Source organism: Salvelinus fontinalis, chromosome 38 (assembly GCF_029448725.1).
Source record: "Salvelinus fontinalis isolate EN_2023a chromosome 38, ASM2944872v1, whole genome shotgun sequence".
In the NCBI taxonomy this organism is placed as follows: domain Eukaryota; kingdom Metazoa; phylum Chordata; class Actinopteri; order Salmoniformes; family Salmonidae; genus Salvelinus; species Salvelinus fontinalis.
In genome coordinates this window covers 2,474,433-2,546,521 of record NC_074702.1, presented here as the reverse complement: position 1 = coordinate 2,546,521, position 72,089 = coordinate 2,474,433, and positions in this window count along the sequence as shown.

Here is a 72,089-nt window from a genome sequence, read left to right as displayed (position 1 = left end):
GCCCTGCCTCAGCCCCCTCTCAGCCCTGCCTCTGCCTCAGTCTCAGCCCTGCCTCTGCGTCAGTCTCAGCCCTGCCTCAGTCTCAGCCCTGCCTCTGCCTCAGTCTCAGCCCTGCCTCAGCCTCAGCCTCAGCCCTGCCTCAGTCTCAGCCCTGCCTCAGAGTCAGCCCTGTCTCAGTCCTGCCTCAGTCTCATCCCTGCCTCAGAGTCAGCCCTGTCTCAGTCTTGCCTCAGTTTCAGCCCTGTCTCAGTCTCAGTCCTGCCTCAGTCTCATCCCTGCCTCAGAGTCAGCCCTGTCTCAGTCTTGCCTCAGTCTCAGCCCTGCCTCAGTCTCAGCCCTGCCTCAGTCTCAGCCCTGCCTCAGTCTCAGCCCTGCCTCAGTCTCAGCCCTGTTTCAGTCTCAGTCCTGTCTCAGTCTCAGCCCTGTCTCAGTCTCAGCTCTGCCTCAGTCTCAGCCCACACAGCCCTGCCTCAGTCTCAGCCCTGCCTCAGTCCCAGCCCACACAGCCCTGCCTCAGCCCCCCCTCAGCCCACACAGCCCTGCCTCAGTCCCAGCCCACACAGCCCTGCCTCAGCCCCCTCTCAGCCCACACAGCCCTGTCTCAGTCTCAGCCCACACAGCCCTGCCTCAGTCTTAGCCCACACAGCCCTGCCTCAGTCTCAGCCCCCTCTCAGCCCTGCCTCTGCCTCAGTCTCAGCCCTGCCTCAGTCTCAGCCCTACCTCAGTTTCAGCCCTGTCTCAGTCTCAGCCCTGCCTCAGTCTCAGCCCTGTCTCAGTTTCAGCCCTGCCTCAGTCTCAGCCCTGTCTCAGTCTCAGCCCTGCCTCAGTTACAGCCCTGTCTCAGTCTCGCCCTGCCTCAGTCCCAGCCCTGCCTCAGTCTCAGCCCTGCCTCAGCCCTGCCCCAGTCTCAGCCCACACAGCCCTGCCTCAGGCTCAGCCCTTTCCTCAGTCCCAGCCCACACAGCCCTGCCTTTCCCCCCTCTCAGCCCACACAGCCCTGCCTCAGTCTCAGCCCACACAGCCCTGCCTCAGTCTCAGCCCACACAGCCCTGCCTCAGTCACAGCCCACACAGCCCTGCCTCAGTCTCAGCCCACACATCCCTGTCTCTGTCTCAGCCCTGCCTCAGTCTCAGCCCCCTCTAAGCCCCGTCTCTGCCTCAGTCTCAGCCCTGCCTCAGCCCCCTCTCAGCCCTGCCTCTGCCTCAGTCTCAGACCTGCCTCTGCGTCAGTCTCAGCCCTGTCTCAGTCTCAGCCCTGCCTCTGCCTCAGTCTCAGCCCTGCCTCAGCCTCAGCCTCAGCCCTGCCTCAGTCTCATCCCTGCCTCAGAGTCAGCCCTGTCTCAGTCCTGCCTCAGTCTCATCCCTGCCTCAGAGTCAGCCCTGTCTCAGTCTTGCCTCAGTTTCAGCCCTGTCTCAGTCTCAGTCCTGCCTCAGTCTCATCCCTGCCTCAGAGTCAGCCCTGTCTCAGTCTTGCCTCAGTCTCAGCCCTGCCTCAGTCTCAGCCCTGCCTCAGTCTCAGCCCTGCCTCAGTCTCAGCCCTGTTTCAGTCTCAGCTCTGCCTCAGTCTCAGCCCACACAGCCCTGCCTCAGTCTCAGCCCTGCCTCAGTCTCAGCCCTGTTTCAGTCTCAGTCCTGTCTCAGTCTCAGCCCTGTCTCAGTCTCAGCTCTGCCTCAGTCTCAGCCCACACAGCCCTGCCTCAGTCTCAGCCCTGCCTCAGTCCCAGCCCACACAGCCCTGCCTCAGCCCCCCCTCAGCCCACACAGCCCTGCCTCAGTCCCAGCCCACACAGCCCTGCCTCAGCCCCCTCTCAGCCCACACAGCCCTGTCTCAGTCTCAGCCCACACAGCCCTGCCTCAGTCTTAGCCCACACAGCCCTGCCTCAGTCTCAGCCCCCTCTCAGCCCTGCCTCTGCCTCAGTCTCAGCCCTGCCTCAGTCTCAGCCCTACCTCAGTTTCAGCCCTGTCTCAGTCTCAGCCCTGCCTCAGTCTCAGCCCTGTCTCAGTTTCAGCCCTGCCTCAGTCTCAGCCCTGTCTCAGTCTCAGCCCTGCCTCAGTTACAGCCCTGTCTCAGTCTCGCCCTGCCTCAGTCCCAGCCCTGCCTCAGTCTCAGCCCTGCCTCAGCCCTGCCCCAGTCTCAGCCCACACAGCCCTGCCTCAGGCTCAGCCCTTTCCTCAGTCCCAGCCCACACAGCCCTGCCTTTCCCCCCTCTCAGCCCACACAGCCCTGCCTCAGTCTCAGCCCACACAGCCCTGCCTCAGTCTCAGCCCACACAGCCCTGCCTCAGTCACAGCCCACACAGCCCTGCCTCAGTCTCAGCCCACACATCCCTGTCTCTGTCTCAGCCCTGCCTCAGTCTCAGCCCCCTCTAAGCCCCGTCTCTGCCTCAGTCTCAGCCCTGCCTCAGCCCCCTCTCAGCCCTGCCTCTGCCTCAGTCTCAGACCTGCCTCTGCGTCAGTCTCAGCCCTGTCTCAGTCTCAGCCCTGCCTCTGCCTCAGTCTCAGCCCTGCCTCAGCCTCAGCCTCAGCCCTGCCTCAGTCTCATCCCTGCCTCAGAGTCAGCCCTGTCTCAGTCCTGCCTCAGTCTCATCCCTGCCTCAGAGTCAGCCCTGTCTCAGTCTTGCCTCAGTTTCAGCCCTGTCTCAGTCTCAGTCCTGCCTCAGTCTCATCCCTGCCTCAGAGTCAGCCCTGTCTCAGTCTTGCCTCAGTCTCAGCCCTGCCTCAGTCTCAGCCCTGCCTCAGTCTCAGCCCTGCCTCAGTCTCAGCCCTGTTTCAGTCTCAGCTCTGCCTCAGTCTCAGCCCACACAGCCCTGCCTCAGTCTCAGCCCTGCCTCAGTCCCAGCCCACACAGCCCTGCCTCAGCCCCCCCTCAGCCCACACAGCCCTGCCTCAGTCCCAGCCCACACAGCCCTGCCTCAGCCCCCTCTCAGCCCACACAGCCCTGTCTCAGTCTCAGCCCACACAGCCCTGCCTCAGTCTCAGCCCTCACAGCCCTGCCTCAGTCACAGCCCACACAGCCCTGCCTCAGTCTCAGCCCACACAGCCCTGTCTCGGTCTCAGCCTTGCCTCAGTCTCAGCCCCCTCTCAGCCCTGCCTCTGCCTCAGTCTCAGCCCTGCCTCAGTCTCAGCCCTGTCTCAGCCCTGCCTCTGCCTCAGTCTCAGCCCTGCCTCAGTCTCAGCCCTGCCTCAGTCTCAGCCCTGTCTCAGTCTCAGCCCTGCCTCAGTCTCAGCCCTGTCTCAGCCCTGTCTCAGTCTCAGCCCTGTCTTAGTCCCAGCCCTGCCTCAGTCTCAGTCCTCTCTTAGTCTCAGCCCTCTCTTAGTCCCAGCCCTGCCTCAGTCTCAGTCCTCTCTTAGTCTCAGCCCTCTCTTAGTCTCAGCACTGCCTCAGTCTCAGCCCTGTCTCAGTCTCAGCCCTGCCTCAGTCTCAGTCTCAGTCCTGTCTCAGCCCTGTCTCAGTCCTGTCTCAGCCCTGTCTCAGTCTCAGCCCTGCCTCAGTCTCAGCCCTGCCTCAGTCTCAGCCCTGCCTCAGTCTCAGTCTCAGTCCTGTCTCAGTCTCAGTCTCAGCCCTGTCTCAGTCTCAGCCCTGCCTCAGTCTCAGTATCAGTCCTGTCTCAGTCTCAGTCTCAGCCCTGTCTCAGTCTCAGCCCTGTCTCAGCCCTGTCTCAGTCTCAGTCTCAGTCCTGTCTCAGTCTCAGTCTCAGCCCTGCCTCAGTCTCAGTCTCAGTCCTGTCTCAGTCTCAGTCCTGTCTCAGTCTCAGCCCCTCTCAGCCCTGCCTCTGCCTCAGTCTCAGCCCTGTCTCAGTCTCAGCCCTGTCTCAGTCTCAGTCCTATCTCAGTCTCAGCCCTGTCTCAGTCTCAGTCCTGCCTCACTCTCAGCACTGCCTCAGTCTCAGCCCTGTCTCAGTCTCAGTGCTGTCTCAGTCTCAGCCCTGCCTCAGTCTCAGCCCTGTTTCAGAGTCAGCCCTGTCTCAGTCTCAGCCCTATCTCAGTCTCAGTGCTGTCTCAGTCTCAGCCCTGCCTCAGTCTCAGCCCTGCCTCAGTCTCAGCCCTGTTTCAGTCTCAGTCCTGTCTCAGTCTCAGCTCTGCCTCAGTCTCAGCCCACACAGCCCTTTCTCAGTCTCAGCCCTGCCTCAGTCCCAGCCCACACAGCCCTGCCTCAGCCCCCTCTCAGCCCACACAGCCCTGCCTCAGTCCCAGCCCACACAGCCCTGCCTCAGCCCCCTCTCAGCCCACACAGCCCTGCCTCAGTCTCAGCCCACACAGCCCTGCCTCAGTCTCAGCCCACACATCCCTGTCTCAGTCACAGCCCACACAGCCCTGCCTCAGTCACAGCCCACACAGCCCTGCCTCAGTCTCAGCCCACACATCCCTGTCTCTGTCTCAGCCCTGCCTCAGTCTCTGCCCCCTCTAAGCCCCGTCTCTGCCTCAGTCTCAGCCCTGCCTCAGCCCCATTTCAGCCCTGCCTCTGCCTCAGTCTCAGCCCTGCCTCTGCCTCAGTCTCAGCCCTGCCTCAGTCTCAGCCCTGCCTCTGCCTCAGTCTCAGCCCTGCCTCTGCCTCAGTCTCAGCCCTGCCTCAGCCTCAGCCATGCCTCAGTGTCATCCCTGCCTCAGAGTCAGCCCAGTCTCAGTCCTGCCTCAGTCTCATCCCTGCCTCAGAGTCAGCCCTGTCTCAGTCTTGCCTCAGTCTCAGCCCTGTCTCAGTCTCAGTCCTGCCTCAGTCTCATCCCTGCCTCAGAGTCAGCCCTGTCTCCGTCTGGTCTCAGTCTCAGCCCTGCCTCAGTCTCAGCCCTGTTTCAGTCTCAGCCCTGTCTCAGTCTCAGCTCTGCCTCAGTCTCAGCCCACACAGCCCTGCCTCAGCCCCCTCTCAGCCCACACAGCCCTGCCTCAGTCCCAGCCCACACAGCCCTGCCTCAGCCCCCTCTCAGCCCACACATCCCTGCCTCAGTCTCAGCCCACACAGCCCTGCCTCAGTCACAGCCCTCACAGCCCTGCCTCAGTCACAGCCCACACAGCCCTGCCTCAGTCTCAGCCCACACAGCCCTGTCTCAGTCTCAGCCCCCTCTCAGCCCTGCCTCTGCCTAAGTCTCAGCCCTGCCTCAGTCTCAGCCCTGCCTCAGTCTCAGCCCTGCCTCAGTCTCAGCCCTGTCTCAGTCTCAGCCCTGCCTCAGTCTCAGCCCTGTCTCAGCCCTGTCTCAGTCTCAGCCCTGCCTTAGTCCCAGCCCTGCCTCAGTCTCAGTCCTCTCTTAGTCTCAGCCCTCTCTCAGTCTCAGCCCTGCCTCAGTCTCAGCCCTGTCTCAGTCTCAGCCCTGCCTTAGTCCCAGCCCTGCCTCAGTCTCAACCCTCTCTTAGTCTCAGCACTGCCTCAGTCTCAGCCCTGTCTCAGTCTCAGCCCTCTCTTAGTCTCAGCACTGCCTCAGTCTCAGCCCTGTCTCAGTCTCAGTCCTGCCTCAGTCTCAGTCCTGCCTCAGTCTCAGTCCTGCCTCAGTCTCAGGCCTGTCTCAGTCTCAGCCCTGCCTCAGTCTCAGCCCTGCCTCAGTCTCAGCCCTGCCTTAGTCCCAGCCCTGCCTCAGTCTCAACCCTCTCTTAGTCTCAGCACTGCCTCAGTCTCAGCCCTGTCTCAGTCTCAGCCCTCTCTTAGTCTCAGCACTGCCTCAGTCTCAGCCCTGTCTCAGTCTCAGTCCTGCCTCAGTCTCAGGCCTGTCTCAGTCTCAGCCCTGCCTCAGTCTCAGCCCTCTCTTAGTCTCAGCCCTGCCTCAGCCTCAGCCCTCTCTTAGTCTCAGTCCTGTCTCAGTCTCAACCCTGTCTCAGCCCTGTCTCAGCCCTGTCTCAGTCTCAGCCCTGTCTCAGCCCTGCCTCAGTCTCTGCCCTGCCTCAGTCTCAGCCCTGTCTCAGTCTCAGCCCTGCCTCAGTCTCAGCCCTGCCTCAGTCTCAGCCCTGTCTCAGTCTCAGTCCTGCCTCAGTCTCAGTCCTGCCTCAGTCTCAGTCCTGTCTCAGTCTCAGTCCTGCCTCAGTCTCAGCCCTGTCTCAGTCTCAGCCCTGTCTCAGTCTCAGCCCTGTCTCAGTCTCAGCCCTGCCTCAGTCTCAGCCCTGCCTCAGTCTCAGTCCTGCCTCAGTCTCAGTCCTGTCTCAGTCTCAGTCCTGTCTCAGTCTCAGCCCTGTCTCAGTCTCTGCCCTGTCTCAGTCTCAGTCCTGTCTCAGTCTCAGCCCTGTCTCAGCCCTGCCTCAGTCTCAGCCCTTTCTCAGTCTCAGTCCTGTCTCAGTCTCAGCCCTGTCTCAGTCTCAGTCCTGCCTCACTCTCAGCACTGCCTCAGTCTCAGCCCTGTCTCAGTCTCAGCCCTGCCTCAGTCTCAGCCCTGTCTCAGTCTCAGCCCTGTCTCAGTCTCAGCCCTGTCTCAGTCCTGCCTCTGTCTCAGCCCTGTCTTCGTCTTAGCCCTGCCCCAGTCTCAGCCCTGCCTCAGTCTCAGCCCTGCCTCAGTCTCAGCCCTGTCTCAGTCTCAGCCCTGTCTCAGCCCTGCCTCAGTCTCAGTCCTGCCTCAGTCTCAGCCCTGCCTCAGTCTCAGCCCTGCCTCAGTCTCAGCCCTGCCTCAGTCTCAGCCCTGTCTCACTCTCAAACCTGTCTCACTCTCAGCACTGCCTCAGTCTCAGCCCTGTCTCAGTCTCAAACCTGTCTCACTCTCAGCCCTGCCTCAGTCTCAGCCCTGCCTCAGTCTCAGCCCTGTCTCAGTCTCAGCCCTGTCTCAGTCTCAGCCCTGCCTCAGTCTCAGCCCTGTCTCAGTCTCAGCCCTGTCTCAGTCCTGCCTCTGTTTCAGCCCTGTCTTCGTCTTAGCCCTGCCTCAGTCTCAGTCCTGCCCCAGTCTCTTCTGTAATGGCTACTCTTCAACCCTCTTCAACCCATTAAATGTATTACTGACAGTATTTCACCCTCTGTGTCTATATACAGGGGGATTTCACAGTTATCAATACAGTGGGGAGATGACTGTATTTGCTGTATGCTCCTGGATGGCAGTTAATCACAGCTTTGTCCTGGAGGGAGTCTGTCTGCAGTACCTCTGGTCCTCCATGTGAGGGCAGTGCTGTCCTAGTGTTCTGTGTGTTTATACCAGCCACATGAGGTTAGCAGGCTTTCCCTAGTGTTCTGTGTGTTTATACCAGCCATATGAGGTTAGCAGTCTTTCCCTAGTGTTCTGTGTGTTTATACCAGCCATATGAGGTTAGCAGCTAGTCTTTCACTAGAGTTCTGTGTGTTTATACCAGCCATATGAGGTTAGCAGCTAGTCTTTCACTAGAGTTCTGTGTGTTTATACCAGCCATATGAGGTTAGCAGCTAGTCTTTTCCTAGTGTTCTGTGTGTTTATACCAGCCATATGAGGTTAGCTAGTCTTTCACTAGTGTTCTGTGTGTTTATACCAGCCATATGAGGTTAGCAGCTAGTCTTTCACTAGAGTTCTGTGTGTTTATACCAGCCATATGAGGTTAGCAGCTAGTCTTTCACTAGAGTTCTGTGTGTTTATACCAGCCATATGAGGTTAGCAGGCTTTCACTAGTGTTCTGTGTGTTTATACCAGCCATATGAGGTTAGCTAGTCTTTCACTAGAGTTCTGTGTGTTTATACCAGCCATATGAGGTTAGCAGCTAGTCTTTCACTAGAGTTCTGTGTGTTTATACCAGCCATATGAGGTTAGCTAGTCTTTTCCTAGTGTTCTGTGTGTTTATACCAGCCATATGAGGTTAGCAGCTAGTCTTTCACTAGTGTTCTGTGTGTTTATACCAGCCATATGAGGTTAGCTAGTCTTTCACTAGAGTTCTGTGTGTTTATACCAGCCATATGAGGTTAGCTAGTCTTTCACTAGAGTTCTGTGTGTTTATACCAGCCATATGAGGTTAGCAGCTAGTCTTTCACTAGTGTTCTGTGTGTTTATACCAGCCATATGAGGTTAGCTAGTCTTTCACTAGTGTTCTGTGTGTTTATACCAGCCATATGAGGTTAGCAGCTAGTCTTTCACTAGAGTTCTGTGTGTTTATACCAGCCATATGAGGTTAGCAGCTAGTCTTTTCCTAGAGTTCTGTGTGTTTATACCAGCCATATGAGGTTAGCAGCTAGTCTTTCACTAGAGTTCTGTGTGTTTATACCAGCCATATGAGGTTAGCAGCTAGTCTTTCACTAGTGTTCTGTGTGTTTATACCAGCCATATGAGGTTAGCAGCTAGTCTTTTCCTAGAGTTCTGTGTGTTTATACCAGCCATATGAGGTTAGCAGCTAGTCTTTCACTAGTGTTCTGTGTGTTTATACCAGCCATATGAGGTTAGCAGCTAGTCTTTCACTAGAGTTCTGTGTGTTTATACCAGCCATATGAGGTTAGCAGCTAGTCTTTTCCTAGAGTTCTGTGTGTTTATACCAGCCATATGAGGTTAGCAGCTAGTCTTTTCCTAGTGTTCTGTGTGTTTATACCAGCCATATGAGGTTAGCAGCTAGTCTTTCACTAGAGTTCTGTGTGTTTATACCAGCCATATGAGGTTAGCAGCTAGTCTTTTCCTAGTGTTCTGTGTGTTTATACCAGCCATATGAGGTTAGCAGCTAGTCTTTCACTAGAGTTCTGTGTGTTTATACCAGCCATATGAGGTTAGCTAGTCTTTCACTAGAGTTCTGTGTGTTTATACCAGCCATATGAGGTTAGCAGCTAGTCTTTCACTAGAGTTCTGTGTGTTTATACCAGCCATATGAGGTTAGCAGGCTTTCACTAGTGTTCTGTGTGTTTATACCAGCCATATGAGGTTAGCTAGTCTTTCACTAGAGTTCTGTGTGTTTATACCAGCCATATGAGGTTAGCAGCTAGTCCTTCACTAGTGTTCTGTGTGTTTATACCAGCCATATGAGGTTAGCAGGCTTTCACTAGTGTTCTGTGTGTTTATACCAGCCATATGAGGTTAGCAGCTAGTCTTTCCCTAGTGTTCTGTGTGTTTATACCAGCCATATGAGGTTAGCAGCTAGTCTTTCACTAGTGTTCTGTGTGTTTATACCAGCCATATGAGGTTAGCAGCTAGTCTTTCACTAGTGTTCTGTGTGTTTATACCAGCCATATGAGGTTAGCTAGTCTTTCACTAGAGTTCTGTGTGTTTATACCAGCCATATGAGGTTAGCAGCTAGTCTTTTCCTAGAGTTCTGTGTGTTTATACCAGCCATATGAGGTTAGCAGCTAGTCTTTTCCTAGTGTTCTGTGTGTTTATACCAGCCATATGAGGTTAGCAGCTAGTCTTTTCCTAGTGTTCTGTGTGTTTATACCAGCCATATGAGGTTAGCTAGTCTTTCACTAGTGTTCTGTGTGTTTATACCAGCCATATGAGGTTAGCAGCTAGTCTTTTCCTAGAGTTCTGTGTGTTTATACCAGCCATATGAGGTTAGCAGGCTTTCACTAGAGTTCTGTGTGTTTATACCAGCCATATGAGGTTAGCAGCTAGTCTTTTCCTAGAGTTCTGTGTGTTTATACCAGCCATATGAGGTTAGCAGCTAGTCTTTTACTAGAGTTCTGTGTGTTTATACCAGCCATATGAGGTTAGCAGCTAGTCTTTTCCTAGAGTTCTGTGTGTTTATACCAGCCATATGAGGTTAGCAGCTAGTCTTTCACTAGTGTTCTGTGAGTTTATACCAGCCATATGAGGTTAGCAGCTAGTCTTTCACTAGAGTTCTGTGTGTTTATACCAGCCATATGAGGTTAGCAGCTAGTCTTTTCCTAGAGTTCTGTGTGTTTATACCAGCCATATGAGGTTAGCAGGCTTTCACTAGAGTTCTGTGTGTTTATACCAGCCATATGAGGTTAGCAGCTAGTCTTTCACTAGTGTTCTGTGAGTTTATACCAGCCATATGAGGTTAGCAGGCTTTCACTAGAGTTCTGTGTGTTTATACCAGCCATATGAGGTTAGCAGGCTTTCACTAGAGTTCTGTGTGTTTATACCAGCCATTTGAGGTTAGCAGCTAGTCTTTCACTAGAGTTCTGTGAGTTTATACCAGCCATATGAAAAGGGGAGGGAGGAGGTCTGGCGCTGTGGTAACAGGACAACAACCTTTACCTCAACGTGATCAAGACAAAGGAGGTGATTGTGGACTGCAGGAATAGGAGGAACGAGCACGCCCCATTTCTCATGGACGGGGCTGTAGTGGAGCAGGTTGAGAGCTTCAAGTTCCTTGGTGTCCACATCACCAACAACCCATCATGGTCCAAACACACCAAGACAGTCATGAAGAGGGCACGACAACGCCTATTCCCCTTCAAGAGACTGAAAAGATTTGTCATGGGTAATCAGATGCTCAAAAAGTTCAACAGCTGCATCATCGAAATCATCCTGACTGGTTGCATCACTGCCTGGTACGGCAACTGCTCGGTCTCTGACCGCAAGGCACTACAGAGGGAAGCGCGTACGGCCCAGTACTTCCACCCCCAAGCCATGAGACTCCGGAACAGCAAATTCAAATGGCTACCAGGACTATTTGACATAGTTAAATAGTCTCAGGAGGAGATACAGACACAGTGACATAATAACAGATCCTTCAGGAGGAGATACAGACACAGTGACATAATAACAGATCAGGAGGAGATACAGACACAGTGACATAATAACAGATCCTTCAGGAGGAGATACAGACACAGTGACATAATAACAGATCAGGAGGAGATACAGACACAGTGACATAATAACAGATCCTCCAGGAGGAGATACAGACACAGTGACATAATAACAGATCCTTCAGGAGATACAGACACAGTGACATAATAACATATCCTTCAGGAGATACAGACACAGTGACATAATAACAGATCCTCCAGGAGGAGATACAGACACAGTGACATAATAACAGATCCTCCAGGAGGAGATACAGACACAGTGACATAATAACAGATCCTCCAGGAGGAGATACAGACACAGTGACATAATAACAGATCCTCCAGGAGGAGACACAGACACAGTGACATAATAACAGACCCTCCAGGAGGAGATACAGACACAGTGACATAATAACAGATCCTTCAGGAGATACAGACACAGTGACATAATAACAGATCAGGAGGAGATACAGACACAGTGACATAATAACAGATCCTCCAGGAGGAGATACAGACACAGTGACATAATAACAGACCCTCCAGGAGGAGATACAGACACAGTGACATAATAACAGATCCTTCAGGAGGAGATACAGACACAGTGACATAATAACAGATCCTACAGGAGATACAGACACAGTGACATAATAACAGATCCTACAGGAGGAGATACAGACACAGTGACATAATAACAGATCCTACAGGAGATACAGACACAGTGACATAATAACAGATCCTACAGGAGATACAGACACAGTGACATAATAACAGACCCTCCAGGAGGAGATACAGACACAGTGACATAATAACAGATCAGGAGGAGATACAGACACAGTGACATAATAACAGATCCTTCAGGAGGAGATACAGACACAGTGACATAATAACAGATCAGGAGGAGATACAGACACAGTGACATAATAACAGACCCTTCAGGAGATACAGACACAGTGACATAATAACAGATCCTCCAGGAGATACAGACACAGTGACATAATAACAGATCCTTCAGGAGGAGATACAGACACAGTGACATAATAACAGATCCTTCAGGAGGAGATACAGACACAGTGACATAATAACAGATCCTTCAGGAGGAGATACAGACACAGTGACATAATAACAGATCCTCCAGGAGGAGATACAGACACAGTGACATAATAACAGATCCTCCAGGAGGAGACACAGACACAGTGACATAATAACAGATCCTACAGGAGGAGATACAGACACAGTGACATAATAACAGATCCTTCAGGAGGAGATACAGACACAGTGACATAATAACAGATCAGGAGGAGATACAGACACAGTGACATAATAACAGATCCTTCAGGAGATACAGACACAGTGACATAATAACAGATCCTTCAGGAGGAGATACAGACACAGTGACATAATAACATCCTCCAGGAGGAGATACAGACACAGTGACATAATAACAGATCCTCCAGGAGGAGATACAGACACAGTGACATAATACCAGATCCTTCAGGAGATACAGACACAGTGACATAATACCAGATCCTTCAGGAGGAGATACAGACACAGTGACATAATAACAGACCCTCCAGGAGGAGACACAGACACAGTGACATAATAACAGATCCTTCAGGAGGAGATACAGACACAGTGACATAATAACAGATCCTTCAGGAGGAGATACAGACACAGTGACATAATAACATCCTTCAGGAGGAGATACAGACACAGTGACATAATAACAGATCCTCCAGGAGGAGATACAGACACAGTGACATAATAACAGATCCTCCAGGAGATACAGACACAGTGACATAATAACAGATCCTCCAGGAGGAGACACAGACACAGTGACATAATACCAGATCCTCCAGGAGGAGATACAGACACAGTGACATAATAACAGATCCTTCAGGAGATACAGACACAGTGACATAATAACAGATCCTCCAGGAGATACAGACACAGTGACATTATAACAGATCCTTCAGGAGATACAGACACAGTGACATAATAACAGATCCTCCAGGAGATACAGACACAGTGACATTATAACAGATCCTCCAGGAGGAGATACAGACACAGTGACATAATAACAGATCCTCCAGGAGGAGATACAGACACAGTGACATAATAACAGATCCTTCAGGAGGAGATACAGACACAGTGACATAATAACAGATCCTCCAGGAGGAGATACAGACACAGTGACATAATACCAGATCCTTCAGGAGGAGATACAGACACAGTGACATAATAACAGATCCTTCAGGAGGAGATACAGACACAGTGACATAATAACAGATCCTTCAGGAGATACAGACACAGTGACATAATAACAGATCCTTCAGGAGGAGATACAGACACAGTGACATAATAACAGATCAGGAGGAGATACAGACACAGTGACATGATAACAGATCCTCCAGGAGGAGATACAGACACAGTGACATAATAACAGATCCTACAGGAGGAGATACAGACACAGTGACATAATAACAGATCCTCCAGGAGGAGATACAGACACAGTGACATAATAACAGATCCTACAGGAGGAGATACAGACACAGTGACATAATAACAGATCCTACAGGAGATACAGACACAGTGACATTATAACAGATCCTCCAGGAGGAGATACAGACACAGTGACATAATAACAGATCAGGAGGAGATACAGACACAGTGACATAATAACAGATCCTACAGGAGGAGATACAGACACAGTGACATAATAACAGATCCTACAGGAGGAGATACAGACACAGTGACATAATAACAGATCCTACAGGAGATACAGACACAGTGACATAATACCAGATCCTTCAGGAGGAGATACAGACACAGTGACATAATAACAGACCCTCCAGGAGGATATACAGACACAGTGACATAATACCAGATCCTCCAGGAGGAGATACAGACACAGTGACATAATAACAGATCAGGAGGAGATACAGACACAGTGACATAATAACAGATCCTCCAGGAGGAGATACAGACACAGTGACATAATAACAGATCCTTCAGGAGATACAGACACAGTGACATTATAACAGATCCTCCAGGAGGAGATACAGACACAGTGACATAATAACAGATCCTCCAGGAGGAGATACAGACACAGTGACATAATAACAGATCCTTCAGGAGGAGATACAGACACAGTGACATAATACCAGATCAGGAGGAGATACAGACACAGTGACATAATAACAGATCCTCCAGGAGGAGACACAGTGACATAATAACAGATCCTCCAGGAGATACAGACACAGTGACATAATAACAGATCCTCCAGGAGGAGATACAGACACAGTGACATAATAACAGATCCTACAGGAGGAGATACAGACACAGTGACATAATAACAGATCCTTCAGGAGATACAGACACAGTGACATAATAACAGATCCTACAGGAGATACAGACACAGTGACATAATAACAGATCCTTCAGGAGATACAGACACAGTGACATAATAACAGATCCTCCAGGAGGAGATACAGACACAGTGACATAATAACAGATCCTCCAGGAGGAGATACAGACACAGTGACATAATAACAGATCCTCCAGGAGGAGATACAGACACAGTGACATAATACCAGATCCTCCAGGAGATACAGACACAGTGACATAATAACAGATCCTTCAGGAGGAGATACAGACACAGTGACATAATAACAGATCCTCCAGGAGGAGATACAGACACAGTGACATAATAACAGATCCTCCAGGAGATACAGACACAGTGACATAATAACAGATCCTTTAGGGTTAGGGTTAAGGTGTTCAGACACAGTGACATAATAATACTTTTTAGTAATGAATATATTCTGAATGGGTCAGTACATTGTAGAATAATATTTAGTAATGATAATATATTTATCTTTACAGAGCCAAAACACACGTATATTTCTGAGTTTATTTTGTGTACAATAGACAGTAACGTTGTGTGTAGTCCCTCCCTCCCTCCCTCCCTCCCTGCCTCCCTGCCTCCCTCCCTGCCTCCCTCCCTGCCTCCCTCCCTCCCTGCCTCCCTCCCTCCCTGCCTCCCTCCCTCCCTCCCTCCCTGCCTCCCTCCCTCCCTGCCTCCCTCCCTGCCTCCCTCCCTCCCTGCCTCCCTCCCTGCCTCCCTCCCTCCCTGCCTCCCTCCCTGCCTCCCTCCCTCCCTGCCTCCCTCCCTCCCTCCCTCCCTGCCTCCCTCCCTGCCTCCCTCCCTCCCTGGGTGCGGCAGTACAGCGGTGGCCTCAGTCCTTAGCTCTGACACAGCCCCAGATGGCTCCTCCCTCCCTCCCTCCCTCCCTCCCTCCCTCCCTCCCTCAGGTGTGTGGATAATAGATATTTAAGGATTTATCATGGAGTGGCCTCCTCCTTCTGTATAGAGGCTGCAGCATGACTCTCAGTAGTGTTTTCTACCAGATAACACCATGGAGTGGCCTCCTCCTTCTGTATAGAGGCTGCAGCATGACTCTAAGTAGTGTTTTCTACCAGATAACACCATGGAGTGGCCTCCTCCTTCTGTATAGAGGCTGCAGCATGACTCTAAGTAGTGTTTTCTACCAGATAACACCATGGAGTGGCCTCCTCCATCTGTATAGAGGCTGCAGCATGACTCTCAGTAGTGTTTTCTACCAGATAACACCATGGAGTGGCCTCCTCCTTCTGTATAGAGGCTGCAGCATGACTCTAAGTAGTGTTTTCTACCAGATAACACCATGGAGTGACCTCCTCCTTCTGTATAGAGGCTGCAGCATGACTCTAAGTAGTGTTTTCTACCAGATAACACCATGGAGTGGCCTCCTCCTTCTGTATAGAGGCTGCAGCATGACTCTAAGTAGTGTTTTCTACCAGATAACACCATGGAGTGGCCTCCTCCATCTGTATAGAGGCTGCAGCATGACTCTAAGTAGTGTTTTCTACCAGATAACAACATGGAGTGGCCTCCTCCTTCTGTATAGAGGCTGCAGCATGACTCTAAGTAGTGTTTTCTACCAGATAACACCATGGAGTGGCCTCCTCCTTCTGTATAGAGGCTGCAGCATGACTCTCAGTAGTGTTTTCTACCAGATAACACCATGGAGTGGCCTCCTCCTTCTGTATAGAGGCTGCAGCATGACTCTAAGTAGTGTTTTCTACCAGATAACACCATGGAGTGGCCTCCTCCTTCTGTATAGAGGCTGCAGCATGGCTCTAAGTAGTGTTTTCTACCAGATAACACCATGGAGTGGCCTCCTCCTTCTGTATAGAGGCTGCAGCATGGCTCTAAGTAGTGTTTTCTACCAGATAACACCATGGAGTGGCCTCCTCCTTCTGTATAGAGGCTGCAGCATGGCTCTAAGTAGTGTTTTCTACCAGATAACACCATGGAGTGGCCTCCTCCTTCTGTATAGAGGCTGCAGCATGGCTCTAAGTAGTGTTTTCTACCAGATAACACCATGGAGTGGCCTCCTCCTTCTGTATAGAGGCTGCAGCATGGCTCTAAGTAGTGTTTTCTACCAGATAACACCATGGAGTGGCCTCCTCCTTCTGTATAGAGGCTGCAGCATGACTCTAAGTAGTGTTTTCTACCAGATAACACCATGGAGTGGCCTCCTCCTTCTGTATAGAGGCTGCAGCATGGCTCTAAGTAGTGTTTTCTACCAGATAACACCATGGAGTGGCCTCCTCCTTCTGTATAGAGGCTGCAGCATGGCTCTAAGTAGTGTTTTCTACCAGATAACACCATGGAGTGGCCTCCTCCTTCTGTATAGAGGCTGCAGCATGGCTCTAAGTAGTGTTTTCTACCAGGTGACAACATGGAGTGGCCTCCTCCTTCTGTATAGAGGCTGCAGCATGACTCTAAGTAGTGTTTTCTACCAGGTGACAACATGGAGTGGCCTCCTCCTTCTGTATAGAGGCTGCAGCATGGCTCTAAGTAGTGTTTTCTACCAGATAACACCATGGAGTGGCCTCCTCCTTCTGTATAGAGGCTGCAGCATGACTCTAAGTAGTGTTTTCTACCAGGTGACAACATGGAGTGGCCTCCTCCTTCTGTATAGAGGCTGCAGCATGGCTCTAAGTAGTGTTTTCTACCAGATAACACCATGGAGTGGCCTCCTCCTTCTGTATAGAGGCTGCAGCATGGCTCTAAGTAGTGTTTTCTACCAGATAACACCATGGAGTGGCCTCCTCCTTCTGTATAGAGGCTGCAGCATGACTCTAAGTAGTGTTTTCTACCAGATAACACCATGGAGTGGCCTCCTCCTTCTGTATAGAGGCTGCAGCATGGCTCTAAGTAGTGTTTTCTACCAGATAACACCATGGAGTGGCCTCCTCCTTCTGTATAGAGGCTGCAGCATGGCTCTAAGTAGTGTTTTCTACCAGATAACACCATGGAGTGGCCTCCTCCTTCTGTATAGAGGCTGCAGCATGACTCTAAGTAGTGTTTTCTACCAGATAACACCATGGAGTGGCCTCCTCCTTCTGTATAGAGGCTGCAGCATGACTCTAAGTAGTGTTTTCTACCAGATAATAACATGGAGTGGCCTCCTCCTTCTGTATAGAGGCTGCAGCATGACTCTAAGTAGTGTTTTCTACCAGATAACACCATGGAGTGGCCTCCTCCTTCTGTATAGAGGCTGCAGCATGGCTCTAAGTAGTGTTTTCTACCAGATAACACCATGGAGTGGCCTCCTCCTTCTGTATAGAGGCTGCAGCATGACTCTAAGTAGTGTTTTCTACCAGATAATAACATGGAGTGGCCTCCTCCTTCTGTATAGAGGCTGCAGCATGACTCTAAGTAGTGTTTTCTACCAGGTAACACCATGGAGTGGCCTCCTCCTTCTGTATAGAGGCTGCAGCATGACTCTAAGTAGTGTTTTCTACCAGATAACACCATGGAGTGGCCTCCTCCTTCTGTATAGAGGCTGCAGCATGACTCTAAGTAGTGTTTTCTACCAGATAACACCATGGAGTGGCCTCCTCCTTCTGTATAGAGGCTGCAGCATGACTCTAAGTAGTGTTTTCTACCAGGTAACACCATGGAGTGGCCTCCTCCTTCTGTATAGAGGCTGCAGCATGACTCTAAGTAGTGTTTTCTACCAGATAACACCATGGAGTGGCCTCCTCCTTCTGTATAGAGGCTGCAGCATGACTCTCAGTAGTGTTTTCTACCAGATAACACCATGGAGTGGCCTCCTCCTTCTGTATAGAGGCTGCAGCATGACTCTCAGTAGTGTTTTCTACCAGATAACACCATGGAGTGGCCTCCTCCTTCTGTATAGAGGCTGCAGCATGACTCTAAGTAGTGTTTTCTACCAGATAACACCATGGAGTGGCCTCCTCCTTCTGTATAGAGGCTGCAGCATGACTCTAAGTAGTGTTTTCTACCAGATAACACCATGGAGTGGCCTCCTCCTTCTGTATAGAGGCTGCAGCATGACTCTAAGTAGTGTTTTCTACCAGATAACACCATGGAGTGGCCTCCTCCTTCTGTATAGAGGCTGCAGCATGACTCTAAGTAGTGTTTTCTACCAGATAACAACATGGAGTGGCCTCCTCCTTCTGTATAGAGGCTGCAGCATGACTCTAAGTAGTGCTTTCTACCAGGTGACAACATGGAGTGACCTAGTATGTATATGAATGTATAGGTAAAGTGACTATGCATATTTGAGAAACACAGAGTAGCAGCAGCGTAAAAGAGGGGTTGGGGGGGGCACACAATGCAAATAGTCTGGGTAACCATTTGGTTACCTGTTCAGGAGTCTAATGGCTTGGGGGTAAAAACTGTTGAGAAGCCATTTTGTCCTAGATTTGGCACTTCGGTACCGCTTGCCATGCGGTAGTAGAGAGAACAGTCTATGACTGGGGTGGCTGGGGTCTTTGACCCAATTTCTAGGGCCTTCCTCTGACACCGCCTGGTGTAGAGGTCCTGGAAGGCAGGAAGCTTTGCCCCAGTGATGTACTGGGCCGTACGCACTACCCTCTGAAGTGCCTTGAGGTCGGAGGCCGAGCAGTTGCCGTACCAGGCAGTGATGCAACCAGTCAGGATGCTCTCGATGGTGCAGCTGTGGAAACTTTTGAGGATCTCAGGACCCATGCCAAATCTTTTCAGTCTCCTGAGCGGGAAAAGGTTCTGTCATGTCCTCTTCACGACTGTCTTGGTGTGTTTGGACCATGATGGGTTGTTGGTGATGTGGACACCAAGGAACTTGAAGCTCTCAACCTGCTCCACTGCAGCCCCGTCCATGAGAAATGGGGCGTGCTCGGTCCTCCTTTTCCTGTAGTCCACAATCATCTCCTTTGTCTTGATTATGTTGAGGAATAGGTTGTTATTCTGGCACCACACGGCCAGATCTCTGACCCATGAGATATAAGACAACAACAGTAGTTAATGATATGAGATATAAGACAACAACAGTAGTTAATGATATGAGATATAAGACAACAGTAGTTAATGATATGAGATATAAGACAACAGTAGTTAATGATATGAGATATAAGACAACAGTAGTTAACGATAAGAGATATTAGACAACAGTAGTTAATGATATGAGATATAAGACAACAACAGTAGTTAATGATAAGAGATATAAGACAACAGTAGTTAATGATAAGAGATATAAGACAACAACAGTAGTTAATGATATGACATATAAGACAACAGTAGTTAATGATATGAGATATAAGACAACAACAGTAGTTAATGATATGAGATATAAGACAACAGTAGTTAATGTATTCAGAGTGTTGCAGGATATTAGACAACAGTAGTTAATGATATGAGATATTAGACAACAGTAGTTAATGTATTCAGAGTGTTGCAGGATATCGTCAGTCAGAATCCTGCTCCCCGTCGTGTGCTCCTTTATCTCCTTCTCCCTGGGACTTGTTCTCTCCTCTGAGAGATTCACTTAATAATGACTTCTGGACAATTAGTGGAATTGAAATTCATTGTCAAAGCAACAGCCTGTGTGGTCTCATTGTCCAGAGTGCTCAGTGCATATAGATGCTATTGAGCTGTTCTGCTTTTTGACGGCTAAGGACCCGGTTCAATCACATCAATCGGCTGGTGACTGAGACCAGAGGGACAGAGAGCACATGGTACCTCCTGATAACACAACACAGGTTCATGTGTTCTCTGTATTATGATTGGGAAGTGATGCAACATAGATATGAGTCCAACTACAACTAGTTCAGAACGTTGGTTCCCGTTTAACAAGATTTAGCACATGGTTTAAACACAAAACACTGCAGGTACGTTAAACAAAGGTTATTTTATTAACAGTGAAGCCTTCGGTAATTAGGTTCAGCCTTGGTATGACTGTAGTTGTTCAGTAATTACAGTTTCAAATCAAATCAAATGTATTTATATAGCCCTTCTTACATCAGCTGATATCTCAAAGTGCTGTACAGAAACCCAGCCTAAAACCCCCAAACAGCAAGCAATGCAGGTGTAGAAGCACGGTGGCTAGGAAAAACTCCCTAGAAAGGCCAAACCCTAGGAAGAAACCTAGAGAGGAACCAGGCTATGAGGGGTGGCCAGTCCTCTTCTGGCTGTGCCGGGTGGAGAGGAACCAGGCTCTGAGGGGTGGCCAGTCCTCTTCTGGCTGTGCCGGGTGGAGAGGAACCAGGCTATGAGGGGTGGCCAATCCTCTTCTGGCTGTGCCGGGTGGAGAGGAACCAGGCTATGAGGGGTGGCCAGTCCTCTTCTGGCTGTGCCGGGTAGAGAGGAACCAGGCTATGAGGGGTGGCCAGTCCTCTTCTGGCTGCGCCGGGTGGAGAGGAACCAGGCTATGAGGGGTGGCCAGTCCTCTTCTGGCTGTGCCGGGTGGAGAGGAACCAGGCTATGAGGGGTGGCCAGTCCTCTTCTGGCGGTGCCGGGTGGAGATTATAACATAACATTCAACAGTTTGGACACACCTACTCATTCCAGGGGTTTTCTTCATTTGGACTATTTTATACATTGTAGAATAATAGTGAAGACATCAAAACTATGAAATAACACATATGGAATCATGTAGTAACCCAGAAAAGTGTTAAACAAATAAAAACATATATTTTAGATTTTAGATTCTTCAAATTAGCAACCCTTTACCTTGATGACAGATTTGCACACTCTTGGCATTCTCTCAACCAGCTTCACCTGGAATGCTTTTCCAACAGTCTTGAAGGAGTTCCCACATATGCTGACAACTTGTTGGCTGCTTTTCATTCACTCTGCGGTTCAACTCATCCCAAACCATCTTAATTGGGTGGAGGCCGGGTGATTGTGAGAGTAATTGAGAGCCAATTTCATCAAATCAAAATCAAATTTTATTGGTCACGTACACATGGTTAGCAGATGTTATTGTGAGCGTAGTGAAATGCTTGTGCTTCTAGTTCCTACAGTCTTGGTATGACTGTAGTCGTTCAGTAATTAGGTTCAGTCTTGGTATGACTGCAGTCGTTCAGTAATTAGGTTCAGTCTTGGTATGACTGTAGTCGTTCAGTAATTAGGTTCAGTCTTGGTATGACCGTAGTCCTTCAGTAATTAGGTTCAGTCTTGGTATGACTGTAGTCGTTCAGTAATTAGGTTCAGTCTTGGTATGACTGTAGTCGTTCAGTAATTAGGTTCAGTCTTGGTATGACTGTAGTCGTTCAGTAATTAGGTTCAGTCTTGGTATCAGTAATTAGGTTCAGTCTTGGTATGACTGTAGTCGTTCAGTAATTAGGTTCAGTCTTGGTATGACTGTAGTCGTTCAGTAATTAGGTTCAGTCTTGGTATGACTATAGTCGTTCAGTAATTAGGTTCAGTCTTGGTATGACCGTAGTCGTTCAGTAATTAGGTTCAGTCTTGGTATGACTATAGTCGTTCAGTAATTAGGTTCAGTCTTGGTATGACCGTAGTCGTTCAGTAATTAGGTTCAGTCTTGGTATGACCGTAGTCGTTCAGTAATTAGGTTCAGTCTTGGTATGACTGTAGTTGTTCAGTAATTAGGTTCAGTCTTGGTATGACTGTAGTCGATCAGTAATTAGGTTCAGTCTTTGTCTGAGCGTAGTCGTTCAGTAATTAGGTTCAGTCTTGGTATGAGTGTAGTTTGGTAGTTTCAGTTTGTTTGTGTCAGCAACCCTCCTTAGTGCATGGCTGTGATTTATTATGGAAATAAGTGGGGGAGGGACGAGGAGGAGGTGGAAGGATGAGAGGGGAGACACTGACCTTCCTTTAATTATGTATGATGGAGATGAAGGTGAGGCTCAGATGCTGAAGACGGATTCTCCCACATAAATAATTTCCATGCTGTTGTCCGTCCAGCTCCTACAGCCGTAACCTTATGGTTCACTGTTTAAACGATCCCTCTCGGAGGTCCATTATCATGCCGACAGGCCCGTTTGTAATGTAGCCACAGGTTAGGGTTAGGGTCAGGGTTAGGGTTAGGGTTAGGGTTAGGGTTACCATGCCGACAGGCCCGTTTGTAATGTAGACACAGGTTAGGGTTAGGGTTAGGGTTACCATGCCGACAGGCCCGTTTGTAATGTAGACACAGGTTAGGGTTACCATGGGTTAGTCTTAGGGTTAGGGTTAGGGTTAGGGTTACCATGCCGACAGGCCCGTTTGGGTTAGGGTTAGGGTTAGGGTTAGGGTTACCATGCCGACAGGCCCGTTTGTAATGTAGACACAGGTTAGGGTTAGGGTTAGGGTTACCATGCCGACAGGCCCGTTTGTAATGTAGACACAGGTTAGGGTTAGGGTTACCATGCCGACAGGCCCGTTTGGGTTAGGGTTAGGGTTAGGGTTAGGGTTAGGGTTACCATGCCGACAGGCCCGTTTGGGTTAGGGTTAGGGTTAGGGTTAGGGTTAGGGTTACCATGCCGACAGGCCCGTTTGGGTTAGGGTTAGGGTTAGGGTTAGGGTTAGGGTTAGGGTTAGGGTTACCATGCCGACAGGCCCGTTTGTAATGTAGACACAGGTATTTACTCTATTTCATTCATTCATTTACATTTTCAAATTGTTTCCATTTGTAATTAGCTGTTTTTGCCCTATAGAAAACAAAGTACCTTTGTTTATATATAAAACAGTCCCTTGGTCCCTAGCAGTTTAATTAAGGATCGGTGTCCCGCTAGCGGGACAACCTCTGGTCAACTTGGAGGGGGTGAAATTCAAATAAATTCAGAATAAATATGATGGATTTTAAACATTTAGGTACATATAAGTGTTTTATATTGACTGAAAGCTTAAATTCTTGTTAATCTAACTGCACTGTCCGATTTACAGTAGCTATTACAGTGACATAATACCATGCGATTGTTTGAGGACAGCGCCCCACATCAACATATTTTTCCACCGGCACAGGTTTCATACATTCACATATAAAGATTAAATATTCACTTACTTTTTGAAACTCTTCCTCTGATTTGTCATCCAAAGGGTCCCAGCTACAACATGTAGTGTCGTTTTGTTAGATAAAATGCATTTTTTATATCCCAAAAAGTCTGTTTAGTTGGCACCATCGATTTGAGTAATCCACTCGTTCAACTTGCAGAGAAAGGAATCCGAAAATCTACCCCTAAACTTTGTTTCAGCAAGTTTACTCATCAGACACCCTAAAACGTAATCAAACTATAATATTTATTTCAGAAAGAAGTATGTTCAGTAGGAAACCGATTTTAGCAGGTGCGCAACTTCGTCATGGCGCGCAGAAACACGGATTTCCAAGACTCTTACAAAAACTGTTATTTCTTATTCGTTTTTGAAATTACAAGCCTGAAACCTTGAACAAAGACCGCTGACACTCTGACAGTCTGACACGCTTTTCCAGTTCTGCCCACACATTTTCTATAGGATGGAGGACAGGGCTTTGTGATGGCCACTCCCATACCTTGACGATGTTGTCCTTAAGCCATTTTACCACAACTTTGGAAGTATGCTAGGAGTCATTGTCCATTTGGAAGACCCATTTGCAACCAAGCTTTAACTTCCTGACTGATATCTTGAGATGTTGCTTGAATATATCCACATAATTTTCCTTCCTGCAGATTGCCATATATTTTGTGAAGTGCACCAGTCCCTCCTGCAGCAAAGCACCCCCACAACATGATGCTGCCACCCCCGTGCTTCACAGTTGGGATGGTGTTCTTTGGCTTGCAAGCATCCCCCTTTTTTCCTCCAAACATAACGATGGTCATTATGGCCAAACAGTTCTATTTTTGTTTCATCAGACCAGAGGACATTTCTCCAAAAAGTACAATCTTTGTCCCCATGTGCAGTTGCAAACCGTAGTCTGGCTTTTTTATGGCGGTTTTGGAGCAGTGGCTTCTTCCTTGCTGAGCAGCCTTTCAGGTGATGTCGATGTAGGACTCATTTTACTGTGGATATAGATACTTTTGTACCTGTTTCCTCCAGCATCTTCACAAGATCCTTTGCTCTTGTTCTGGGATTGATTTGCACTTCTCGCACCAAAGTATGTTCATCTCTAGGAGACAGAACACGTCTCCTTCGTGAGCGGTATGACGGCTGCGTGGTCCCATGGCGTTTATACTTGCGTACTATTGTTTGTACAGATGAACGTGGTACCTTCAGGCGTTTGGAAATTGCTCCCAAGGATGAAGCAGACTTGTGGAGGTCTACCATTTTTTTAGAGTTCTTGACTGATTTCTTTTGATTTTCCCATGATGTCAAGCCAAGAGGCACTGAGTTTGAAGGTAGGCCTTGAAATACAACCACAGGTACACCTCCAATTGACTCAAATGATGTCAATTAGCCTATCAGAAGCTTCTAAAGCCATGACATCATTTTCTGGGATTTTCCAAGCTGTTTAAAGGCACAGTCAACTTAGTGTATGTAAACTTCTGACCCACTGTAATTATGATACAATGAATTATAAGTGAAATAATCTGTCTGTAAACAACTGTTGGAAAAATTACTTGTGTCATGCACAACGTAGATGTCGTAACCGACTTGCCAAAACTATAGTTTGTTAACAAGAAATTTGTGGAGTGGTTTAAAAACGAGTTTTAATGACTCCAACCTAAGTGTAAGTAAACTTCCGACTTCAACTGCATATACAAACGTATGTGGACACCCTTTAACATGAGTGGATTCGGCTATTTCAGCCACACCCTTTGCTGACAGGTGTATAAAACCGAGCACACAGCCAATCAATCTTCATAGACAAACATTGGCAGTAGAATGACCTTCCTGAAGAGCTCAGTAACATTCAACATGGCACCGTCATAGGATGCCACCTTTCCAACAAGTCAGTTCGTCAGATTTCTGCACTGGTAAAGCTGCCCCTGTCAACTGTAAATGCTGCTATTGTGAAGTGGAAACGTCTAGGAGCAACAACGGCTCAGCCGGGAAGTGGTAGGCCACACAAGCTCACAGAACGGGACCGCCGACTGCTGAAGCGCGTAGCGCATAATAATCGCGGAGCAATGGAAACACGTTCTCTGGAGTAATGAATCACGCTTCACCTTCTGGCATTCCGACAGATGAATCTGGGTTCGGCGGATGCCAGGAGAACACTACCTGCCCCAATGCATAGTGCTAACTGTAAAGTTTGGTGGAGGAGGAATAATGGTCTGGGACTGTTTTTCATGGTTCGGGCTAGGCCCCGTAAATCCAATGAAGGGAAATCTCAATGCTACAGCATACAATATTATTCTAGACGATACTTTGCTTCCAACTTTGTGGCAGCAGCTTGAGGAAAGCCCTTTCCTGTTTCAGCATGACAATGCCCCCGTGCACAAAGCGAGGTCCATACAGAAATGGTTTGTCAAGATCAGTGTGGAAGAACTTGGCCTGCACAGAGCCCTGACCTTAACCCTATAAACACCTTTTGGATGAATTGGAACACCGACTACGAGCCAGGCCTAATCGTCCAACATCAGTGCCCAACGTCACTAATGCTCTTGTGGCTGAATGGAAGCAAGTCCCCGCAGCAATGTTCCAACATCTAGTGGAACGCCTTCCCAGAAGAGTGGAGGCTGTTATAGCAGCAATGTTCCAACATCTAGTGGAACGCCTTCCCAGAAGAGTGGAGGCTGTTATAGCAGCAATGTTCCAACATCTAGTGGAAAGCCTTCCCAGAAGAGTGGAGGCTGTTATAGCAGTAAAGGGGGGAAACGAACTCCATATTAATGCCCATGATTTTGGAATGAGATGTTCGACGAGTAGGTGTCCACATACTTTTGGCCATTTAGTGTACCTGTGATCAACAGATTCATATCTGTATTCCCAGTCCTGTGAAACCCATAGATTAAGGTCCAAGGAATTTATTTAAATTGACTGATTTCCTTATATGAACTGAAAGTCAGTAAAATCTTGTTGAGTTTATATTTTAGTTCAGTATATAATCAAAAAACTAGGGGTCCTACAACAGAACCCTGAGAGACACCGGGTTAGAAACAGAGTGTCAGATAGTCAGAATGAAGAAGAGAAGTCTGAAGAAGAATGAAGAAGAAGAATGATGAAGAAGAATGATGAAGAAGAATGAAGAAGAATGATGAAGAAGAATGATGAAGAAGAATGATGAAGAAGAATGATGAAGAAGAATGAAGAAGAAGAATGAAGAAGAAGAATGAAGAAGAAGAATGAAGAAGAAGAAGTCTGAAGAAGAATGAAGAAGAGAAGTCTGAAGAAGAATGAAGAAGAGAAGTATGAAGAAGAATGATGAAGAAGAATGAAGAGTAGTCTGAAGAGGAGAATTGAAACGTGTCCACATTGTGCTCTGACATGAATCCAGCCCACTATATTATTATTGTGATGATGCTTTGTCTAACTCAATGAGCCCAACATATGCTGTGCAGTATCACGAGGGGCTCTGTCAGACAGACTGCTTCAGACCGCTTCATGAGGGTCTCTGTCAGACTGCTTCAGACCGCTCTATGAGGGACTCTGTCAGACAGACTGCTTCAGACCGCTCTACGAGGGACTCTGTCAGACAGACTGCTTCAGACCGCTCTATGAGGGACTCTGTCAGACAGACTGCTTCAGACCGCTCTACGAGGGACTCTGTCAGACAGACTGCTTCAGACCGCTCTATGAGGGGCTCAGTCAGACTGCTTCAGACCGCTCTATGAGGGACTCTGTTGGACTGCTTCAGACCGCTCCACACTCTGTGAGTCTGTCTACTCCGCTCTATACTCTGTGTCATTCTCTCTCTTGACATTTCCATGGCTGAAAATGTTTCATGCATTTTTATTGTTGTTTTTCCCCCCAATTCATAAATAATGTATTTATTTATCATGAAAATCTGTTTTGGAATTAGACTAGCACACTTCAAAGACGGACAGGCTTTGATATGTCTGATGTTCACTGAGTATCAGAAGATTTATTCAATTTATGTAAAGTACCTCCGGGGTAATAAAGGTGGCATTTGAATACATTTGACTGAACTAAATTGTATAATGAGGAGGTTTCTACCCTTATCATTAAAGTAGTAAGTCTAAATCCCCAGTCTGAATGGATCATTTGGCAGCCGAACTGACGGTAGGTCCCATGAACGGACAACACCCCTCTGAGGGTCTGTCTACACGGATATACAGTACTGTAGTTTAAACTGACTGGGGGTCAGTACGTACTGTAGTTTAAACTGACTGGGAGTCAGTACGTACTGTAGTTTAAACTGACTGGGAGTCAGTACGTACTGTAGTTTAAACTGACTGGGAGTCAGTACGTACTGTAGTTTAAACTGACTGGGAGTCAGTACGTACTGTAGTTTAAACTGACTGGGAGTCTGTACGTACTGTAGTTTAAACTGACTGGGAGTCAGTACGTACTGTAGTTTAAACTGACTGGGGGTCAGTACGTACTGTAGTTTAAACTGACTGGGAGTCTGTACGTACTGTAGTTTAAACTGACTGGGAGTCAGTACGTACTGTAGTTTAAACTGACTGGGAGTCAGTACGTACTGTAGTTTAAACTGACTGGGAGTCAGTATATACTGTAGTTTAAACTGACTGGGAGTCAGTACACACTGTAGTTTAAACTGACTGGGAGTCAGTACATACTGTAGTTTAAACTGACTGGGGGTCAGTACGTACTGTAGTTTAAACTGACTGGGGGTCAGTACGTACTGTAGTTTAAACTGACTGGGAGTCAGTACGTACTGTAATTTAAACTGACTGGGAGTCAGTACATACTGTAGTTTAAACTGACTGGGAGTCAGTACACACTGTAGTTTAAACTGACTGGGAGTCTGTAAGTACTGTAGTTTAAACTGACTGGGAGTCAGTACGTACTGTAGTTTAAACTGACTGGGAGTCAGTACGTACTGTAGTTTAAACTGACTGGGAGTCAGTACGTACTGTAGTTTAAACTGACTGGGAGTCAGTATATACTGTAGTTTAAACTGACTGGGAGTCAGTACGTACTGTAGTTTAAATTGACTGGGAGTCAGTACGTACTGTAGTTTAAACTGACTGGGAGTCAGTACATACTGTAGTTTAAACTGACTGGGAGTCAGTACACACTGTAGTTTAAACTGACTGGGAGTCAGTACATACTGTAGTTTAAACTGACTGGGAGTCTGTACATACTGTAGTTTAAACTGACTGGGAGTCTGTACGTACTGTAGTTTAAACTGACTGGGAGTCAGTACATACTGTAGTTTAAACTGACTGGGAGTCAGTACGTACTGTAGTTTAAACTGACTGGGAGTCAGTACATACTGTAGCTACACATGAAATTAAATGATGGGTTGATTCTCTCCTTTCTCGTCTCCTTCATCATTTCAGTGGGTGTCTTGGGGGAAAACAATTATTCTTTTAACTTCTGTCTTCAAAACATCCTGAATTAGATATCGCCACATGCCACACACGGCCAGGGCGTCCGGGAGGGGTGAGGGAGGGTAAGGGGGGGGGGATAGCTGGATGATAATTAATGAGATAGAGAGAGAGGGGGGAGGGGGAGCTGGCAGGATGGGTCACATGGTGTTGGATTAACCAGTCAGGCTTCAGGCTGATTCTCCAGCCTCATTTACAGTCTCGTTCCTTGTCCCTCAGAGGCCTCTGGTTCCCTTTAGGTGTCACCATTCAAACTCGGCCGGGCCGGGAATAATACACACATGTCACATGTCTCCTCTGACCTTTAACCTGCCAGCCAATGACTGTTATTCAGATCCTGGATGACATACTAAGATACCTCAACACACCTCTATGGAGGAAAGGATCCTGGATGACATACTAAGATACCTCAACACACCTCTATGGAGGAATGGATCCTGGATGACATACTAAGATACCTCAACACACCTCTATGGAGGAATGGATCCTGGATGACATACTAAGATACCTCAACACACCTCTATGGAGGAATGGATCCTGGATGACATACTAAGATACCTCAACACACCTCTATGGAGGAATGGATCCCCTGATGACATACTAAGATACCTCAACACACCTCTACGGAGGAATGGATCCTGGATGACATACTAAGATACCTCAACACACCTCTATGGAGGAATGGATCCCCTGATGACATACTAAGATACCTCAACACACCTCTATGGAGGAATGGATCCTGGATGACATACTAAGATACCTCAACACACCTCTATGGAGGAATGGATCCTGGATGACATACTAAGATACCTCAACACACATCTATGGAGGAATGGATCCTGGATGACATACTAAGATACCTCAACACACCTCTATGGAGGAATGGATCCTGGATGACATACTAAGATACCTCAACACACCTCTACGGAGGAATGGATCCTGGATGACATACTAAGATACCTCAACACACCTCTATGGAGGAACAGAACGCCGAGGTAATAGAAGTACCAAGGTTACAGTAGAACTAGGAATACAAGTCCTTTAGTATAAAACAACCACTGTCTTTATATAGGATCCAAGACTATAGTTGTTAGGTAGCTGTCTTTATATAAGGTCCAGGACTACAGTCGTTAGGTAGCTGTCTTTATATAGGATCCAGGACTATAGTCGTTAGGTAGCTGTCTTTATATAGGATCCAGGACTACAGTCGTTAGGTAGCTGTCTTTATATAGGATCCAGGACTACAGTCGTTAGGTAGCTGTCTTTATATAGGATCCAGGACTACAGTTGTTAGGTAGCTGTTTTTATATAGGATCCAGGACTATAGTCGTTAGGTAGCTGTCTTTATATAGGATCCAGGACTACAGTCGTTAGGTAGCTGTCTTTATATAGGATCCAGGACTACAGTTGTTAGGTAGCTGTCTTTATATAGGATCCAGGACTATAGTCGTTAGGTAGCTGTCTTTATATAGGTTCCAGGACTACAGTCGTTAGGTAGCTGTCTTTATATAGGATCCAGGACTACAGTTGTTAGGTAGCTGTTTTTTTATAGGATCCAGGACTACAGTTGTTAGGTAGCTGTCTTTATATAGGATCCAGGACTATAGTTGTTAGGTAGCTGTCTTTATATAGGATCCAGGACTATAGTCGTTAGGTAGCTGTCTTTATATAGGGTCCAGGACTATAGTTGTTAGGTAGCTGTCTTTATATAAGGTCCAGGACTACAGTTGTTAGGTAGCTGTCTTTATATAGGATCCAGGACTACAGTTGTTAGGGAGGAGCTGTCTTTATATAGGATCCAGGACTACAGTTGTTAGGTAGCTGTCTTTATATAGGATCCAGGACTACAGTTGTTAGGGAGGAGCTGTCTTTATATAGGATCCAGGACTACAGTTGTTAGGTAGCTGTCTTTAAATACGATCCAGGACTACAGTTGTTAGGTAGCTGTCTTTATATAGGATCCAGGACTATAGTTGTTAGGTAGGTTATATGGAAGAGGTCCTAGTCCCTGTGATCTTCCTCGTTAGGTTGGTTATATGGAAGTGGTCCTAGTCCCTGTGATCTTCCTCGTTAGGTTGGTTATATGGAAGTGGTCCTAGTCCCTGTGATCTTCCTCGTTAGGTTGGTTATATGGAAGTGGTCCTAGTTCCTGTGATCTTCCTCGTTAGGTTGGTTATATGGAAGTGGTCCTAGTTCCTGTGATCTTCCTCCTGTGATCCTATATAAAGACAGCTACCTAACAACTGTAGTCCTGGATCCTATATAAAGACAGCTACCTAACAACTACAGTCCTGGATCCTTTATAAAGACAGCTACCTAACAACTGTAGTCCTGGATCCTATATAAAGACAGCTACCTAACAACTGTAGTCCTGGATCCTATATAAAGACAGCTACCTAACGACTGTAGTCCTGGACCCTATATAAAGACAGCTACCTAACAACTATAGTCCTGGACCCTATATAAAGACAGCTACCTAACAACTGTAGTCCTGGATCCTATATAAAGACAGATACCTAACGACTGTAGTCCTGGATCCTATATAAAGACAGCTACCTAACAACTGTAGTCCTGGATCCTATATAAAGACAGCTACCTAAGGACTGTAGTCCTGGATCCTATTTAAAGACAGCTACCTAACGACTATAGTCCTGGACCCAGTATAAAGACAGTTACCTAACACCTAACAACTGTAGTCCTGGACCCTATATAAAGACAGCTACCTAACGACTATAGTCCTGGATCCAGTATAAAGACAGCTACCTAACAACTGTAGTCCTGGATTCTATATAAAGACAGCTACCTAACAACTATAGTCCTGGATCCTATTTAAAGACAGCTAACTAACAACTGTAGTCCTGGACCCTATATAAAGACAGCTACCTAACGACTGTAGTCCTGGACCCTATATAAAGACAGCTACCTAACAACTGTAGTCCTGGACCCAGTATAAAGACAGCTACCTAACAACTGTAGTCCTGAACCCAGTATAAAGACAGCTACCTAACAACTATAGTCATGGATCCTATATAAAGACAGTTACCTAACAACTATAGGCCTGGATCCTATATAAAGACAGCTACCTAACGACTGTAGTCCCGGATCCTATATAAAGACAGTTACCTAACGACTGTAGTCCTGGATCCTATATAAAGACAGCTACCTAACAACTGTAGTCCTGGACCCAGTATAAAGACAGCTACCTAACGACTGTAGTCCTGGATCCTATATAAAGACAGCTACCTAACAACTGTAGTCCTGGATACTATATAAAGACAGCTACCTAACAACTGTAGTCCTGGATCCTATATAAAGACAGTGACCTAACAACTATAGTCCTGGATCCTATATAAAGACAGTTACCTAACAACTGTAGTCCTGGATCCTATATAAAGACAGCTACCTAACAACTGTAGTCCTGGACCCCATATAAAGACAGCTACCTAACAACTGTAGTCCTGGATCCAGTATAAAGACAGCTACCTAACGACTATAGTCCTGGATCCTATATAAAGACAGCTACCTAACAACTGTAGTCCTGGATCCAGTATAAAGACAGCTACCTAACAACTATAGTCCTGGACCCAGTATAAAGACAGGTACCTAACAACTATAGTCCTGGATCCTATATAAAGACAGTTACCTAACAACTATAGTCCTGGATCCTATATAAAGACAGTTACCTAACAACTGTAGTCCTGGACCCAGTATAAAGACAGCTACCTAACGACTGTAGTCCTGGACCCAGTATAAAGACAGCTCCCTAACGACTGTAGTCCTGGACCCAGTATAAAGACAGCTACCTAACGACTGTAGTCCTGGACCCTATGTAAAGACAGCTCCCTAACGACTGTAGTCCTGGACCCCATATAAAGACAGCTACCTAACGACTGTAGTCCTGGACCCTATATAAAGACAGCTACCTAACGACTATAGTCCTGGACCCAGTATAAACACAGCTACCTAGCAACTATAGTCCTGGATCCTATATAAAGACAGCTACCTAACAACTGTCGTCCTGGACCCAGTATAAAGACAGCTACCTAACAACTGTAGTCCTGGATCCTATATAAAGACAGCTACCTAACAACTATAGTCCTGGATCCTATATAAAGACAGTTACCTAACAACTATAGTCCTGGATCCTATATAAAGACAGCTACCTAACGACTGTAGTCCCGGATCCTATATAAAGACAGTTACCTAACGACTGTAGTCCTGGATCCTATATAAAGACAGCTACCTAACAACTGTAGTCCTGGACCCAGTATAAAGACAGCTACCTAACGACTGTAGTCCTGGATCCTATATAAAGACAGCTACCTAACAACTGTAGTCCTGGATACTATATAAAGACAGCTACCTAACAACTGTAGTCCTGGATCCTATATAAAGACAGTGACCTAACAACTATAGTCCTGGATCCTATATAAAGACAGCTACCTAACAACTATAGTCCTGGACCCAGTATAAAGACAGGTACCTAACAACTATAGTCCTGGATCCTATATAAAGACAGTTACCTAACAACTATAGTCCTGGATCCTATATAAAGACAGTTACCTAACAACTGTAGTCCCGGATCCTATATAAAGACAGTTACCTAACGACTATAGTCCTGGACCCAGTATAAAGACAGCTACCTAACGACTTTAGTCCTGGACCCAGTATAAAGACAGCTACCTAACGACTGTAGTCCTGGACCCAGTATAAAGACAGCTCCCTAACGACTGTAGTCCTGGACCCAGTATAAAGACAGCTACCTAACGACTGTAGTCCTGGACCCAGTATAAAGACAGCTCCCTAACGACTGTAGTCCTGGTCCCAGTATAAAGTCACTCTGACCCTCAGCTGTCTCCAGCCTGCAGCCTATTACCTGCTGCAGCTCAGATCTCCCCATCACTCCACTTCCTGCTCTTGAATATTAAGAATAGATATTTGACATGTTGTGCGAGGGGCTGAAGGAGCTGTGAATGGCAGAGCTGAATGCTTGTCCATCACTCTATTCACTGGTTACAGGTGGTCAGGTGGTCTCATCTCCCTCCACATATCTGCTGCCGCGCGACAGCCGTCTGCAATTTGCATGTTGGACAGACAACAAACGGGCCTGTGCATGTCAAACTAGGTGGTGATGCGTGACAGTTTGAACACAATGCTGTCTCCTCCTAGCCTGACCCTCGACCCGCCTAATGTCTCCGTCACAATCACAGGAAGATGGGAGAAATCAGCCTGCCTTTCTCCACAATGCATCTGATACCAATACCATTATTATGGTCTGTCTCTCTCTCTGTCTCTCTTCTCTTTCTCTCTTCTCTCTCTTCTCTCTCTTCTCTCTCTTCTCTCTCTTCTCTTTCTCTCTCTCTCTCTCTCTCTCTCTCTCTCTCTCTCTCTCTCTCTCTCTCTCTCTCTCTCTCTCTCTCTCTCTCTCTCTCTCTCTCTCTCTCTCTCTCTCTCTCTCTCTCTCTCTCTCTCTCTCTTCTCTCTCTTTCTTCTCTCTCTCTCCCTCTTCTCTCTCTTTCTCCTCTCTCTCTCCTCTCACTCTCTCTCTCTTCTCTCTCTCTCTCTTCTCTCACTCTCCTCTCTCTTCTCTCTCTCCTTTCTCTCTTCTCTCTCTCTTCCTCATATCTCTCTCCTCTCACTCTCTCTCTTCTCTCACTCTCCTCTCTCTCTCTCTCTCTCTCTCTCCCTCTCTCTCCTCTCTCTCCTTTCTCTCTTCTCTCTCTCTTCTCTCTCTCATTTCCCTCTCTTCTCTCCCTCTCTCTCCTCTTCTCTCTCCTCCCTCTTCTCTCTCCTTTCTCTCTTCTCTCTCTCTTCTCTCTCTCCTTTCCCTCTCTTCTCTCCCTCTCTCTCCTCTTCTCTCTCCTCCCTCCTCTCTCTCTCTCTCCTCTCTCTCTTCTCTCTCTCTCTCTCTCTCTCTTCTCTCTCCTCTCTCTTCTCTCTCTTCTCTCTCTCCTCTCTCTCTCCTCTCTCTCCTCTCTCTTCTCTATTCTCTCTGTCCTCTCTCTCTCTTTCTCGTGTGTACTCTGTCTTGGTCTGTCAATCCCAGAGGCCTTCAGGGTCGTTTTAGGACAAAGATAATGAGTTTGAAGGAATTGTTGTGAATCTCTTGTTGTGGCCACATGGATGAATGTATTGACGCTTGCTGACACTTGAGGCATTGACACAATGGTGATTATTTTGAATGTTTTTTTGGACTGGACTGGGAAACCATTTTGACCGATGTTATTATATTAAAGGTGAAAGCTAATCTTTAATGAGTAATTGAACAGTCTAATAGTGTAGGAAGACCATCACAGGAAGAAGCTTTGTTCAGCTCTTTAATATCTACCAAAAGGGATATAATCTCCCCTGTTATAACACATGATAATGAGGGCCGTTATCTCCACCTACATCACCTGATCGTCACTGTGATGAAACAGCGACACTAATTACCTGTCATCACCTGAACACTTCTCCCGGTGCAGCTTACTTCCCCTGTTACTTCCTGGTTCAGCTCTCTACAGGGGTCAACTCCCTCTGAAATAGGAGGAGTTCTCTTTTGTTATTACAACCTCATCAAATTGACTCTCAGCCGTTTCAGATATGAACTTTCTTCTGCCTTGTTCAGGCAGATAAAGGGAATGTTTTCAAACGGATCTCAGGGTAGAATATATCCAGGAGTAGAGAGTTTTTACACTTAAAGCCATAATCACTCTCTGGTTTTAGCTGTGTACTTTACATATTTAAGGAGGTAGTTACTTCATGAGCTTCATGTTGTAAGAGTCGGAGTTAAAAGTCACGGCCTTATCTCTGGGGGTTAATGAACAGGGGGGGGGGGGCTCCTCTCTGGGGGTTAATGAACAGGGGGGGGGGGGGGCTCCTCTCTGGGGGTTAATGAACAGGGGGGGGGGGGCTCCTCTCTGGGGGTTAATGAACAGGGGGGGGGGGGGGCTCCTCTCTGGGGGTTAATGAACAGGGGGGGGGGGGGGGGGGGGCCTCCTCTCTGGGGGTTAATGAACAGGGGGGGGGGGGGGGGCTCCTCTCTGGGGGTTAATGAACAGGGGGGGGGGGGGCTCCTCTCTGGGGGTTAATGAACAGGGGGGGGCTCCTCTCTGGGGGTTAATGAACAGGGGGGGGGGCTCCTCTCTGGGGGTTAATGAACAGGGGGGGGGGGGGGGCTCCTCTCTGGGGGTTAATGAACAGGGGGGGCTCCTCTCTGGGGGTTAATGAACAGGGGGGGGGGCTCCTCTCTGGGGGTTAATGAACAGGGGGGGGGGGGGCTCCTCTCTGGGGGATAATGAACAGGGGGGGGGGGGGGGGGGGGCTCCTCTCTGGGGGTTAATGAACACGGGGGGGGGGGCTCCTCTCTGGGGGTTAATGAACAGGGGGGGGGGCTCCTCTCTTGGGGGTTAATGAACGCGGGGGGGGGGGGGGGGGGGGGGGGGGGGGCTCCTCTCTGGGGGTTAATGAACAGGGGGGGGGGGGGGGGGCTCCTCTCTGGGGGTTAATGAACAGGGGGGGGGGGGGGGGGGGGGGGGGCTCCTCTCTGGGGGTTAATGAACAGGGGGGGGGGGGGGGGGGGGGGGGGGCTCCTCTCTGGGGGGTTAATGAACAGGGGGGGGGGGGGGGGGCTCCTCTCTGGGGGTTAATGAACAGGGGGGGGGGGGGGGGGGGCTCCTCTCTCTGGGGGGTTAATGAACAGGGGGGGGGGCTCCCTCTCTGGGGGTTAATGAACAGGGGGGGGGGCTCCTCTCTCTGGGGGGTTAATGAACAGGGGGGGGGGGGGGGGGGGGGGGGCTCCTCTCTGGGGGTTAATGAACAGGGGGGGGGCTCCTCTCTGGGGGGGTTAATGAACAGGGGGGGGGGGGCTCCTCTCTGGGGGTTAATGAACAGGGGGGGGGGGGGGGCTCCTCTCTGGGGGATAATGAACAGGGGGGGGGGGGGGGGGCTCCTCTCTGGGGGTTAATGAACAGGGGGGGGGGGGCTCCTCTCTGGGGGGTTAATGAACAGGGGGGGGGGGCTCCTCTCTGGGGGTTAATGAACGGGGGGGGGGGGGGGGGGGGGCTCCTCTCTGGGGGTTAATGAACAGGGGGGGGTGGGGGGCTCCTCTCTGGGGGTTAATGAACAGGGGGGGGGGGGGGGGGGGGGGGCTCCTCTCTGGGGGTTAATGAACAGGGGGGTGGCTCCTCTCTGGGGGGTTAATGAGCGGGGGGGGGGGGGGGGGGCTCCTCTCTGGGGGTTAATGAACATGGGGGGGGGGGCTCCTCTCTGGGGGTTAATGAACAGGGGGGGGGGGGGGGGGGGGGCTCCTCTCTGGGGGGTTAATGAAACAGGGGGGGGGGGGCTCCTCTCTGGGGGTTAATGAACAGGGGGGGGGGGGCAGGCCGCCTGATTACAATGTTTAATAGACACACAGTCCTCCTGAATTCATAATAGTCAGCAGAACTGGACTGTCTTCGTACCACTCGGTATTTAAAGGAGAACTGACGCAGCGTTTTAACTACTTTGTAGGAAATTAAACAAACAGATACGGGTCTAAAATATCACATCTGCAGTTTTATGCTTCAAAATCAACTTCATAACAGGTTTTAAAAACAGCTTATTTATTTATTTTACCTTTATTTAACTAGGCAAGTCAATTAAGAACACATTCTTATTTTCAATGACGGCCTACCGGGGAACAGTGGGTTAACTGCCTTGTTCAGGGGCAGAACAACAGTCCTTGTCGACTCGGGGATTCGACCTTGCAACCTTTCGGTTACTAGACCAACACTCTAAACCACTAGGCTACCTGCCTCCCCCCTCTAACCACTAGGCTACCCGCCTCCCCCTCTAACCACTAGGTTACCTGCCTCCCTTTTCTAACCACTAGGCTACCTGCCTCCCCCCTCTAACCACTAGGCTACCTGCCTCCCCTCCTCTAACCACTAGGCTACCTGCCTCCCCCCCTCTAACCACTAGGCTACCTGCCTCCCCCCTCTAACCACTAGACTACCTGCCCCCCCCCCTCTAACCACTAGACTACCTGCCGCCCCCCTCTAACCACTAGACTACCTGCCTCCCCCCTCTAACCACTAGGCTACCTGCCTCCCCTCCTCTAACCACTAGGCTACCTGCCTCACCTCTAACCACTAGGCTACCTGCCTCCCCCCTCTAACCACCAGGCTACCTGCCTCCCCTTCTAACCACTAGGCTACCTGCTTCTAACCACTAGGCTACCTGCCTCCCCTCTCTAACCACTAGGCTACCTGCCTCCCCCCTCTAACCACTAGGCTACCTGCCTCTAACCACTAGGCTACCTGCCTCCCCTTCTAACCACTAGGCTACCTGCCTCCCCTTCTAACCACTAGGCTACCTGCCTCCCCCCTCTAACCACTAGGCTACCTGCCTCTAACCACTAGGCTACCTGCCTCTAACCACTAGGCTACCTGCCTCCCCTTCTAACCACTAGGCTACCTGCCTCCCCTTCTAACCACTAGGCTACCTGCCTCCCCCCTCTAACCACTAGGCTACCTGCCTCTAACCACTAGGCTACCTGCCTCCCCTTCTAACCACTAGGCTACCCGCCTCCCCCTCTAACCACTAGGCTACCTCCCTCCCCCCTCTAACCACTAGGCTACCTGCCTCCCCCTCTAACCACTAGACTACCTGCCTCCCCCCTCTAACCACTAGACTACCCGCCTCCCCCTCTAACCACTAGGTTACCTGCCTCCCTTTTCTAACCACTAGGCTACCTTTCTCCCCCCTCTAACCACTAGGCTACCTGCCTCCCCCTCTAACCACTAGGCTACCTGCCTCCCCCCTCTAACCACTAGGATACCTGCCTCCCCCCTCTAACCACTAGGCTACCTGCCTCCCCCTCTAACCACTAGGCTACCTGCCTCCCCCCCTCTAACCACTAGGCGACCTGCCTCCCCCCTCTAACCACTAGGTTACCTGCCTCCCCCCTCTAACCACTAGGCTACCTGCCTCCTCTAACCACCAGGCTAACTGCCTCCCCCTCTAACCACTAGGCTACCTGCCTCCCCCCTCTAACCACTAGGCTACCTGCCTCCCCCTCTAACCACTAGGCTACCTGCCTCCCCCTCTAACCACTAGGCTACCTGCCTCCCCCCTCTAACCACTAGGCTACCTGCCTCCCCCCTCTAACCACCAGGCTACCTACCTCCCCCTCTAACCACTAGGCTACCTGCCTCCCCCCTCTAACCACTAGGCTACCTGCCTCCCCTTCTAACCACTAGGCTACCTGCCTCCCCCCTCTAACCACTAGGCTACCTGCCTCCCCCCTCTAACCACTAGGCTACCTGCCTCCCCCTCTAACCACTAGGCTACCTGCCTCCCCCTCTAACCACTAGGCTACCTGTCTCCCCCCTCTAACCACTAGGCTACCTGCCACCCTTTCTAACCACTAGGCTACCTGCCTCCCCCTCTAAACCACTAGGCTACCTGCCTCCCCCCCTCTAACCACTAGGCTACCTCCCTCCCCCTACTAACCACTAGGCTACCTGCCTCCCAAAAAACCACTAGGCTACCTGCCGCCCCCCTCTAACCACTAGGCTACCTGCCTCCCCCCTCTAACCACTAGGCTACCTGCCTCCCCCTCTAAACACTAGGCTACCTGCCTCCCCCCTCTAACCACTAGGCTACCTGCCTCCCCCCTCTAACCACTAGGCTACCTGCCTCCACCTCTAACCACTAGGCTACCTGCCTCCCCCTCTAACCACTAGGCTACCTGCCTCCCCCCTCTAACCACTAGGCTACCTGCCTCCCCCCTCTAACCACTTGGCTACCTGTCTCCCCCCTCTAACCACTAGGCTACCTGCCTCCTCCCTCTAACCACTAGGCTACCTGCCTCCCCCCTCTAACCACTAGGCTACCTGCCTCCCCCCTCTAACCACTAGGCTACCTGTCTCCCCCCTCTAACCACAAGGCTACCTGCCTCCTCCCTCTAACCACTAGGCTACCTGCCTCCCCCCTCTAACCACTAGGCTACCTGCCTCCCCCCTCTAACCACTAGGCTAACTGCCTCCCCCCTCTAACCACTAGGCTACCTGCCGCCCCCCTCTAACCACTAGGATACCTGCCTCCCCCCTCTAACTACTAGGCTACCTGCCTCCCCCCTCTAACCACTAGGCTACCTCCCTCCCCCCTCTAACCACTAGGCTACCTGCCTCCCCCTTCTAACCACTAGGCTACCTGCCTCCCCATCTAAACACTAGGCTACCTGCCTCCCCCCTCTAACCACTAGGCTACATGCCTCCCACCTCTAATCGCTAGGCTACCTGCCTCCCCCCTCTAACCGCTAGGCTACCTGCCTCCCCCCTCTAACCACTAGGCTACCTGCCTCCCCCCCTCTAACCACTAGGCGACCTGCCTCCCCCCTCTAACCACTAGGTTACCTGCCTCCCCCCTCTAACCACTAGGCTACCTGCCTCCTCTAACCACCAGGCTACCTGCCTCCCCCTCTAACCACTAGGCTACCTGCCTCCCCCCTCTAACCACTAGGCTACCTGCCTCCCCCTCTAACCACTAGGCTACCTGCCTCCCCCTCTAACCACTAGGCTACCTGCCTCCCCCCTCTAACCACTAGGCAACCTGCCTCCCCCCTCTAACCACCAGGCTACCTGCCTCCCCCTCTAACCACTAGGCTACCTGCCTCCCCCCTCTAACCACTTGGCTACATGCCTCCCCTTCTAACCACTAGGCTACCTGCCTCCCCCCTCTAACCACTAGGCTACCTGCCTCCCCCCTCTAACCACTAGGCTACCTGCCTCCCCCTCTAACCACTAGGCTACCTGCCTCCCCCTCTAACCACTAGGCTACCTGTCTCCCCCCTCTAACCACTAGGCTACCTGCCACCCCCTCTAACCACTAGGCTACCTGCCTCCCCCTCTAAACCACTAGGCTACCTGCCTCCCCCCCTCTAACCACTAGGCTACCTCCCTCCCCCTAATAACCACTAGACTACCTGCCTCCCCAAAACCACTAGGCTACCTGCCGCCCCCCTCTAACCACTAGGCTACCTGCCTCCCCCCTCTAACCACTAGGCTACCTGCCTCCCCCTCTAAACACTAGGCTACCTGCCTCCCCCCTCTAACCACTAGGCTACCTGCCTCCCCCATCTAACCACTAGGCTACCTGTCCCCACCTCTAACCACTAGGCTACCTGCCTCCCCCTCTAACCACTAGGCTACCTGCCTCTCCCCTCTAACCACTAGGCTACCTGCCTCCCCCCTCTAACCACTAGGCTACCTGCCTCCCCCCTCTAACCACTAGGCTACCTGCCCCCCCCCCCCCCTCTAACCACTAGGCTACCTGCCTCCCCCCTCTAACCACTAGGCTACCTGCCTCCCCCCTCTAACCACTTGGCTACCTGTCTCCACCCTCTAACCACTAGGCTACCTGCCTCCTCCCTCTAACCACTAGGCTACCTGCCTCCCCCCTCTAACCACTAGGCTACCTGCCTCCCCCCTCTAACCACTAGGCTACCTGTCTCCCCCCTCTAACCACTAGGCTACCTGCCTCCTCCCTCTAACCACTAGGCTACCTGCCTCCCCCCTCTAACCACTAGGCTACCTGCCTCCCCCCTCTAACCACTAGGTTACCTGCCTCCCCCCTCTAACCACTAGGCTACCTGCCTCCTCTAACCACCAGGCTACCTGCCTCCCCCTCTAACCACTAGGCTACCTGCCTCCCCCCTCTAACCACTAGGCTACCTGCCTCCCCCTCTAACCACTAGGCTACCTGCCTCCCCCTCTAACCACTAGGCTACCTGCCTCCCCCCTCTAACCACTAGGCAACCTGCCTCCCCCCTCTAACCACCAGGCTACCTGCCTCCCCCTCTAACCACTAGGCTACCTGCCTCCCCCCTCTAACCACTTGGCTACATGCCTCCCCTTCTAACCACTAGGCTACCTGCCTCCCCCCTCTAACCACTAGGCTACCTGCCTCCCCCCTCTAACCACTAGGCTACCTGCCTCCCCCTCTAACCACTAGGCTACCTGCCTCCCCCTCTAACCACTAGGCTACCTGTCTCCCCCCTCTAACCACTAGGCTACCTGCCACCCCCTCTAACCACTAGGCTACCTGCCTCCCCCTCTAAACCACTAGGCTACCTGCCTCCCCCCCTCTAACCACTAGGCTACCTCCCTCCCCCTAATAACCACTAGACTACCTGCCTCCCCAAAACCACTAGGCTACCTGCCGCCCCCCTCTAACCACTAGGCTACCTGCCTCCCCCCTCTAACCACTAGGCTACCTGCCTCCCCCTCTAAACACTAGGCTACCTGCCTCCCCCCTCTAACCACTAGGCTACCTGCCTCCCCCCTCTAACCACTAGGCTACCTGCCTCCACCTCTAACCACTAGGCTACCTGCCTCCCCCTCTAACCACTAGGCTACCTGCCTCTCCCCTCTAACCACTAGGCTACCTGCCTCCCCCCTCTAACCACTAGGCTACCTGCCTCCCCCCTCTAACCACTAGGCTACCTGCCCCCCCCCCCCTCTAACCACTAGGCTACCTGCCTCCCCCCTCTAACCACTAGGCTACCTGCCTCCCCCCTCTAACCACTTGGCTACCTGTCTCCCCCCTCTAACCACTAGGCTACCTGCCTCCTCCCTCTAACCACTAGGCTACCTGCCTCCCCCCTCTAACCACTAGGCTACCTGCCTCCCCCCTCTAACCACTAGGCTACCTGTCTCCCCCCTCTAACCACTAGGCTACCTGCCTCCTCCCTCTAACCACTAGGCTACCTGCCTCCCCCCTCTAACCACTAGGCTACCTGCCTCCCCCCTCTAACCACTAGGCTAACTGCCTCCCCCCTCTAACCACTAGGCTACCTGCCGCCCCCCTCTAACCACTAGGCTACCTGCCTCCCCCCTCTAACTACTAGGCTACCTGCCTCCCCCCTCTAACCACTAGGCTACCTCCCTCCCCCCTCTAACCACTAGGCTACCTGCCTCCCCCTTCTAACCACTAGGCTACCTAACTCCCCATCTAAACACTAGGCTACCTGCCTCCCCCCTCTAACCACTAGGCTACATGCCTCCCACCTCTAATCGCTAGGCTACCTGCCTCCCCCTCTAACCGCTAGGCTACCTGCCTCCCCCCTCTAACCACTAGGCTACCTGCCTCCCCTTCTCTAACCACTTGGCTACCTGCCTCCCCCCTCTAACCACTAGGCCACATGTCTCCCCCCTCTAACCACTAGGCTACCTGCCCCCCCCCCCCCCCTCTAACCACTAGGCTACCTGCCTCCCCCCTCTAACCACTAGGCTACCTGCCCCCCCCCCCCCTCTAACCACTAGGCTACCTGCCCCCCCCCCCCCCTCTAACCACTAGGCTACCTGTCTCCCCCCTCTAACCACTAGGCTACCTGCCCCCCCCCCCCCCTCTAACCACTAGGCTACCTGCCTCCCCCCTCTAACCACTAGGCTACCTGCCTCCTCCCTCTAACCACTAGGCTACCTGCCTCCCCCCTCTAACCACCAGGCTACCTGCCTCCCCCCTCTAACCACCAGGCTACCTGCCTCCCCCCTCTAACCACTAGGCTACCTGCCTCCCCCCTCTAACCACTAGGCTACCTGCCTCCTCCCTCTAACCACTAGGCTACCTGCCTCCCTCCTCTAACCACTAGGCTACCTGCCGCCCCCCTCTAACCACTAGGCTACCTGCCTCCCCCCTCTAACCACTAGGCTACCTGCCTCCCCCCCTCTAACGACTAGGCTACCTGCCTCCCCCCTCCTCTAACCACTAGGCTACCTGCCTCCCCCCTCTAACCACTAGGCTACCTGTCTCCCCCTCTAACCACTAGGCTACCTGCCTCCCCCTCTAACCACTAGGCTCCCTGCCTCCCCCTCTAACCACTAGGCTCCCCCTCTAACCACTAGGCTACATGCCTCCCACCTCTAATCGCTAGGCTACCTGCCTCCCCCCTCTAACAGCTAGGCTACCTGCCTCCCCCCTCTAACCACTAGGCTACCTGCCTCACCTTCTCTAACCACTTGGCTACCTGCCTCCCCCCTCTAACCACTAGGCTACCTGTCTCCCCCCTCTAACCACTTGGCTACCTGCCCCCCCCCCCCCCTCTAACCACTAGGCTACCTGCCTCCCCCCTCTAACCACTAGGCTACCTGCCCCCCCCCCCCCCTCTAACCACTAGACTACCTGCCCCCCCCCCCCCCTCTAACCACTAGGCTACCTGTCTCCCCCCTCTAACCACTAGGCTACCTGCCCCCCCCCCCCTCTAACCACTAGGCTACCTGCCTCCCCCCTCTAACCACTAGGCTACCTGCCTCCTCCCTCTAACCACTAGGCTACCTGCCTCCCCCCTCTAACCACTAGGCTACCTGCCTCCCCCCTCTAACCACCAGGCTACCTGCCTCCCCCCTCTAACCACTAGGCTACCTGCCGCCCCCCTCTAACCACTAGGCTAAGTGCCTCCCCCCTCTAACCACTAGGCTACCTGCCTCCCCCCCTCTAACCACTAGGCTACCTGCCTCCCCCCTCCTCTAACCACTAGGCTACCTGCCTCCCCCCTCTAACCACTAGGCTACCTGTCTCCCCCTCTAACCACTAGGCTACCTGCCTCCCCCTCTAACCACTAGGCTCCCTGCCTCCCCCTCTAACCACTAGGCTCCCCCTCTAACCACTAGGCTACCTGCCTCCCCCCCTCTAACCACTAGGCTACCTGCCTCCCCCCTCCTCTAACCACTAGGCTACCTGCCTCCCCCATCTAACCACTAGGCTACCTGCCTCCCCCCCTCTAACCACTAGGCTACCTGCCTCCCCCCTCCTCTAACCACTAGGCTACCTGCCTCCCCCCTCTAACCACTAGGCTACCTCCCTCCCCCTACTAACCACTAGGCTACCTGCCTCCCAAAAAACCACTAGGCTACCTGCCGCCCCCCTCTAACCACTAGGCTACCTGCCTCCCCCCTCTAACCACTAGGCTACCTGCCTCCCCCTCTAAACACTAGGCTACCTGCCTCCCCCCTCTAACCACTAGGCTACCTGCCTCCCCCCTCTAACCACTAGGCTACCTGCCTCCACCTCTAACCACTAGGCTACCTGCCTCCCCCTCTAACCACTAGGCTACCTGCCTCCCCCCTCTAACCACTAGGCTACCTGCCTCCCCCCTCTAACCACTTGGCTACCTGTCTCCCCCCTCTAACCACTAGGCTACCTGCCTCCTCCCTCTAACCACTAGGCTACCTGCCTCCCCCCTCTAACCACTAGGCTACCTGCCTCCCCCCTCTAACCACTAGGCTACCTGTCTCCCCCCTCTAACCACAAGGCTACCTGCCTCCTCCCTCTAACCACTAGGCTACCTGCCTCCCCCCTCTAACCACTAGGCTACCTGCCTCCCCCCTCTAACCACTAGGCTAACTGCCTCCCCCCTCTAACCACTAGGCTACCTGCCGCCCCCCTCTAACCACTAGGATACCTGCCTCCCCCCTCTAACTACTAGGCTACCTGCCTCCCCCCTCTAACCACTAGGCTACCTCCCTCCCCCCTCTAACCACTAGGCTACCTGCCTCCCCCTTCTAACCACTAGGCTACCTGCCTCCCCATCTAAACACTAGGCTACCTGCCTCCCCCCTCTAACCACTAGGCTACATGCCTCCCACGTCTAATCGCTAGGCTACCTGCCTCCCCCCTCTAACCGCTAGGCTACCTGCCTCCCCCCTCTAACCACTAGGCTACCTGCCTCCCCCCCTCTAACCACTAGGCGACCTGCCTCCCCCCTCTAACCACTAGGTTACCTGCCTCCCCCCTCTAACCACTAGGCTACCTGCCTCCTCTAACCACCAGGCTACCTGCCTCCCCCTCTAACCACTAGGCTACCTGCCTCCCCCCTCTAACCACTAGGCTACCTGCCTCCCCCTCTAACCACTAGGCTACCTGCCTCCCCCTCTAACCACTAGGCTCCCTGCCTCCCCCTCTAACCACTAGGCTCCCCCTCTAACCACTAGGCTACCTGCCTCCACCCTCTAACCACTAGGCTACCTGCCTCCCCCCTCTAACCACTAGGCTACCTGCCTCCACCCTCTAACCACTAGGCTACCTGCCTCCCCCCTCTAACCACTAGGCTACCTGCCTCCCCCCTCTAACCACTAGGCTACCTGCCTCCCCCCTCTAACCACTAGGCTACCTGCCTCCCCCCTCTAACCACTAGGCTACCTCCCTCCCCCCTCTAAACACTAGGCTACCTCCCTCCCCCTTCTAACCACTAGGCTACCTGCCTCCCCCCTCTAACCACTAGGCTACCTGCCTCCCCCCTTTAACCACTAGGCTACCTGCCGCCCCCCTCTAACCACTAGTCTACTTGCCTCCTCTAACCACTAGGCTACCTGCCTCCCCCTTCTAACCACTAGGCTACCTGCCTCCCCCCTCTAACCACTAGGCTACCTGCCTCCCCCCTCTAACCACTAGGCTACCTGCCTCCTCCCTCTAACCACTAGGCTACCTGCCTCCCCCCTCTAACCACCAGGCTACCTGCCTCCCCCCTCTAACCACCAGGCTACCTGCCGCCCCCCTCTAACCACTAGGCTACCTGCCGCCCCCCTCTAACCACTAGGCTAACCTGCCTCCCCCCTCTAACCACTAGGCTACCTGCCTCCCCCCCTCTAACGACTAGGCTACCTGCCTCCCCCCTCCTCTAACCACTAGGCTACCTGCCTCCCCCCTCTAACCCCTAGGCTACCTGTCTCCCCCTCTAACCACTAGGCTACCTGCCTCCCCCTCTAACCACTAGGCTCCCTGCCTCCCCCTCTAACCACTAGGCTCCCCCTCTAACCACTAGGCTACATGCCTCCCACCTCTAATCGCTAGGCTACCTGCCTCCCCCCTCTAACAGCTAGGCTACTTGCCTCCCCCCTCTAACCACTAGGCTACCTGCCTCACCTTCTCTAACCACTTGGCTACCTGCCTCCCCCCTCTAACCACTAGGCTACCTGTCTCCCCCCTCTAACCACTAGGCTACCTGCCCCCCCCCCCCCCCTCTAACCACTAGGCTACCTGCCTCCCCCCTCTAACCACTAGGCTACCTGCCCCCCCCCCCCCCCTCTAACCACTAGACTACCTGCCCCCCCCCCCCCCCCCCTCTAACCACTAGGCTACCTGTCTCCCCCCTCTAACCACTAGGCTACCTGCCCCCCCCCCCCCCTCTAACCACTAGGCTACCTGCCTCCCCCCTCTAACCACTAGGCTACCTGCCTCCTCCCTCTAACCACTAGGCTACCTGCCTCCCCCCTCTAACCACTAGGCTACCTGCCTCCCCCCTCTAACCACCAGGCTACCTGCCTCCCCCCTCTAACCACTAGGCTACCTGCCGCCCCCCTCTAACCACTAGGCTAAGTGCCTCCCCCCTCTAACCACTAGGCTACCTGCCTCCCCCCCTCTAACCACTAGGCTACCTGCCTCCCCCCTCCTCTAACCACTAGGCTACCTGCCTCCCCCCTCTAACCACTAGGCTACCTGTCTCCCCCTCTAACCACTAGGCTACCTGCCTCCCCCTCTAACCACTAGGCTCCCTGCCTCCCCCTCTAACCACTAGGCTCCCCCTCTAACCACTAGGCTACCTGCCTCCCCCCCTCTAACCACTAGGCTACCTGCCTCCCCCCTCCTCTAACCACTAGGCTACCTGCCTCCCCCATCTAACCACTAGGCTACCTGTCTCCCCCTCTAACCACTAGGCTACCTGCCTCCCCCTCTAACCACTAGGCTCCCTGCCTCCCCCTCTAACCACTAGGCTCCCCCTCTAACCACTAGGCTACCTGCCTCCACCCTCTAACCACTAGGCTACCTGCCTCCCCCCTCTAACCACTAGACTACCTGCCTCCACCCTCTAACCACTAGGCTACCTGCCTCCCCCCTCTAACCACTAGGCTACCTGCCTCCCCCCTCTAACCACTAGGCTACCTGCCTCCCCCCTCTAACCACTAGGCTACCTGCCTCCCCCCTCTAACCACTAGGCTACCTCCCTCCCCCCTCTAAACACTAGGCTACCTCCCTCCCCCTTCTAACCACTAGGCTACCTGCCTCCCCCCTCTAACCACTAGGCTACCTGCCTCCCCCCTTTAACCACTAGGCTACCTGCCGCCCCCCTCTAACCACTAGTCTACTTGCCTCCTCTAACCACTAGGCTACCTGCCTCCCCCTTCTAACCACTAGGCTACCTGCCTCCCCCCTCTAACCACTAGGCTACCTGCCTCCCCCCTCTAACCACTAGGCTACCTGCCTCCCCCCTCTAACCACTAGAATACCTGTCTCCCCCCTCTAACCACTAGGCTACCTGCCTCCCCCCTCTAACCACTAGGCTACCTGCCTCCCCCCTCTAACCACTAGGCTACCTGCCTCCCCCCTCTAACCACTAGGCTACCTGCCTCCCCCTCTAACCACTAGGCTACCTGCCTCCCCCTCTAACCACTAGGCTACCTGCATCCCCCCTCTAACCACTAAGCTACCTGCCTCCCCCCTCTAACCACTAGGCTACCTGCCTCCCCTCTCTAACCACTAGGCTACCTGCCTCCCCCTCTAACCACTAGGCTACCTGCCTCACCTCTAACCACTAGACTACCTGCCTCCCCCCTCTAACCACTAGGCTACCTGCCTCCCCCTCTAACCACTAGGCTACCTGCCTCCCCCTTCTAACCACTAGGCTACCTGTCTCCCCCTCTAACCACTAGGCTACCTGCCTCCCCCCTCTAACTACTAGGCTACCTGCCTCCCCCCTCTAACCACTAGGCTACCTGCCTCCCCCTCTAACCACTAGGCTACCTGCCTCCTCCCTCTAACCACTAGGCTACCTGCCCCCCCCCTCTAACAACTAGGCTACCTGCCTCCCCCCTCTAACCACTAGGCTACCTTCCTCCCTCCTCTAACCACTAGGCTACCTGCCTCCCCCTCTAACCACTAGGCTACCTGTCTCCCCCTCTAACCACTAGGCTACCTGCCTCTCCTCTAACCACTAGACTACCTGCCTCCCCCTCTAACCACTAGGCTACCTTTCTCCCCCCTCTAACCACTAGACTACCTGCCTCCCCCTCTAACCACTAGGCTACCTGCCTCCCCCCTCTAACCACTAGGCTACCTGCCTCCCCCTCTAAACCACTAGGCTACCTGCCTCCCCATCTAACCACTAGGCTACCTGCCTCCCCCCTCTAACCACTAGACTACCTGCCTCCCCCCTCTAACCACTAGGCTACCTGCCTCCCCATCTAACCACTAGACTACCTGCCTCCCCACTCTAACCACTAGGCTACCTGCCTCCCCCTCTAACCACTAGGCTACCGGCCTCCCGCTCTAATCACTAGGCTACCTGCCTCCCCTCCTCTAACCACTAGGCTACCTGCCTCCCCGCTCTAACCACTAGGCTACCTGCCTCCCCCCTCTAACCACTAGGCTACCTGCCTCCCCCCTCTAATCACTAGGCTACCTGCCTCCCCCCCTCTAACCACTAGGCTACCTGCCTCCCGCTCTAATCACTAGGTTACCTGCCTCACCCCTCTAACCACTAGACTACCTGCCTCCCTCCTCTAACCACTAGGCTACCTGCCTCCCGCTCTAATCACTAGGCTACCTGCCTCCCCCCCTCTAACCACTAGGCTACCTGCCCCCCCCCCCCCTCTAACCACTAGGCTACCTGCCTCCCCCCTCTAACCACTAGGCTACCTGCCTCCCCCCTCTAACCACTAGGCAACCTGCCTCCCCCCCTCTAACCACTAGGCTACCTGCCTCCCCCCTCTAACCACTAGGCTACCGGCCTCCCGCTCTAATCACTAGGCTACCTGCCTCCCCTCCTCTAACCACTAGGCTACCTGCCTCCCCGCTCTAACCACTAGGCTACCTGCCTCCCCCCTCTAACCACTAGGCTACCTGCCTCCCCTCCTAATCACTAGGCAACCTGCCTCCCCCCTCTAACCACTAGACTACCTGCCTCCCTCCTCTAACCACTAGGCTACCTGCCTCCCCCCCTCTAACCACTAGGCTACCTGCCTCCCACTCTAATCACTAGGTTACCTGCCTCCCCCCTCTAACCACTAGACTACCTGCCTCTCCCCTCTAACCACCAGGCTACCTGCCTCTCCCCTCTAACCACCAGGCTACCTGCCTCCCCCCTCTATCCACTAGGCTACCTGCCTCCCCCCTCTAACCACTAGGCTACTTGCCTCCCCCCTCTAACCACTAGACTACCTGCCTCCCCCCTCTAACCACTAGGCTACCTGCCCCCCCCCCCCCCCTCTAACCACTAGGCTACCTGCCTCCCCCCTCTAACCACTAGGCTACCTGCCTCCCCCCTCTAACCACTAGGCTACCTGCCTCCCCCCTCTAACCACTAGGCTACCTGCCTCCCTCCTCTAACCACTAGGCTACCTGCCTCCCCTAAACCACTAGGCTACCTGCCTCCCCCCTCTAACCACTAAGCTACCTGCCTCCCCTAAACCACTAGGCTACCTGCCTCCCCCCTCTAACCACTAGGCTACCTGCCTCCCCCTCTAACCACTAGGCTACCTCCCTCCCCCCTCTAACCACTAGGCTACCTGCCTCCCCCCTCTAACCACTAGGCTACCTGCCTCCCCTAAACCACTAGGCTACCTGCCTCCCTCCTCTAACCACAGTACGTGGCTAAGAAGACTGTAGAGTATCTATTATTGTAGGCCAACTAATTTAGCAAGCTATCAGTTTTCTAGAATGTAAAACAACATATAACCTTGTATTGTAGGTAGCTAGCAGCTAGCTATCAGTTTTCTAGAATGTAAAACAACATATAACCTTGTATTGTAGGTAGCTAGCAGCTAGCTATCAGTTTTCTAGAATGTAAAATAACATATAGCCTTGTATTGTAGGTAGCTAGCAGCACGCTATCAGTTTTCTGAAACAGTCTGGGGGTTGAAACAGTCTGGGGGTTGAAACAATCTGGGGGTTGAAACAGTCTGGGGGGTTGAAACAGTCTGGGGGGGTTGAAACAGTCTGGGGGTCTGAAACAATCTGGGGGGGTTGAAACAGTCTGGGGGGTTGAAACAGTCTGGGGGGGTTGAAACAGTCTGGGGGTTGAAACAGCCTGGGGGTTGAAACAGTCTGGGGGGTTGAAACAGTCTGGGGGGGTTGAAACAGTCGGGGGGGGTTGAAACAGGCTGGTGGTTGAAACAGGCTGGGGGGTTGAAACAGTCTGGGGGGTTGAAACAGTCTGGGGGTTGAAACAGTCTGGGGGTTGAAACAGTCTGGGGGTTGAAACAGTCTGGGGGCTGAAACAGTCTGGGGGGGTTGAAACAGTCTGAGGGGTTGAAACAGTCTGGGGGGGGTTGAAACAGTCTGGGGGGGTTGAAACAGTCTGGGGGGGTTGAAACAGTCTGGGGGGTTGAAACAGTCTGGGGGGTTGAAACAGTCTGGGGGTTGAAACAGTCTGGGGGGTTGAAACAGTCTGGGGGGGTTGAAACAGTCTGGGGGTTGAAACAGTCTGGGGGGTTGAAACAGTCTGGGGGTTGAAACAGTCTCTGGGGGGTTGAAACAGTCTGGGGGGTTGAATCAGTCTGGGGGGGTTGAAACAGTCTGGGGGGTTGAAACAGTCTGGGGGGTTGAAACAGTCTGGGGGTTGAAACAGTCTGGGGGGTTGAAACAGTCTGGGGGGGTTGAAACAGTCTGGGGGGGTTGAAACAGTCTGGGGGGTTGAAACAGTCTGGGGGTTGAAACAGTCTGGGGGGTTGAAACAGCCTGGGGGGTTGAAACAGCCTGGGGGGTTGAAACAGCCTGGGGGGTTGAAACAGTCTGGGGGTTGAAACAGTCTGGGGGGTTGAAACAGTCTGGGGTTTGAAACAGTCTGGGGGGTTGAAACAGTCTGGGGGTTGAAACAGTCTGGGGGTTGAAACAGCCTGGGGGGTTGAAACAGTCTGGGGGTTGAAACAGTCTGGGGGGCTGAAAAGATACGACTTCTATAAGTTCTATTTTGTCTCACTATCTTTTATAAGAAAACCATGGTGGTTACCTCATCAGCCCAATGTCAAACTAGTGAACAGTTCAAAACCTGTTGTTGTAACTAGGATTCTCCTCTTTCTGTGTAGAAAACATCTTGTAGGTGACGTGGATATTTAGTCATGTTTGTAAAAGCAGCCCTGTCTGTGAGGGCGTACTCCTAACCCTCCAGTTAATCTGTCTGTCAGTTCAGAGGCTGCCACCAGTCAACCCCGACAACATAATTAACACTCATGTCATGATTAGTATTTGTCTGTTTAATATAATCCCTGTATACATCTCATGCAGGAGATATGAGATCCCGTTGCGCTTGGGGGAACCTCTGAAAGCTTCTGAATAAAGACGTCCATTTTCTTTTTTTTGTTTCCGTGGAGCTCCGTTGTCTGACAGGAGAGATTAGCTGGATTGCTAGTTTAATCCTGGCGCTGCTGCGCGTACCGTACATCTCTGCCCGTTACAGCAGCTCTTTATATCAAAACACACAGAGGAAAAGCCTCCGACCACATCAAACCTCTCCTGTAACCTGTTGTCACAACACAGGAGGAATGTTAAACTACAGCTGTGTTCCAACATGAAGCAGCCTCCTCCTCCTGGTGGCTGGGTCAGGACTGGGGTACAGTCAGACATCATGACTGGATCAGGACTGGGGTACAGTCAGACATCGTGGCTGGATCAGGACTGGGGTACAGTGTTACAGTCAGACATCATGACTGGATCCGGAGTGGGGTACAGTCAGACATCATGACTGGATCAGGACTGGGGTACAGTGTTACAGTCAGACATCATGACTGGATCAGGACTGTGGTACAGTCAGACATCATGACTGGATCAGGACTGTGGTACAGTCAGACATCATGACTGGATCAGGACTGTGGTACAGTCAGACATCATGACTGGATCAGGACTGGGGTACAGTCAGACATCATGACTGGGTCAGGACTGGGGTACAGTCAGACATCATGACTGGATCAGGACTGGGGTACAGTGTTACAGTCAGACATCATGACTGGATCAGGACTGGGGTACAGTCAGACATCATGACTGGATCAGGACTGTGGTACAGTCAGACATCATGACTGGATCAGGACTGTGGTACAGTCAGACATCATGACTGGATCAGGACTGGGGTACAGTCAGACATCATGACTGGGTCAGGACTGGGGTACAGTCAGACATCATGACTGGATCAGGACTGGGGTACAGTGTTACAGTCAGACATCATGGCTGGATCAGGACTGGGGTACAGTCAGACATCATGACTGGATCAGGACTGGGGTACAGTCAGACATCATGACTGGATCAGGACTGGGGTACAGTCAGACATCATGACTGGATCAGGACTGGGGTACAGTCAGACATCATGACTGGATCAGGACTGGGGTACAGTCAGACATCATGACTGGATCAGGACTGGGGTACAGTGTTACAGTCAGACATCATGACTGGATCAGGACTGGGGTACAGTCAGACATCATGGCTGGATCAGGACTGGGGTACAGTCAGACATCATGACTGGATCAGGACTGGGGTACAGTGTTACAGTCAGACATCATGACTGGATCAGGACTGGGGTACAGTCAGACATCATGACTGGATCAGGACTGGGGTACAGTCAGACATCATGACTGGATCAGGACTGGGGTACAGTCAGACATCATGACTGGATCAGGACTGTGGTACAGTCAGACATCATGACTGGATCAGGACTGGGGTACAGTCAGACATCATGGCTGAATCAGGACTGGGGTACAGTCAGACATCATGACTGGATCAGGACTGGGGTACAGTCAGACATCATGACTGGATCAGGACTGGGGTACAGTCAGACATCATGCCTGGATCAGGACTGGGGTACAGTCAGACATCATGACTGGATCAGGACTGGGGTACAGTCAGACATCATGACTGGATCAGGACTGGGGTACAGTGTTACAGTCAGACATCACGGCTGGATCAGGACTGGGGTACAGTCAGACATCATGGCTGGATCAGGACTGGGGTACAGTGTTACAGTCAGACATCATGGCTGGATCAGGACTGGGGTACAGTCAGACATAATGACTGGGACAGGACTGGGGTACAGTCAGACATCATGATTGGATCAGGAGTGGGGTACAGTCAGACATCATGACTGGATCAGGACTGGGGTACAGTGTTACAGTCAGACATCATGGCTGGATCAGGACTGGGGTACAGTCAGACATCATGACTGGGTCAGGACTGGGGTACAGTCAGACATCATGACTGGATCAGGAGTGGGGTACAGTCAGACATCATGACTGGATCAGGACTGGGGTACAGTCAGACATCATGACTGGGTCAGGACTGGGGTACAGTCAGATATCATGGCTGGATCAGGACTGGGGTACAGTCAGACATCATGACTGGATCAGGACTGGGGTAAAGTCAGACATCATGACTGGATCAGGACTGGGGTACAGTCAGACATCATGACTGGATCAGGACTGGGGTACAGTGTTACAGTCAGACATCATGACTGGATCAGGACTGGGGTACAGTCAGACATCATGGCTGGGTCAGGACTGGGGTACAGTGTTACAGTCAGACATCATGACTGGATCAGGACTGGGGTACAGTCAGACATCATGGCTGGGTCAGGACTGGGGTACAGTCAGACATCATGACTGGATCAGGACTGGGGTACAGTCAGACATCATGACTGGATCAGGACTGGGGTACAGTGTTACAGTCAGACATCATGACTGGATCAGGACTGGTGTACAGTCAGACATCATGACTGGGTCAGGACTGGGGTACAGTCAGACATCATGACTGGATCAGGACTGGGGTACAGTCAGACATCATGACTGGATCAGGACTGGGGTACAGTGTTAAAGTTAGAGAATGTATTGTCCTGCCTGGCTGAGACAGTCTGATTGATAATAGATAATGTATTGTCCTGTCTGGCTGAGACAGTCTGATAATAGATAATGTATTGTCCTGCCTGGCTGAGACAGTCTGATAATAGATAATGTATTGTCCTGCCTGGCTGAGACAGTCTGATAATAGATAATGTATTGTCCTGCCATGGCTGAGACAGTCTGATAATAGATAATGTATTGTCCTGCCTGGCTGAGACAGTCTGATAATAGATAATGTATTGTCCTGCCTGGCTGAGACAGTCTGATTGATAATAGATAATGTATTGTCCTGTCTGGCTGAGACAGTCTGATAATAGATAATGTATTGTCCTGCCTGGCTGAGACAGTCTGATAATAGATAATGTATTGTCCTGCCTGGCTGAGACAGTCTGATAATAGATAATGTATTGTCCTGCCATGGCTGAGACAGTCTGATAATAGATAATGTATTGTCCTGCCTGGCTGAGACAGTCTGATAGTAGATCATGTATTGTCCTGCCTGGCTGAGACAGTTTGATAATAGATAATGTATTGTCCTGCCTGGCTGAGACAGTCTGATAATAGATAATGTATTGTCCTGCCTGGGTGAGACAGTCTGATAATAGATAATGTATTGTCCTGCCTGGCTGAGACAGTCTGATTGATAATAGATAATGTATTATCCTGCCTGGGTGAGACAGTCTGATAATATATAATGTATTGTCCTGCCTGGCTAAGACAGTCTGATAATAGATAATGTATTGTCCTGCCTGGCTGAGACAGTCTGATAATAGATAATGTATTGTCCTGCCTGGCTGAGACAGTCTGATAATAGATAATGTATTGTCCTGCCTGGCTGAGACAGTCTGATAATAGATAATGTATTGTCCTGCCTGGCTGAGACAGTCTGATAATATATAATGTATTGTCCTGCCTGGCTGAGACAGTCTGATAATAGATAATGTATTGTCCTGCCTGGCTGAGACAGTCTGATAATAGATAATGTATTGTCCTGCCTGGCTGAGACAGTCTGATAATAGATAATGTATTGTCCTGCCTGGCTGAGACAGTCTGATAATAGATAATGTATTGTCCTGCCTGGCTGAGACAGTCTGATAATATATAATGTATTGTCCTGCCTGGCTGAGACAGTCTGATAATAGATAATGTATTGTCCTGCCTGGCTGAGACAGTCTGATAATAGATAATGTATTGTCCTGCCTGGCTGAGACAGTCTGATAATAGATAATGTATTGTCCTGCCTGGCTGAGACAGTCTGATAATAGATAATGTATTGTCCTGCCTGGCTGAGACAGTCTGATAATAGATAATGTATTGTTCTCCCTGGCTGAGTCTCCATCAGAGTGGCTCTGTCTTTACATCAGACCAGCCGTGTCTCATTAGTAAGGACAGGCCAACATCCTCTCCTCTCCTCTCCTCTCCTCTCCTCTCCTCTCCTCTCCTCTCCTCTCCTCTCCTCTCCTCTCCTCTCCTCTCCTCTCCTCTCCTCTCCTCTCCTCTCCTCTCCTCTCCTCAGCCCCTCCTCTCCTCTCCTCTCCTCTCCTCTCCTCTCCTCTCCTCTCATCCTCATCCTCCTCTCCTCTTTCCTCCACACTCCATTCCTCTGTTTTATTGTCGTTTTTTATCTCCCTCATTAATTAGTGTATTTATTTCAGATGGAGCCTCTCTGTGAGATGGAGCCTTTCTCTATGTCTCTCAGTGCCAGGTCCGTCTGAGGGGACAAGAGGCCCATGATCTTGCTGGCAGAGTTACCCTCACTGTGGAGAGAAACAAAGAAAGCCCCAGATCTCCTCCCCAGACTCTCTCTCCTCCCTACCCAGCTCCACCCTACTGATCCCTGGGCCTGGGGGAGGGAGGGGAGGGGGAGCCCCAAATGAATAATACAAGAAAAGAAGGGAAGATTTGATGCTAAGCTCCCATAACCTCAGTGTAATGCGATTCTATTGAGTCCTGGTGTTTAGAGCTACCCCAACCCTACCATCACCACCCTACCCTACCATCACCACCCTACCATACCATCACATACCCTACCCTAACATCATAACCCTACCCTACCCAACCCTAACATCATAACCCTACCCTACCCTACCCTACCCTACCCTAACATCATAACCCCACCCTACCCTACCCTAACATCATAACCCTACCCTACCCTACCCTACCATCATAACCCTACCCTAACATCATAACCCTACCCTACCATCATAACCCTACCCTAACATCATAACCCTACCCTAACATCATAACCCTACCCTAACATCATAACCCTACCCTACCCTACCCTAACATCATAACCCTACCATACCCTACCCTAACATCATAACCCTACCTTAACATCATAACCATACTCTAACATCATAACCCTACCCTACCATCATAACCCTACCATACCATCATAACCCTACCCTACCATCATAACCCTACCCTAACATCACTACCCTACCCTACCATCATAACCCTACCCTAACATCACTACCCTAACATCATAACCCTACCCTACCATCATAACCCTACCCTACCCTAACATCACTACCCTAACATCATAACCCTACCCTAACATCATAACCCTACCCTACCCTACCCTAACATCATAACCCTACCCTACCCTACCCTAACATCATAACCCTACCTTAACATCATAACCATACTCTAACATCATAACCCTACCATACCATCATAACCCTACCCTACCATCATAACCCTACCCTACCATCACCACCCTACCCTAACATCATAACCCTACCTTAACATCATAACCATACTCTAACATCATAACCCTACCCTACCATCATAACCCTACCATACCATCATAACCCTACCCTACCATCATAACCCTACCCTACCATCATAACCCTACCCTAACATCACTACCCTACCCTACCATCATAAACCTACCCTAACATCACTACCCTAACATCATAACCCTACCCTACCATCATAACCCTACCCTACCCTAACATCACTACCCTACCATCATAACCCTACCCTACCATCATAACCCTACCCTAACATCATAACCCTACCCTAACATCATAACCCTACCCTAACATCATAACCCTACCCTAACATCATAACCCTACACTAACATCATAACCCTACCCTACCATCATAACCCTACCCTACCATCACCACGCTACCCTACCATCACCACGCTACCCTAACATCATAACCCTACCCTAACATCATAACCCTACCCTAACATCATAACCCTATCCTACCATCATAACCCTATCCTACCATCATAACCCTACCCTAACATCATAACCCTATCCTACCATCATAACCCTACCCTACCATCACCACGCTACCCTAACTTCATAACACTACCCTAACATCATAACCCTAACATCATAAACCTACCCTACCATCACCACCCTACCCTACCATCTTAACCCTACCCTAACATCATAATCCTACCCTACCATCATAACCCTACCCTACCATCATAACCCTACCCTACCCTAACATCATAATCCTACCCTAACATCATAACCCTACCCTACCATCATAACCCTACCCTACCCTAACATCACTACCCTACCCTAACATCATAACCCTACCCTAACATCATAACCCTACCCCTACCCTAACATCACTACCCTACCCTACCATCATAACCCTACCCTACCATCATAACCCTACCCTAACATCATAACCCTACCCTAACATCATAACCCTACCCTAACATCATAACCCTACCCTAACATCATAACCCTACCCTACCCTACCCTAACATCATAACCCTACCCTACCCTACCCTAACATCATAACTCTACCTTAACATCATAACCATACTCTAACATCATAACCCTACCCTACCATCATAACCCTACCATACCATCATAACCCTACCCTACCATCATAACCCTACCCTAACATCACTACCCTACCCTACCATCATAACCCTACCCTAACATCACTACCCTAACATCATAACCCTACCCTACCATCATAACCCTACCCTACCCTAACATCACTACCCTACCATCATAACCCTACCCTAACATCATAACCCTACCCTAACATCATAACCCTACCCTAACATCATAACCCTACCCTACCCTACCCTAACATCATAACCCTACCCTACCCTACCCTAACATCATAACCCTACCTTAACATCATAACCATACTCTAACATCATAACCCTACCCTACCATCATAACCCTACCATACCATCATAACCCTACCCTACCATCATAACCCTACCCTACCATCACCACCCTACCCTAACATCATAACCCTACCTTAACATCATAACCATACTCTAACATCATAACCCTACCCTACCATCATAACCCTACCCTACCCTAACATCACTACCCTACCATCATAACCCTACCCTAACATCATAACCCTACCCTAACATCATAACCCTACCCTAACATCATAACCCTACCCTAACATCATAACCCTACCCTACCCTACCCTAACATCATAACCCTACCCTACCCTACCCTAACATCATAACCCTACCTTAACATCATAACCATACTCTAACATCATAACCCTACCCTACCATCATAACCCTACCATACCATCATAACCCTACCCTACCATCATAACCCTACCCTACCATCACCACCCTACCCTAACATCATAACCCTACCTTAACATCATAACCATACTCTAACATCATAACCCTACCCTACCATCATAACCCTACCATACCATCATAACCCTACCCTACCATCATAACCCTACCCTACCATCATAACCCTACCCTAACATCACTACCCTACCCTACCATCATAACCCTACCCTAACATCACTACCCTAACATCATAACCCTACCCTACCATCATAACCCTACCCTACCCTAACATCACTACCCTACCATCATAACCCTACCCTAACATCATAACCCTACCCTAACATCATAACCCTACCCTAACATCATAACCCTACCCTAACATCATAACCCTACCCTAACATCATAACCCTACACTAACATCATAACCCTACCCTACCATCATAACCCTACCCTACCATCACCACGCTACCCTACCATCACCACGCTACCCTAACATCATAACCCTACCCTAACATCATAACCCTACCCTAACATCATAACCCTATCCTACCATCATAACCCTATCCTACCATCATAACCCTACCCTAACATCATAACCCTATCCTACCATCATAACCCTACCCTACCATCACCACGCTACCCTAACTTCATAACACTACCCAAACATCATAACCCTAACATCATAAACCTACCCTACCATCACCACCCTACCCTACCATCTTAACCCTACCCTAACATCATAATCCTACCCTACCATCATAACCCTACCCTACCATCATAACCCTACCCTACCCTAACATCATAATCCTACCCTAACATCATAACCCTACCCTACCATCATAACCCTACCCTACCCTAACATCACTACCCTACCCTAACATCATAACCCTACCCTAACATCATAACCCTACCCCTACCCTAACATCACTACCCTACCCTACCATCATAACCCTACCCTACCATCATAACCCTACCCTACCATCACCACCCTACCCTAACCTCATAACCCTACCATCATAACCCTACCCTACCACCATATCCCTACCCTAACATCATAACCCCACTCTACCACCACCACCCTACCGTAACTTCATAACCCTACCCTAACATCATAACCCTACCCTACCATCATAACCCTACCCTACCATCACCACCCTACCCTACCATCATAACCCTACCCTAACATCATAACCCTACCCTAACATCATATACCAACCCTAACATCATAACCCTACCCTAACATCATAACCCTACCCTAACATCATAACCCTAACATCATAACCCTGACATCATAACCCTACCCTAACATCACCACCCTACCCTAACTTCATAACCCTACCCTAACATCATAACCCTGACATCATAACCCTACCCTAACATCATAACCCTACCCTAACATCACCACCCTATCCTACCATCATAACCCTACCCTAATATCATAACCCTATCCTACCATCATAACCCTACCCTACCATCACCACGCTACCCTAACTTCATAACACTACCCTAACATCATAACCCTAACATCATAAACCTACCCTACCATCACCACCCTACCCTACCATCTTAACCCTACCCTAACATCATAATCCTACCCTACCATCATAACCCTACCCTACCATCATAACCCTACCCTACCCTAACATCATAATCCTACCCTAACATCATAACCCTACCCTACCATCATAACCCTACCCTACCCTAACATCACTACCCTACCCTAACATCATAACCCTACCCTAACATCATAACCCTACCCCTACCCTAACATCACTACCCTACCCTACCATCATAACCCTACCCTATCATCATAACCCTACCCTAACATCATAACCCTACCCTAACATCATAACCCTACCCTAACATCATAACCCTACCCTAACATCATAACCCTACCCTACCCTACCCTAACATCATAACCCTACCCTACCCTACCCTAACATCATAACCCTACCTTAACATCATAACCATACTCTAACATCATAACCCTACCCTACCATCATAACCCTACCATACCATCATAACCCTACCCTACCATCATAACCCTACCCTAACATCACTACCCTACCCTACCATCATAACCCTACCCTAACATCACTACCCTAACATCATAACCCTACCCTACCATCATAACCCTACCCTACCCTAACATCACTACCCTACCATCATAACCCTACCCTAACATCATAACCCTACCCTAACATCATAACCCTACCCTAACATCATAACCCTACCCTAACATCATAACCCTACCCTACCCTACCCTAACATCATAACCCTACCCTACCCTACCCTAACATCATAACCCTACCTTAACATCATAACCATACTCTAACATCATAACCCTACCCTACCATCATAACCCTACCATACCATCATAACCCTACCCTACCATCATAACCCTACCCTACCATCACCACCCTACCCTAACATCATAACCCTACCTTAACATCATAACCATACTCTAACATCATAACCCTACCCTACCATCATAACCCTACCCTACCCTAACATCACTACCCTACCATCATAACCCTACCCTAACATCATAACCCTACCCTAACATCATAACCCTACCCTAACATCATAACCCTACCCTAACATCATAACCCTACCCTACCCTACCCTAACATCATAACCCTACCCTACCCTACCCTAACATCATAACCCTACCTTAACATCATAACCATACTCTAACATCATAACCCTACCCTACCATCATAACCCTACCATACCATCATAACCCTACCCTACCATCATAACCCTACCCTACCATCACCACCCTACCCTAACATCATAACCCTACCTTAACATCATAACCATACTCTAACATCATAACCCTACCCTACCATCATAACCCTACCATACCATCATAACCCTACCCTACCATCATAACCCTACCCTACCATCATAACCCTACCCTAACATCACTACCCTACCCTACCATCATAACCCTACCCTAACATCACTACCCTAACATCATAACCCTACCCTACCATCATAACCCTACCCTACCCTAACATCACTACCCTACCATCATAACCCTACCCTAACATCATAACCCTACCCTAACATCATAACCCTACCCTAACATCATAACCCTACCCTAACATCATAACCCTACCCTAACATCATAACCCTACACTAACATCATAACCCTACCCTACCATCATAACCCTACCCTACCATCACCACGCTACCCTACCATCACCACGCTACCCTAACATCATAACCCTACCCTAACATCATAACCCTACCCTAACATCATAACCCTATCCTACCATCATAACCCTATCCTACCATCATAACCCTACCCTAACATCATAACCCTATCCTACCATCATAACCCTACCCTACCATCACCACACTACCCTAACTTCATAACACTACCCTAACATCATAACCCTAACATCATAAACCTACCCTACCATCACCACCCTACCCTACCATCTTAACCCTACCCTAACATCATAATCCTACCCTACCATCATAAACCTACCCTACCATCATAACCCTACCCTACCCTAACATCATAATCCTACCCTAACATCATAACCCTACCCTACCATCATAACCCTACCCTACCCTAACATCACTACCCTACCCTAACATCATAACCCTACCCTAACATCATAACCCTACCCCTACCCTAACATCACTACCCTACCCTACCATCATAACCCTACCCTACCATCATAACCCTACCCTACCATCACCACCCTACCCTAACCTCATAACCCTACCATCATAACCCTACCCTACCACCATATCCCTACCCTAACATCATAACCCCACTCTACCACCACCACCCTACCGTAACTTCATAACCCTACCCTAACATCATAACCCTACCCTACCATCATAACCCTACCCTACCATCACCACCCTACCCTACCATCATAACCCTACCCTAACATCATAACCCTACCCTAACATCATATACCAACCCTAACATCATAACCCTACCCTAACATCATAACCCTACCCTAACATCATAACCCTAACATCATAACCCTGACATCATAACCCTACCCTAACATCACCACCCTACCCTAACTTCATAACCCTACCCTAACATCATAACCCTGACATCATAACCCTACCCTAACATCATAACCCTACCCTAACATCACCACCCTATCCTACCATCATAACCCTACCCTAACATCATAACCCTATCCTACCATCATAACCCTACCCTACCATCACCACGCTACCCTAACTTCATAACACTACCCTAACATCATAACCCTAACATCATAAACCTACCCTACCATCACCACCCTACCATACCATCTTAACCCTACCCTAACATCATAACCCTACCCTAACATCATAACCCTACCCCTACCCTAACATCACTACCCTACCCTACCATCATAACCCTACCCTACCATCATAACCCTACCCTACCATCACCACCCTACCCTAACATCATAACCCTACCCTAACATCATAACCCTACCCTACCATCACTACCCTACCCTAACATCCTAAACCTACCCTACCATCACTACCCTACCCTAACCTCATAACCCTAACATCATAACCCTACCCTACCACCATATCCCTACCCTAACATCATAACCCCACTCTACCACCACCACCCTACCGTAACTTCATAACCCTACCCTAACATCATAACCCTACCCTACCATCATAACCCTACCCTACCATCACCACCCTACCCTACCATCATAACCCTACCCTAACATCATAACCCTACCCTAACATCATATACCAACCCTAACATCATAACCCTACCCTAACATCATAACCCTACCCTAACATCATAACCCTAACATCATAACCCTGACATCATAACCCTACCCTAACATCACCACCCTACCCTAACTTCATAACCCTACCCTAACATCATAACCCTGACATCATAACCCTACCCTAACATCATAACCCTACCCTAACATCACCAAAATACCCTAACATCATAACCCTACCCTAACATCATAACCCTGACATCATAACCCTACCCTAACATCACCACCCTACCCTAACATCATAACCCTACCCTAACATCATAACCCTACCCTAACATCATAACCCTAACATCACCACCCTACCCTACCATCATAACCCTACCCTAACATCATAACCCTGACATCATAACCCTGCCCTAACATCACCACCCTACCCTAACATCATAACCCTACCCTACCATCCTAACCCTACCCTACCATCATAACCCTACCCTAACATCATAATCCTACCCTACCATCATAACCCTACCCTACCCTAACATCATAACCCTACCCCTACCCTACCCTAACATCATAACCCTACCCTAACATCATACCCCTACCCTAACATCATAACCCTACCCTAACATCATTACCCTACCCTACCATCATAACCCTACCCTACCATCATAACCCTACCATAACATCACCACCCTACCCTACCATCATAACCATAACCTACCATCATAACCCTACCCTAACATCACTACCCTACCCTAACATCATAACCCTACCCTAACATCATAACCCTACCCTAACATCACCACCATACCCTAACATGATAACCCTACCCTAACATCATAACCCTACCCTACCATCACAACCCTACCCTACCATCATAACCCTACCCTACCCTCATAACCCTACCCTACCCTAACATCATAACCCTACCCTAACATCATAACCCTACCCTAACATCATAACCCTACCCTACCCTAACATCATAACCCTACCCTAACATCATAACCCTACCCTAACATCGTAACCCTAACATCATAACCCTACCCTAACATCATAACCCTACCCTACCCTAACATCATAACCCTAACCTAACATCATAACCCTACCCTACCCTAACATCATAACCCTAACATTCTTAACCCTACCCTAACATCATAACCCTACCCTAACATCATAACCCTACCCTAACATCATAACCCTACCCTAACATCATAACCCTTCCCTAACATCATAACCCTACCCAAACATCGTAACCCTAACATCATAACCCTACCCTAACATCATAACCCTACCCTACCCTAACATCAAAACCCTACCCTAACATCATAACCCTACCCTACCCTAACATTATAACCCTAACATCATAACCCTACCCTACCCTAACATCATAACCCTAACATCATAACCCTACCCTACCCTAACATCATAACCCTATCCTACCCTAACATCATAACCCTACCCTACCCTAACATCATAACCCTAACATCATAACCCTACCCTACCCTAACATCATAATCCTACCCTACCCTAACATCATAACCCTACCCTAACATCATAACCCTACCCTACCCTAACATCATAACCCTACCCTAACATCATAACCCTACCCTACCATCACCACCCTACCCTAACATCATAACCCTACCCTAACATCATAACCCTACCCTAACATCATAACCCTACCCCTAACCCTAACATTATAACCCTAACATCATAACCCTAACATCATATCCCTAACATCATAACCCTACCCTAACATCATAACCCTACCCTACCATCATAACCCTACCCTAACATCATAACCCTACCCCTACCCTAACATCACTACCCTACCCTACCATCATAACCCTACCCTACCATCATAACCCTACCCTACCATCACCACCCTACCCTAACCTCATAACCCTACCATCATAACCCTACCCTACCACCATATCCCTACCCTAACATCATAACCCCACTCTACCACCACCACCCTACCGTAACTTCATAACCCTACCCTAACATCATAACCCTACCCTACCATCATAACCCTACCCTACCATCACCACCCTACCCTACCATCATAACCCTACCCTAACATCATAACCCTACCCTAACATCATATACCAACCCTAACATCATAACCCTACCCTAACATCATAACCCTACCCTAACATCATAACCCTAACATCATAACCCTGACATCATAACCCTACCCTAACATCACCACCCTACCCTAACTTCATAACCCTACCCTAACATCATAACCCTGACATCATAACCCTACCCTAACATCATAACCCTACCCTAACATCACCACCCTATCCTACCATCATAACCCTACCCTAACATCATAACCCTATCCTACCATCATAACCCTACCCTACCATCACCACGCTACCCTAACTTCATAACACTACCCTAACATCATAACCCTAACATCATAAACCTACCCTACCATCACCACCCTACCATACCATCTTAACCCTACCCTAACATCATAACCCTACCCTAACATCATAACCCTACCCCTACCCTAACATCACTACCCTACCCTACCATCATAACCCTACCCTACCATCATAACCCTACCCTACCATCACCACCCTACCCTAACATCATAACCCTACCCTAACATCATAACCCTACCCTACCATCACTACCCTACCCTAACATCCTAAACCTACCCTACCATCACTACCCTACCCTAACCTCATAACCCTAACATCATAACCCTACCCTACCACCATATCCCTACCCTAACATCATAACCCCACTCTACCACCACCACCCTACCGTAACTTCATAACCCTACCCTAACATCATAACCCTACCCTACCATCATAACCCTACCCTACCATCACCACCCTACCCTACCATCATAACCCTACCCTAACATCATAACCCTACCCTAACATCATATACCAACCCTAACATCATAACCCTACCCTAACATCATAACCCTACCCTAACATCATAACCCTAACATCATAACCCTGACATCATAACCCTACCCTAACATCACCATCCTACCCTAACTTCATAACCCTACCCTAACATCATAACCCTGACATCATAACCCTACCCTAACATCATAACCCTACCCTAACATCACCACCCTACCCTAACATCATAACCCTACCCTAACATCATAACCCTGACATCATAACCCTACCCTAACATCACCACCCTACCCTAACATCATAACCCTACCCTAACATCATAACCCTACCCTAACATCATAACCCTAACATCACCACCCTACCCTACCATCATAACCCTACCCTAACATCATAACCCTGACATCATAACCCTGCCCTAACATCACCACCCTACCCTAACATCATAACCCTACCCTACCATCCTAACCCTACCCTACCATCATAACCCTACCCTAACATCATAATCCTACCCTACCATCATAACCCTACCCTACCCTAACATCATAACCCTACCCCTACCCTACCCTAACATCATAACCCTACCCTAACATCATACCCCTACCCTAACATCATAACCCTACCCTAACATCATTACCCTACCCTACCATCATAACCCTACCCTACCATCATAACCCTACCATAACATCACCACCCTACCCTACCATCATAACCATAACCTACCATCATAACCCTACCCTAACATCACTACCCTACCCTAACATCATAACCCTACCCTACCCTAACATCATAATCCTACCCTACCCTAACATCATAACCCTACCCTAACATCATAACCCTACCCTACCCTAACATCATAACCCTACCCTAACATCATAACCCTACCCTAACATCATAACCCTACCCTAACATCATAACCCTACCCTAACATCATAACCCTACCCTAACATCATAACCCTACCCCTACCCTAACATTATAACCCTAACATAATAACCCTAACATCATATCCCTAACATCATAACCCTACCCTAACATCATAACCCTACCCTACCATCATAACCCTACCCTAACATCATAACCATACTCTAACATCATAACCCTACCCTACCATCATAACCCTACCCTACCATCATAACCCTACCATACCATCATAACCCTACCCTACCATCATAACCCTACCCTAACATCACTACCCTACCCTACCATCATAACCCTACCCTAACATCACCACCCTAACATCATAACCCTACCCTAACATCATAACCCTACCCTACCATCATAACCCTACCCTACCCTAACATCACTACCCTACCCTAACATCATAACCCTACCCTACCATCATAACCCTACCCTACCCTAACCTCATAACCCTACCCCTACCCTACCCTAACATCATAACCCTACCCTAAAATCATACCCCTACCTTAACATCATAACCCTACCCTAACATCATTACCCTATCCTACCATCATAAACCTACCCTACCATCATAACCCTCCCCTACCCTAACATCACTACCCTAACATCATAACCCTACCCTACCATCATAACCCTACCATAACATCACCACCCTACCCTACCATCATAACCATAACCTACCATCATAACCCTACCCTAACATCACTACCCTACCCTAACATCACCACCCTACCCTAACATCATAACCCTACCCTAACATCATAACCCTACCCTACCATCATAACCCTACCCTACCATCATAACCCTACCCTACCCTCATAACCCTACCCTACCCTAACATCATAACCCTACCCTAACATCATAACCCTACCCTAACATCATAACCCTACCCTACCCTAACATCATAACCCTACCCTAACATCATAACCCTACCCTGACATCATAACCCTACCCTACCCTAACTTCGTAACCCTAACATCCTAACCCTACCCTAACATCATAACCCTACCCTACCCTAACATCATAACCCTAACCTAACATCATAACCCTAACATTCTTAACTCTACCCTAACATCATAACCCTACCCTACCCTAACATCATAACCCTACCCTAACATCATAACCCTACCCTAACATCATAACCCTACCCTACCCTAACATCATAACCCTACCCTAACATCATAACCCTACCCTAACATCATAACCCTTCCCTAACATCATAACCCTACCCTAACATCGTAACCCTAACATCATAACCCTACCCTAACATCATAACCCTACCCTAACATCATAACCCTAACATCATAACCCTACACTACCTTAACATCATAACCCTACCCTACCCTAACATCATAACCCTACCCTACCCTAACATCATAACCCTAACATCATAACCCTACCCTACCCTAACATCATAATCCTACCCTACCCTAACATCATAACCCTACCCTACCCTAACATCATAACCCTACCCTAACATCATAACCCTACCCTACCCTAACATCATAATCCTACCCTACCCTAACATCATAACCCTACCCTAACATCATAACCCTACCCTACCCTAACATCATAACCCTACCCTAACATCATAACCCTACCCTACCATCACCACCCTACCCTAACATCATAACCGTACCCTAACATCATAACCCTACCCTAACATCATAACTCTACCCCTACCCTAACATCATAACCCTAACATCATAACCCTAACATCATAACCCTAACATCATAACCCTACCCTAACATCATAACCCTACCCTACCATCATAACCCTACCCTAACATCATAACCCTAACATCATAACCCTACCCTAACATCATAACCCTACCCTACCGTAACATCATAACCCTACCCTACCCTAACATCATAACCCTACCCTAACATCATAATCCTACCCTAACATCATAACCCTACCCTAACATCATAACCCTACCCTACCCTAACATCATAACCCTACCCCTACCCTAACATCATAACCCTACCCTACCCTACCCTAACATCATAACCCTACCCTAACATCATAACCCTACCCTACCATCATAACCCTACCCCTACCCTAACATCATAACCCTACCCTAACATCATAACCCTACCCTACAATCATAACCCTACCCCTACCCTAACATCATAACCCTACCCTAACATCATAACCCTACCCTAACATCATAACCCTACCCCTACCCTAACATCATAACCCTACCCTACCCTAACATCATAACCCTACCCTAACATCACCACCCTACCCTACCATCACCACCCTACCCTAACATCATAACCCTACCATCACCACCCTACCCTAACATCATAACCCTAACATCATAACCCTACCCTAACATCATAACCCTACCCTACCGTAACATCATAACCCTACCCTACCCTAACATCATAACCCTACCCTAACATCATAACCCTACCCTAACATCATAACCCTACCCTAACATCATAACCCTACCCTAACATCATAACCCTATCCTACCATCATAACCCTACCCTAACATCATAACCCTACCCTAACATCATAACCCTACCCTACCATCATAACCCTACCCTACCATCATAACCCTACCCTAACATCACCACCCTACCCTAACATCATAACCCTACCCTACCATCATAACCCTACCCTACCATCATAACCTTACCCTAACATCACCACCCTACCCTAACATCATAACCCTACCCTAAAATCATAACCCTACCATCACCACCCTACCCTACCATCATAACCCTACCCTACCATCACCACCCTACCCTACCATCATAACCCTACCCTACCATCACCACCCTACCCTACCATCATAACCCTACCCTTACATCACCACCCTACCCTACCATCATAACCCTGCCCTACCATCATAACCCTGCCCTAACATCATAACCCTACCCTAACATCATAACCCTAACCCTAACATCATAAACCTAACAGAACTCTATCCTAACGGAACTCACATAAAAAGCAGCAAAAGACATAATTACTGCTATTAATTTAATGATCTCTCTGAGAGAAGCTGCTGGTCTAAGCTCCTTCTCAGAGGGAAATGGAAAGAGACTCACAATTATGTGAGCTGTTCCTCAGACATGAGCAAACACATTTAGTAGATAATTTCTCAGGTATGTCTGGTGGTGAGGTGAGGAGGCAGAGTTAAGGCAGGTAGCAGGGTGGTGAGGAGGCAGAGTTAAGGCAGGTAGCAGGGTGGTGAGGAGGCAGAGTTAAGGCAGGTAGCAGGGTGGTGAGGAGGCAGAGTTAAGGCAGGTAGCAGGGTGGTGTGGTGAGGAGGCAGAGTTAAGGCAGGTAGCAGGGTGGTGAGGAGGCAGAGTTAAGGCAGGTAGCAGGGTGGTGAGGAGGCAGAGTTAAGGCAGGTAGCAGGGTGGTGAGGAGGCAGAGTTAAGGCAGGTAGCAGGGTGGTGAGGAGGCAGAGTTAAGGCAGGTAGCAGGGTGGTGAGGAGGCAGAGTTAAGGTAGGTAGCAGGGTGGTGAGGAGGCAGAGTTAAGGCAGGTAGCAGGGTGGTGAGGAGGCAGAGTTAAGGCAGGTAGCAGGGTGGTGAGGAGGCAGAGTTAAGGCAGGTAGCAGGGTGGTGAGGAGGCAGAGTTAAGGCAGGTAGCAGGGTGGTGAGGAGGCAGAGTTAAGGCAGGTAGCAGGGTGGTGAGGAGGCAGAGTTAAGGCAGGTAGCAGGGTGGTGAGGAGGCAGAGTTAAGGCAGGTAGCAGGGTGGTGAGGAGGCAGAGTTAAGGCAGGTAGCAGGGTGGTGTGGTGAGGAGGCAGAGTTAAGGCAGGTAGCAGGGTGGTGAGGAGGCAGAGTTAAGGCAGGTAGCAGGGTGGTGTGGTGAGGAGGCAGAGTTAAGGCAGGTAGCAGGGTGGTGAGGAGGCAGAGTTAAGGCAGGTAGCAGGGTGGTGTGGTGAGGAGGCAGAGTTAAGGCAGGTAGCAGGGTGGTGAGGAGGCAGAGTTAAGGCAGGTAGCAGGGTGGTGTGGTGAGGAGGCAGAGTTAAGGCAGGTAGCAGGGTGGTGAGGAGGCAGAGTTAAGGCAGGTAGCAGGGTGGTGAGGAGGCAGAGTTAAGGCAGGTAGCAGGGTGGTGAGGAGGCAGAGTTAAGGCAGGTAGCAGGGTGGTGAGGTGAGGAGGCAGAGTTAAGGCAGGTAGCAGGGTGGTGAGGAGGCAGAGGTAAGGCAGGTAGCAGGGTGGTGTGGTGAGGAGGCAGAGTTAAGGCAGGTAGCAGGGTGGTGAGGAGGCAGAGTTAAGGCAGGTAGCAGGGTGGTGTGGAGGCAGAGTTAAGGCAGGTAGCAGGGTGGTGAGGAGGCAGAGTTAAGGCAGGTAGCAGGGTGGTGTGGAGGCAGAGTTAAGGCAGGTAGCAGGGTGGAGAGGAGGCAGAGTTAAGGCAGGTACTAGGGTGGTGAGGAGGCAGAGTTAAGGCAGGTAGCAGGGTGGTGAGGAGGCAGAGTTAAGGCAGGTACTAGGGTGGTGAGGAGGCAGAGTTAAGGCAGGTAGCAGGGTGGTGAGGAGGCAGAGTTAAGGCAGGTAGCAGGGTGGTGTGGTGAGGAGGCAGAGTTAAGGCAGGTAGCAGGTTGGTGAGGAGGCAGAGTTAAGGCAGGTAGCAGGGTGGTGAGGAGGCAGAGTTAAGGCAGGTAGCACGGTGGTGAGGAGGCAGAGTTAAGGCAGGGAGCAGGGTGGTGAGGAGGCAGAGTTAAGGCAGGTAGCAGGGTGGTGAGGAGGCAGAGTTAAGGCAGGTAGCAGGGTGGTGAGGAGGCAGAGTTAAGGCAGGTACTAGGGTGGTGAGGAGGCAGAGTTAAGGCAGGTAGCAGGGTGGTGAGGAGGCAGAGTTAAGGCAGGTAGCAGGGTGGTGAGGAGGCAGAGTTAAGGCAGGTAGCAGGGTGGTGAGGA